The sequence below is a fragment of the Sinocyclocheilus grahami genome, unplaced genomic scaffold (assembly GCF_001515645.1).
Source record: "Sinocyclocheilus grahami isolate Dianchi unplaced genomic scaffold, SAMN03320097.WGS_v1.1 scaffold225.1, whole genome shotgun sequence".
Classification (NCBI taxonomy): Eukaryota; Metazoa; Chordata; class Actinopteri; order Cypriniformes; family Cyprinidae; genus Sinocyclocheilus; species Sinocyclocheilus grahami.
Window position 1 is genome coordinate 1,826,886 of NW_015505404.1, and position 72,089 is coordinate 1,898,974.

At 38.2% G+C, this 72,089-nt stretch overlaps 1 protein-coding gene across 1 annotated transcript; it reads right to left on the minus strand.

Moving 5' to 3' along the window:
* Nucleotides 1-21,245: 21,245 nt before the first annotated feature.
* On the minus strand, nt 21,246-49,591 carry LOC107596967 (mothers against decapentaplegic homolog 6-like). Its single transcript, XM_016287844.1, has 4 exons — nt 48,107-49,591; nt 45,489-45,545; nt 44,197-44,274; nt 21,246-22,175 (listed from the first exon to the last, which is right to left on the minus strand). The coding sequence occupies exons 1-4, from the start codon at nt 48,894-48,896 to the stop codon at nt 21,634-21,636; spliced, it is 1,467 nt and encodes a 488-aa protein (XP_016143330.1). The 5' UTR covers nt 48,897-49,591; the 3' UTR covers nt 21,246-21,633.
* Nucleotides 49,592-72,089: the final 22,498 nt, after the last annotated feature.

A 72,089-nucleotide genomic window follows, 5' to 3' on the forward strand; every position in this document is an offset into this window, starting at 1 on the left:
TGTTGTCATTAGTAGCATAGAAAGTACACAGTTGATATTTATGTGCAGTCCCTTTTCTTTGCTATTAAAGTTTAAAAAGTTTAAAAGTGCTATACTAGTCACTTACCCTATAGTGAAAAATAAATATACTAAAATGTATCTGAAATACATTTATTTCATGCTAAGTATACTACAAATACATTTGCATATCTGTGTACTTAAAATATCCTGTAAAAAAACTGTAAAAATATCCTGCAGTTGTACTTTTAGCATGCTAAACTGGTATACTTAAAGTCTTAAAGTCTAAACTGGAACAGCTAATTTTCTGCTTAGGACACTTTAATTGTGCGGAAGTAGTGTTTATGAACTGAAGTATATTTGATTGTGCTAAAGTGGATCTATTGCAAGAATACTTTTGGTACACTTTAAATATCTTGCATTTAAAGACAGATATGATTCAAAGATCATACAGTCCTCAACAATAGTGAAATTAAAACACATTTTAGGCTTAATATTAAGCTTAATATAAGTAGTACTTCAAATAAAGTTTAATTAGAATTTCTATATCAGTAAGTCTAGAGTGACATGTCAGTAAATATGTTAATATATTTGAACTATACTTAGTATGACATAAACGTATTTTAAATATATAAAAATTATTTTTCCAAGTTGTAAACAAAACAACATTTATTGCAGTACATTTACAAGAAAATACCATTTCAATCCTTGTACTTTAAAGGAGACATATTATGCCCCTTTTTACAATATGTAATGTAAGTCTCTGGTGTCCCCAGAATGTGTCTGTGAAGTTTCAGCTCAAAATACCCCACAGATAATTTCTTATATAATTTTTAAAATGCCTATTTTGAGTGGAAGCAGAAACACGCTGTTTTTCATGCCTGTCTCTTTAAATGTAAATGAGCTGCTGCTCCCCGCCACCTTTTCCAGAATAGTGCTGTGCTATTACAGCTCGTACCTGCTAACAAACGTCTGTTTTGGTTCTGAATATCATGTTTATCGCGCTGAAATCATGTAATTTAAACAATATTAGTTTTAGCTTCAGGGGCCGGTTGCACCAGCTAGACGTAAAAAAGCTGGGTGTAAGCCCTACGCTGGGCTTTGCAACATCCAGCTTTATGATAAATATTTACATCTGTTGCACCAATTAAAACTACGATCAGGCGCAACTACGCCCGGCGTAGACAATGCGCATCCACACTGACACATTCTCCCACAGTGATGGCTGAGACGACATTCACACTGCAATGGCTACAACTATTAATATAAAACTGAATTGCTCAAGACATCATAACAAGTGAAGTCACATTGTGACAGAAGAGCGTACGCTGCTTGCGTCCAGTGGACATTCTCCAAAATGGCGCTAATGTGATGCGAAGAGACGCAGAGGAGACGAATTGTTGAATAAAGTCGTTATTTTTTTCTTTGTGTACAAAAAGTATTCTCGTCGCTTCATAACGTTACGGTTGAACCACTGATGGCAGATGGATTATTCTGATGATGTCTTTCTTACTTTTCTGGACCTTGACAGTGTAATTTACTTGGCAGTCAATGGGACAGTCACAAGCCTCCCGGTTTTCATCCAAAATATCTTAAATTGTGTTCTGAAGACGAACTAAGCTTTTACGGGTTTGGAACAACATGGGGGTAAGTGATTAATGACAAAATTTTCATTTGGGGTGGAGTATCCCTTTAAACCACTGTAATATGCATGCCAGACCAGTATTTGGTGGTCACTTTGTGAAGAAAAACACTATGCAAACACGTATGCATGCACATAACATCACCGTAGTATTGTATTAGTATTGTATAACAGTATAACTTTCAAAAACTTGCACTTTGAAACCAATTTGCATTTTCAGGCCCCCAAAAGGAAATTTTTTGTTGAAAACGGTGTTGTGTAATGCCCCCTCATTCAATTAGTTGTTAGCTGTTTCATTCAGTTTGTGTTAGTTGCCATTTCTTTGTAGCTGCTTTTGAAATTTACTAAAACATTTTCTAAATGAAAATTTTTCAAACTAAATCCTACACTAAAATTTGCAGCGAGTAAGACTTAGGTAGCTGTTCAAATTAACATATTCAAATTTGTTGCCATCCTAGCAAAGCAACATCAGCTCAACTAATGGCATGAGTTTGTTTATCTGACCAGTGGAAGACATGAGTTTTGGCAATTTCCCTTTAAGGCAGCATTGCCACAGAAATTACACACTTCAACTCCGTAAATTGGATCCAACATTACATTATATTGTCAGTGTGAATCTCATCTTTAGTTGGAGGGCTCTCTCCAAGGGCCTCGTTCAGTTACGCTAATTCATCTATCACAGGACAGGCGAGTAGCCCCACACTCTGACAGAAACCAGTGAGCTTTAATCGTGACCAGACGCCCTTGTTAGAGCATGAAGCACTCCACACTCACTTTTGCTACTCAGTGTTCAGTTGTCAGCAACGGAGGCACTTCCAGGACAGTAAAGAGCACATCTTTCATCCAGCCCCAGGCCTCATAAAAAACCCTTCTTAAACAGACCTACTTGAATGAAAGTATTAACAAAAAAGTGAAATAGCATATTTAAAAAAAACAACTGAAATGTACGATTCTGTACTTGTAATTACATAACATTTGGGAGGAGATACCTTTTTTCAGCTGTATTTTCTAGAAATAGTAAGTTCGCTCATTCTTGGAGTTTAGTATAAGGTTGCTTTACTGGGGAGTGGTGTTAATGAGAGGAAAGTAAACATACGGAGAGATGAGAGACCTCTAGGTTCTTCTATGGGAAAGGACAGAGGTAGTAGTGCCACTTTTCTGAGCGCATGGAAAACGCTTCAGCCAAGCGGAGAAGAGAGACAAACCGTGTCCTTCACTACGGGACCTGAGGGGGGAGAGGTTGGAAGAGAGATGAGAAGGAAGTGGGAAGTACAAGGGGAAAAAGACACAAAGTGACCTAACACGAACTCAGCCAAATGTGGATGATAAACAAGGCACCACAGCTTATTTCTGTGTCTATTTGTTTAGCATTTCTACTATATTTGTAAGCGTTGTGTATGGAAAAAGAAGTGCAGAGCTGCGGAAATGTTATGCTGCTGAGTAAATGAACAGTAGATGTTAATTTAGGAAGACGTATGGGATACAAGAGTCCCTTGTTAAGTATTTTAGCTTTTAAAGGTGAGGGTTTTTCCATATCTATTCAAAGTTTTCCCATATTTGTATCCAGCCAGATCAGGAGAGAATATCAAATGAAATCTGGCATGTGCTCGGCAGACCAGCAGGGTCTGTTCAGGGTAAGCCCTTATTGTAAGAACATGATTCCACTGCCAGACATGGCCCCAAACAGAGCCGCACATCTGGGGTATCAGCTGGCCAGCAGCCCCCTAAAATGCTTCCCCTTCATGCTCAGTCAGATGTAATGCCTTTGGATCTATAGCTCACACCAGAGGTCAGCGCAGGGCGCAGTGACTGCTGGCTACTATCCATATCAAAGGGAGGTTAAAGCTCTGCCTGGCCAAAAACACACAGGCACTCAATCAAACATATATATACAGTATATAACATTATAGTGTAGCTTTATCTATAGAACCTATAATGTTACATAGTCTTTAAGTCATGAAATCAAAATTGAGCCTATTTACTTTCTAAATGCATGTTTATGGTCTTATTTTGAATGATACATCAGTGAACGTTATTCCAAAAAAAAAAATGGTTTGTTTATTTCCGTAAACTTTAAGCAAAATGTAGCAAATTGCTCCAACTATAAAGCAACTTTTCTATTGCCATTGACATTTATTAGACCTCAAAATTGGATAACGTTTGCCAATCATTTCTATAATTTGGAAAAAAATACATTTTACCATGTCTACAATGTATTGTGACCTTATCTTAAAGTGCTGCCAATATCCTGTTTCACTCTATAAAAAACATATTACGGATTTAAAATGGGTTGTGAATAGCAAAGGCAACACATACGTGGTTTGAAGGCAACACAGATGATCTTTTGTAATTATCTGTCCTCACTGGTCCCACTATTTGGCCATTTGGCAGAATGGCTTCATTGAGCCTGTGCACTTTAGATGTTCAAGATTTCAGTTGGGAAGCACTTCAAAGCAGACTTGCTGTTAGCGTTGTACATCATCACTGTCCTCCATCAATGTTTTTGTCAGAGCTGATGAAAATATTTCATCTGCAACTTTTAAAGTGAGAAGCACCTTGAGCGATGGATTGAGCATACATTTTCTATGCTATTGTGGTGTTTATGAGGATATCTGTCGACGCGTCAGCCATATTCCGTAGGCTACATTCAGGGTGAAATCTGTCTTCTTTGTGTGCTACTCAACAGGTTTTTAGACTCTTAATAAACATTAGTGGTATGAATATATTGAATTGTTGAATTCTTGTCTTTTACAGGTATAAAGTATACAACGCAAATGAATGAAACATAAGTGAATGACAAATGATCAACCAACATGCCTTAAGCAGTGAAAAAAGCAGTGACACAGCTGATGATGGCAGGTCATATGATAATAACAAACTAACAATATTCATACTTTTTAACAGTAAAAAAGGATGTAATTATTCAAAAGAACCTACTCAATTTTGGATACTGTCATTGTTCATTTATATCTGACAAACTGTATTTGGATGCACACAAAGTGTTCCCCATTATTTTATAGCATTATTTATAGCATCGCAGTCTGGGCTAACAATTACATACTATAATGTGAAACTTTTGAAAGGTGGAAATTAAAGTGCTGGGAAAGGAAGCTTTAACAACAAAACAAAAAAGTGGTTTGAATTGAACTTTGAATGGAAATTTGACTTCAGAGACCAAAAGGCAAACACAGCTCTTTGATTTTTTCTGAGAACCATAGTGAAATACAGCTGACGTGACATGAGATCGTACATTTTAATTACAGACAATAAATAATACAATGGAGGCAGCTACTCCGAACATGTTTTTGGGAGGAAGGTAAACCTTTTATTCAGTTCCTCACCACACAGATGCAGCACACCCCGAGGATCTTTGAAGAAGTGAGGACGTTGCTTTCACTCTCTTTTGTGTCTGTAGTACACAAAAACTTCCCATGTCATACACTGAGTTTTGTTTAGCGGTTGTGCATTGTACATGACAATACAAACCACATCCTCAGGCAACGCCTGGCAGTTGAACAGCCTTTAAGTTGTCTAACTACACAGGTCTCATTTAATCAGTCGTACTGAAGTATGCTTTTCATCTCTAATATGCCAGGGCAGTTTAACTGCTGTAAAAACCCTCCTCTCTTCATCCAAACGCCTTCGGGAGAGTAGGGCTATTTTCATGCTATTAGAAGTCATGATCTTGTAAATAACAAAGTGCTGGAGTGGTTTAAGAAAAAGGAAACCATTGTTACCCGTCTCTTGTCTGCCCCGACAAAGTGAAATTAAGTTATTCAGTTTCAAACCTGTGCCTGAACCAGACAGAGAGAGAAAAATCTCTTTTGTGCTCCACAGACGAACCTCTCTTCATCCTGGTCTCTTTTTTTCCTTGCATCTCCCTTTCACACCGAACAAGGGTTGACAAGCTCTTGTCGTCCCTGGCTGGCTCTAGAAAGATCCAACAAAAGCCCCCTTGTTCCTGACTTACTCCTGTCAGACAGTGCACTTTGATATTAAAAACTCTGGAGTGAGGGAGAGAGAGTGAGGAGTGACGGAGGGAGTGAGAAGATGAAAAGGATGAAAACAAACTCCTACTGTCTCCTAAGCTGGTGTCTGGAGGTGTAACCCCATAATGGACTCACAAATATTTGTCCAGTCAAAACAAAATAAAAATGGCTCTTTGACATTTTATAAAGTGAACTTGGTCAGTTGTGACCTGAGTGTCCATCAGCTCCATCTCCTCATAGCAAACACCTTCTGAAGCCTGCAACACTGTTGCCATTGACACTTATAGTACCCGCCGGGAACTTCATCGGGTATCGCACCCTGACATCAAAAACGATCAGCACCAAAATTCTTCCGATGCTGTAGCTGTGTAAATGAGGTGGCAGAAAATTCATTGGAATACAAAGATGCTAAGGATAAATATAATACCATCCAGTGTGCCAACCATAAGGATGTAACTCAACCTATCCAGTATGTGTCTAAAGGGATAGTTCATCCAAAATCACCCTCATGTCGTTCCAAAACGGTATAACTGTCTTTATTCTGCGAAAAAATGTCTTTGTATAAATGGGGTCCAATGTTCTTCAAAATATAACAGGTTTAAAATAACATGAAGGTGAGTAAATGACAGACATTAAATTTTTGGTTAAACGATGGCCATTTAAGAACCAGTGTTATGGACCGTTCACACAAGACAGGTTCTTGTGTTCAAAAACAGCTAGTACAGTACAGAGGAATGGAACAAAAAACAGGTGTCTTGAGACACACTTTAAAGGGGCTGTTTATACGGAGCTATTTTTAGAGTGTTTTTTTATATATAGGCCTAGACCAGGGGTAGGCAAGTTCGGTCCTAGAGAGCCGCAGTCCTGCAGAGTTCAACTCCAACCCTAATCAAACACACCTGAACAAGCTAATCAATGTCTTCAGGATTACTAAGGCTATAGAGAATGAGGAGTTACGTCACAATCTTTTCACTCCGCATTGCATTTCGGGAAGGCGCCGCCATATTAGCAGGATATGCTATCCGTTCCCATGGTTACTTCTCATTCTCTATAAGGATAAATGCTTCTCTTTTGTTTTGTTTTTGCCTTTAAGTTAAACAACCATTCATTCTTCATTGTATCGTTTGCAGGGAAGAGAAGCTATTTTATCGCACTGCATGGCATGCACTGCATTTCTCTCTTAGGTTTTGTAGAATTTGGTTTACAGTGATTACCCGATTAGCATGAAAACAGTGTCGCCCACTGGACGCTCGCAGCTGCTTCAGCCATCATATGGTACATTATCCAAATAAAAGTTTGTGTTCAACAAGCTGACAGAAGTCGATCCATTTCTTTGTTGGAAACTTTTAAATGACAAAGTATAATTGTTGTCATTATAAATATTCATTTTTCCATGGCCACGGAGGAGAATCACAGATTGTGGGTCACGAACTCACTGTACTTTTTATATTTATTTCAACAAATGACAAGCAAAATCAAATCCCTAGGAGCTTGGGGAAAGTTTTGAAGTATTTTCAAATGCTGGTTTAATGTGCTTAAGACAGTGTTGCTAAAAGACATGCAGATGAGCCAGAATATTAACGCGACATGTTTAAATGTAAAGCGTTTTCCTCTCTTTAGAAAACTGTAATCTAGAAAGCGCTTCTGGATTAAGAGAGTGATTTCTAAAGTTCATATTTTGGGCTCATCTGTTTTTCCACACATATTATGCTTTATTAGTAAGATGTGTGTACAGAATGTGGTCTTTAAATATCACTGTCTCGGTGCATTAAGCGCGTTCTTTATATGAGAGGAAAATACTTAAACTTGTTGCGTTCACATTTTGATCTTATATGCATAACTCAGAACGATGATCTGAGTTACTATTGCAATTATCGATGCAGTATGAATGACATAAACCGGTGACATTTTTCACAATCACGACAAACAATCAAATACTGCCCTAAACTCAATAGCGGAAAGGCAGCGCTATCCTGCAAGTATGGCGGATAAACAAAGCAGTTTCCCAGAACTCAATGTGGCGTTACGTCACATTCTCATTCCTAATAGGCAGGTGAGTTTTTTTTTCAGGGTTGGAGCTGAACTCTGCAGGTCTGCGGCTCTCTAGGACCGAACTTGCCTACCCCTGGCCTAGACGTTCTATATGGACACAAAACAATATAATTTTTTTTAGCATCTGACATCTAGAATCTAGCATGTTGACCAGTGGTTCTCAACCATTTAGACTCGAAGACCCTCCATTGTACAACACAAATATTCAAAGGCCCCCCATACTGGCTAAGATATGTCTTCTAGTATTTTTACTGACAACAATGCTTATTTTCAAAAAAAATTGGGAGTATTGATATATTAAATTAAATTAACTACAACTCATTTTGTAATTACAGAAAATCCAAGATTCTCATTATGTATGTTCTTCAATAAAAACAATATAGTAATTGAGGGCAAAATAAAATAAAATTAATCCATCAATAAATACAATTTCATTTTACATCTCGATTTGTTTTTTTTTTGTTTTTATTTCCAATTTTAGCTCTCAAACGTTTTACTAAAATCTTACTTTTAGTACATTTTAAGTGAATTGTGGAGATATGAATCACTTCAAAATGACATTAATAGGATTATATTTTAGAAAACATTTTCATTACCGCAATAAATTTGCCTCTCCAAACCAACCATTGGTTTGACATGACTTGAGCTTCACATCAGGATAGTCACGATATAGATGTTGGACTAAACTACTGTTGCACGGTTGGCTGGCTGTGTGAACAGCAGAGAAGCGTGTTAGCAAGACAGGCTGCACACTTTTCAAACAGCAGCAGCAAGCCTGAGCATGCAGGTCTCTCAGGAAGAATGCAGAGGCCTGCTTGTCTCTCTCTCTCTTCTCAGGCGCCTGCTATTATACTGACTCTGGAGAAGCCTCTGGGCAGTTATTACGGCATTTATATTAATAATCTTGCTTCATTTTGTTCACACAAGCAGAAGAAAACACAGACATAAGGGGAATGCCGACAGGGATGAAATGTATGCAAATAATAAGGTAAAAAGGAAATTCATAGGAAACAGCATAAGCTTTATAAATGCATTGCTATTTTTTATTTTATTTTTATTTTATTAAATTTTAAACAATATAATTGTTTTTTCTTTTGCTAATGCCAAGTTAACCCCCGTATAGCTACTATGGTAAATCACAGGAAACACTACCATTCAAAAGTTTGGGTTAGTATGATTATTTATTTATTTTTAAGAAATTAATCATTGTATTCAGCAAGGACTTAAATCGATCAAAATGACAGTAAAGGCATTTATAATGTTACAAAAGATTTCTATTTCATATAAATGCTTTTCTTTTGAATTTTCTATTCATCAAAGAATCCTAAAAAAAGGAATCACGGTTTCCAAAAAAATATAAAGCAGCACAACTGTTTTCAACATTAATAATAATCAGAAATGTTCGAGCACCAAATCAGCATATATTAGAATGAATTCTAAAGGATCATGTGACATTGAATGGCTGCTGAAAATTCAGATTTGCCAATCAAGATAAATTACAATACAAAGGTTATTTTAAATTGTAATAATAATTCACAATAATACAGTTACAATTTTACTATAATGTTATCACATAACTCCTGTTTACAATGTTATTTTTACCGTCATACCGCACTGGCAAGCACAATGTTGTGTGGGTTTCAGAGCAATGCGTCTGTACACGCCACGTATTGAGCCTGAGGTTAAACCTGCTCTCTCGTAGCTGCAGGGTCATTCCTAATAGGGATTCGTGGCCGTGTTAATTACTGTTTGAACATTGTCAGCATCGTCATCCCTGACAGACTGCCGCCACTCGTACCTGCCGCTACAGGCGAGGGGAAGGGCGCTTGCATAAATCCCCCCACAGGAATCCGTGAGAACCAGGCAAGGAACATCTCGCGTTCCTGTGACACGACTCTTTTTTTGTAAGAAAAAAGGTTGTATGATTTGGTGTGACTGCCTGGTGTACCTGTGGGTTTAATGGTACACTCTAAAAAATGCTGGGTTAAATACAACCCAGTGCTGGGTAAAATAGGGTTTTGAACCCAGCGGTTGGGTTACTATCCAGAAGGTTGGGTTAAACATTTAACTCTCACTATAAGCAGGCCTGCAAAGCTCACCAATGACATGTAATATATTCCTCCAATAACCTGCCTTACCAACCTCAAGGTCTCCATCAGGCCAAGACCTGATTACAAATTCCAGACATTTGAAATTCATGTAATGCAATTATCATATGGCCGATTTTCAAAATGAACCTAACAGAAAAGCCTCGGTCAGTAAATGCAGCACACATCAAAAACCTTCACTTGTCAACTGTGCATTTCTGTCTTCCTCCCTCCCCCTTACCTTTCCCTCTTTTTCTATCTCATTCACTTGTCCCCCTTTCCGCCCACCAAACCTCAGGTCTTTACTCCCAGGCGCTGACAGAAGTTAGCATTCATAGTCAATCAGTTCGGGCCTTAACAGGGCAGAGCTGACAGACAGGTCCAGATTAAGGCCTTAAACAGCCTCCAGTAGGATGGCACAAGACAAGCGAAGCAGTCAGGAGCTCCGGCAGTCTCAAAAGCTCAAAACTAAGTCAAACAAAAGAGAGAGGAATGCGAGCGAGGGCTTGGGTTACACAGCGGCTCAGGAATAAGACAGGTTATTAACACAGGGTGCTGCCAGGGCCTTTTAAAGCCTTTAGTAGAATTTTTTGTTCAAGTTTGGGGGCCCTGGGTTCCTCCGTTGAAGATACGGATGGGTAGAGGTACACAAAAAGAAGGATAAGCACATATTCTAACTTTCTGCTCTTTACTTTGTTAAATAACCTGAACAGGCAATAATCTTGTCAGGGAGATTTTTTAAAAGGTGAGAGGGTAAAAAAGTGAAGCAATTTTGTTCTTTTGCGATATACTGCAATGCTGAACTATATGTTGATTATAATTTAAGCACAAACAACAACAACAACAAAAAAGCAAGTATTGTTGCAAATATCAGACAACATATTATGTAACTTACATTTTAAACACAATATTGTTGTTACTTCCTGTGGCGAGGGGGGCGTGGCTTAGCGGAGTCTGCAGCGGGAGAGAGCGGTCGGAGACGAGCGGTGAGTAAGTAGGTCAAGTGCATGATGACATTCACCTGCTTCTCATTTCAGTGATTGGCCTGGAGAGACCGTAAAAAGCCCAGTTGGAACTGAGAGAGGGGGAGAGAGAGACTGAGGTCTCAGTGGGGAGAGACTGTGGTGAAGGGCACCGAGATACGCAGAAGTGCTGTATAAGTTTTGTTTTGTTTGGCAGTGCCAGAGCGCCTGCCTGTGTTCGTTGTTGCTAAGGACGCTCAATAAACTACTCGAGCCTCAGTCACGCTGACTCCGACTTCTTCCTGCCCTACTAAAGAACCTCGTTACACTTCCTCTGTTCAGCTTCTCAAAAAAATCCCTTTGCATCTCACAGTGACTGACTTACCCCCAACATATTTGGTCTGACATTTGCATAAAGTTGAGATTTTTGAACTTCCTAATGCTCTCAGTCACACGCAACGCTTTCTCTGATCTGCTGTCATGAATTGAAAATGACTGTTCACTCTGAAAGTCCAAAGTAGACATGCTCTCACCATCACTTGTTTCAATCCTGAATGAATCAGTGTTTTTGAGCAAATCAATTGAGTCAATCATTCAATGACTTGCTCCAGAAGACTTTTTAGTTGCATCCCAAAAGACGCACTATGTAGTTATGCACTTAACTGTGTAGTGTAATTTTGTAAAGTTATTTTGTAATTCATCATCAGAATCTGATAGCCCCTCTCCTCCACTGATTAATTAAAGCTGCAACAGTTGAGTGCATGAAGACTCCAACATTTCACACTTTTTTTTTTTCGATTAATAAAGTGCACTTTTTCTTTTTGGAAACTTCAGTGTAATCACATTATTCACACTAAAAACAGCATAGAATAGTGCATAAGTACGGAAATTGGGACACACATTTTTAGTTCCTGAATGAATTTGTGGTTTTGAATGAATCAGTTCACTGAATGATTCATTGATGATGTTTCAATGGGACCTGCAAAAGTTGGAAGAAAAAAAAAAACACTGAAAAATCCCCACCACTAATTCACAAACAGACAGTATGTCTGGAACACGCAACCAAACATAAGAGCAGTGTTATAAACAATGAAAAGTGCCAGTGCTGTTGTACTAAATACTGGCGAATAAAATGTGAGTTTTGGAACAAACTGTTAAATAATAAGCTGATGATTATATAACTTAAGCTCAAAAATACGTGTAAGTCATTTCCTCTTTGGATTTGCTGTTGTATCCTTAAGCTTTGTAAGAATGTAACATGTCAAGTACAGCAAGCCGGTTTGTTTCATCTAAAAAACAAAAAGGACATGTAAATATCTAAAACCCCCAGTAAATCAGCTGGTTTGGATGTTTAATAAACAAATTTCCTTTGCTGTACATCTAGTTCCCTTTTCCTTGTTCCTCTGTGTGTAGAAGTCAGAAAATAGTAAAATAAACAGTATTGTTGCCTTAATCAAAGCCACAATGTGGAAGGGCCTGGTCCTGCTCTCTCTCTCTCTTTTTCAATTACACACATACACACAGCAGTCCAGTAGGCACCAGCAGCACTTAAAGCCACTCCCGTGGTTTCTCTTACTGGATTCCTCAGAGTTTTAAGGGCACAAGCTTTTCCACAAATTAGACTAAAAGAGCAGCGCTCTTTCTTTCTCTTCTTTTCTGTTCTCTCTTTCCGTTTTCTTCCTTCATTTAGTCCCACGAATGCAACTGTTTATGACTTTCATTCTACCAGATACATGCGGTAGTGAGCCTGTTACTTACAGTAATGAAATCAGTTTGAGACTGTACACGTCTTCAGCTGTTTACCACAGAATCTGGGAACACAATTGCATTATTATCTATAAACGCTTCCCCATGAAATTGAAAACCTAACTTTCAGTTTCCTGCACTGAAGTGTCTTTATAAAATCGATCGTTTATCAAACAAAAAAGTAATTGAAGATTTTTTGGAAAAATGCAACAGATGGGTGTGGCCACAGTGACTCCGATATCAGAATGATTGAAGAAGGCGTCCAACATCTGGAAAGTCCATGTGTGGGGGTTGGTCCCTGGGGCTCTCTGGACATTTACAGCCCAATTACAGTGGCTGCCTCTGGGCTCCTCTCTCTCATTACCCCTCTCCACAGCACTGCTCTGGAGCCTGGCCCTCATTCCAGCTTCATTCTCTCCCACAGAAATGTCAAAGTCTTCTGCACAAAAAAGCCCTCCACAGACTAATGCCGGCCGGGTAATTCGCCTCTTACAATACTGTAATTATATGCTGGATATCATATCTGGAATGAGTGTGCGTCTGTGGATTTATGAAAAGGAATACTGTGTGTGCGTCAGAGTACTGAAATGCAGTTGTTTATTAAAAGTATGTGCACAAATGAACACACACAGAGAGAGTCACAAATGCACACAGGTATTTTAGTGTGGAGACAGGCAGTAGTGTGTGCCCCTGGAATGTGTAACCTGACCTCTAAGCTGAAGCTGAATCTATTCACTCATCTTTTTTCTTCAGAGAAGGACTCAAAACCACCTTTTCCCATCTGCGCACACACATATGCACACTCTTTCTGGAGTGAAGCTGCAAATAGCCGAGCTAAAAACCACAATAAGAATATTATTTAGAGTCGGGAGGCATTTTCCTCACGGGCAATTCTGCATGAGATACAGCCCGAGATAAAGACATGAATGAAAACTACAACGCTGCTCTGTCTAATTCCCCTGCAAGAAGCACTTCAGATGTTTGGCAGCAGCAAACCGAGCTCTGTGATTGATTAGCTGGAGTAGAGAAAGAGGGAGGTATTCACAGAACATCACTGATCTCTGCTCCGCTGAAATGTTTCTTGAAGTTCTCCAGATTCTCTGAAAATGAAGACAGGAATCTTTAGGATATGCAGTGGACGGCATGATCTCGTGCATGCACAAACACACTACTGCAGCATTCTCACACCTCGTGCAAAATTATTTGCAGACTTTTATGAGTATAACACAACCTCACTAAGCTACCATAACTGTTTCAATTACCCTGTGAAATGTCGAACAACTGCACCTAATTTGCAGAAGGATTGCATTGCAAAGCAGCAGCAGAGAACAAACTATTCTGCCTATAACCAGCAAAAACATGCGACGTGGACACCTATTCTCCCAAGAGGAAACCCAACACAGGCTTGCCCAGGAGCCCGGGCCCGCAGAACCACCACCACACTGGGCCAAACCTCAGCCTGGAATCTTGGAAAGGCAAGCCAGTGTGACTGCATTTCCTGAGTCCACCCTATTTAAACTCACAATATGGAACATATTAGGAGGGAGAAGAGAGGGAGAGAAAGAAAGAGAGAGGTGGTTATCATTGTACATTTTCTGTTTAATAGGCCCCCTTGGAAAAAAACTGTCTCTCTTACTGCTGATGGGACAGGCTGGTAGAGCAGCATAAAAGTAAAGCCGCTTCTTCCCCCCAAATTAAAGTAACATTACATTGGTTAAAATCACGGAATGCTATGCCTTGTAAAAACAAATGGGACAAGAGGGACTGTTGTGGCAAATATACGCAGCAGAAAAGGGCATTAAAGAATGACTTCACCAGCTTTTTTGCAAATTTTTTGTCGCGAGTGATTTACATTCATTTTTGTTTCATTGTTTGTACCCACAATCCACATTGACAAATTTAGAACCAGTCATAAACTCCAAAACCTACTGAGTTGTCAAGCTCACTGGCAACATGTAAAACCATGCCAATCATTTAGCTAAATATTAGCCTGAATTGGTAAGCTAGCTAGGTTTTTTTTAAATGGCAGCTATGGGGCAAAGAGAGCCAAATGCTGTGAGGTAAATTGAGCCAGCAACTTACCCCACCTTAAGACACTGAAGTTAGGTTAAATCACTGAAGTATAAACTGGTATTTTAATGTGATATTACTCAACTGGTTTAATTGATCATATATACACATATTATTTGTAGTTTATTTGATAGGGACAGTGTAGAAATACACCAAATCCTTCTCTGATAAGAACCAGAAGATACTTTTCATCACTTTATAATCATATAGTCCCTAATGGCCTGTTTGGCAGTGCAGAAAAGCTACCATGCCAAGAATATTTTGACTAAAATGTTTATTAGTTTTAGTAACATTTATTCCTTCTTTCTAATTCAGTTTTTATTTAATTTTATTCAACAAACTCTCAGTTTAGTCTGTTTTTGAAAAGGTTACAACTTTGGGGTTCAACATATTGTTTCAGAAATGCAAACAATTAAAGATTTAAATTTAAACTTAATTTGGTTGGTTTTATGTTGTTTACGTTAGCTTTAAGAAAATAAATGACTGTTTGTAAAAGGAAATTTGATTATTAAATTAGTTTTTAAGAGGTAAATTATCTTTAAAATTTCACATGGGTTTGAATCAAATTCTGTTAGATGGTCAGTTTATATCCAGATGGTGCATCTTGCTCGGGTCACTTTAGATACGTTCATTGTACTTCCCTAGCTCATTTTCCCTTATCTTGAGGACCACATAAGTAGAAACTGGCTCATCTTACCCCAGTCTCCCCTATGTATGTGTGTAGTTGTAGTATGAATGAAATTTAGACATACTACATTTGTTGTCACTGTCATGTGACCTACAGTGCCAATTGCGTCACTTAACTGCCATTCACAAATCCTCTCCTGTGGCCACATGGGATAGTAAAGTGTCCATCAGATGTGCACTTAAGTATCTCACTGGAAGTAGCAAGTCATCCGCGTACTTTTTGCCTACTGTCTTATGAATACTATGAATTCAGACACATTGCTCAGCTCACACTGTTCTATCACTCTGGATGTAGGAATATTCAGATGTAGAGCTAGTCAGAATCTGCAGTCATTTTTGTTAATCACTTATTTTGAAGGAAAATCGAATTGTGCCAAACAGACATTTAAATGTGGCAAAATCCATTAAATTAACGGGATAGTTCATCGTTCATTAATTTTGTCATCATTCACTCACCTACAAGTTGTTCCAGACCTGTGTGATTGTAGCCATTGACTTCATACAATTTTGGAACAACAAGTGGGTGAGTACTTTTAGATTTTTGGGTAAACTGAGATTTAGATTTTGGGTAAGATGAGTTTCCTGCTGTCTAAATTGAAAGTTATGAATGATGGGTGCAGAAATCTGTGGGCAGATCATGTGTAGGCGTACATTTATCTGGAACGCTCAACAATTGGAAGTGAGTCATACGAAATGCACTGCAGGAGACTCAGCTCACAAATGAGTTTAATACAGGGCATTAGATGAAGGCAACAGTCTTAATAAGTGCACACACATTTGAGGTGAAATTGTATGCTTCTAATTATTTTTTTAAAAATTATGGATGCTTTGCTCTGTTAAATAGATGATATTATTTTATATAAAAAAATAGTTGGAACATTCTACTCTTACTATTTTTGCCTTATAACAATATGCTAAAAATAGTACGCTAGTACACACTTGCTAATTCAGCACTCCTTTTTCATTTTAAAAACCAAAAACCATCTACTAGACTAAAAGACTAAAACCATCGCATTGCATTCTTGGATTACTTTCAGGTTTAAAGGGGGCAGAAGTTGCCTGTCTATTGGAACAGCTTTTACAGAGGTATTGCTATATGAATCATTAAAATTCTGCCTTCTGTCTCTTATTCAATAGCACAACTAAATATGGTAATGCCATATAGAAAAAATATTGCCAAGAAAACTAACAAAACACTTGGCCTCATTCATTCACTAATAATTTCGTACTTGTATAAATATGTGCCCAGAAAACATTCACAGCCAAACATAAATTTGTTCTTACCTTCGATTATGTTGATTAATCTGGATTACTCAAAATGAGTGAGCGCGTGAACACAGCTAGTTAGTTGTTTGTAATAAACTTTGCCAAACCATGCCCAAATAAGGGCTTTCCGTACAAGCTTCACTTCTTCTGCTCTGTAGCGTTGTTTCCTGCATTTGCTTGTAATTTAAAGCCGTGGTCACACTAAACTTTGAGGACGCGAAATTGATTCGGGCACTACAACGAAAGAGACTCATTCTGTTCGTCACAAGTCTTCAGTAATACGAATTAGCAGGTTCCCCAAACTTGAACTTTGGAATGCAGCAAAATGAGAAGATTTTTAGCATAAGCTTGCGTTTCCAGTCTCCTCTAGCATTCAAATAACGTATGAATGTAACTGCCCATCAAAGTATATATATAAATATAAGTATAAAGTTTAGTAATCGTTTTAATTATATAATAGGAAGTCCAGAAGAAAAAATATTGCCAAGAAAACTAACAAAACACTTGGCCTCATTCATTCACTAATAATTTCGTACTTGTATAAATATGTGCCCAGAAAACATTCACAGCCAAACATAAATTTGTTCTTACCTTCGATTATGTTGATTAATCTGGATTACTCAAAATGAGTGAGCGCGTGAACACAGCTAGTTAGTTGTTTGTAATAAACTTTGCCAAACCATGCCCAAATAAGGGCTTTCCGTACACGCTTCACTTCTTCTGCTCTGTAGCGTTGTTTCCTGCATTTGCTTGTAACTTAAAGCCGTGGTCACACTAAACTTTGAGGACGCGAAATTGATTCGGGCACTACAACGAAAGAGACTTATTCTGTTCGTCACAAGTCTTCAGTAATACGAATTAGCAGGTTCCCCAAACTTGAACTTTGGAATGCAGCAAAATGAGAAGATTTTTAGCATAAGCTTGCGTTTCCGGTCTCCTCTAGCATTCAAATAACGTATGAATGTAACTGCCCATCAAAGTATATATATAAATGACCAGATTTTCTCCTCAGAAATCTACCAAGATAAATCTTACGTGTCTTCTCTAGAGTTTTAGAAGATATTTCATCAGCATCTCACAATGAGGTCATGTTTGCCAAGATAAAAGAGTCTGCAATCAAAGGTTAGCTATATGTTTGAGACCAAATTATCAAAGCAACGCTATCTATATTCCTTGTTTTTACTGTATGTAAAATATGTATGTCTTACTGTATATTAGAAATAATCTAAATTGGGTCTATTTCATTTGAGGAAAAAAGAGAACAGTTTGACATCAAAAAGTTAAAAGACCTTAATGAAGTCAATTAAAGGGGTCATATGATGCTTTTTTAAAGATCATTATTTTGTGTATTTGGTTGCGTGCACATTTGGGCGGCATTATGCTAATATTTCCACATAGTGACGTAGACATGTGGGGGCATGTTAGAATGAGCCGTTTTAGGTAGGCGTGGTTGACTCTTAACTTTTATAAAGAATATCTCTTTGGATTTGAGACTTTAGTCTTTGCAACTTTACAGATCTTCTTTATGCACCAAGAGCTTGTAACACTCTAAAGAGAAAGGAAAAATTTAAATTGCATCATATGACCCCTTTAAGACTTAGAGCAACTTATAATAATAAATGTTTTTACTGGTTTACGTAGATGTAAAGCAAAATGCACTTCTGTGACAGATGGCACAGGATAAGGTGAGTCATAAAGTGAGTCTAAGCCATTGTTTAGTTTATAGAAAGACAAACGTGGGTGGGTACTGTGGGAACCTTTTAAATATCACTTTAGAAGTATAAAATTATAAGTTATCATCAGTGCAACTGACTAATGCATGTATCTGTACGATTAAAGGCAACCGCCTGCACCTGGGGAAGAGATGCTAAAATTCAGGATCAGGAGAAAAACACGTACGAAATATTGCATTCCAGACTGCACACATAATAAAAACAACAAATTGTGTTTGGTTTGTTCAGATGGCCTTTTCGTGGGGGTGATTCTGGAATAAGCTGCAACAAAAAACCAGGCATTGTGCTGCAAGCATGCAAGACTACTCTTGTCATCATTTTAGTTGACTTTCTGGATGATTTGTGACAAAAACAAGTCCATTTTTAGTGTTTAGCAGTAATTACCCTGTATGCAACAGGGGAGCAGACTCAAGGAGGGAGAGCATCTTGAACTCTGCAGCCTATGGAATTCATTGAGGGTTTGGCAAGAAGCACGTCATAATCACAAAGCCTCCTAAGTATGCCTAAAAAAGTAGTCAGATGCAAACTCGGGACACTCAAGAGCAACCACGAACACTCAAAGAAACTGACTTTCTGAGATTTTTGGAATTATTTAAACGTTGAATGATGCTAGAAATCTGGCTGTTGAAGACCCAATGGCATCAAAATCAGAGTTCTTGTGGCTTTTAGTCCATGTGTGTTATGGTTTGAAGCTATATGCTAGTGCACTCCTAAACGCTGACAAAATCTGCTTTTAGCATGTCTACACAATTAAAACAGTCTTTTTCATTTGGGAAAACTGGGTCTTTGTCAAGAGTGTAAAAAGTAAGATTCATTAGTATATTTCATTGCTCAGATGTTGCTCATTTAAAGCTCAGGTGTTCTTTTTTTCTTTTTTGTTATGTTTCATTGAAGTCTTCAATCAGTTTATCATTGAAACATCATTAACTTTTTTTCTCAAATGCTAGAGGAAATGTGTGAAATTATCAGGGTCTTTTTCTCAGTAGAAAGATCTGAGTAGCAGGAAAATTAAACATGTCTCCATTAGAGAGACACAAGAGTCTCAGTTAAAGAAGAGGGAGAAAGGACATTCCAAAGAACTTTCATGAGGCACAAAGGCCACTGAACTGTACATTAACGGGTCAAACAAAATGGCGGGCTTGGCCCTCACCAGCTCATTGCAGCTTAAGACATCTTTGGCAGAGAGAAAGCTCTGAAACCCTGTTAATCAATGCCATCCCTGAGGTAGCGGCACACTCGCAAAGCTGCTTACATGGGTTTTCCGTTTCTCCTCCTCCTTTTTCTTTCTCCCCCTATTCGTCCCTCTCTTACTCACTCCACGCTGGAGCTGCTGAGTAGCAAGGCGCGTTCCCAGGCCTGGTAGCTCTCGTTCTCGCTATTTCTCTGGACCCCACCCAGGCCTGGTCTAATTAGGCCCCCTTTTGTACCCGCTGAGGTGCCTTGTGTAATCTGTGTACTATGTGTCTCAGGCTCTAGCCCTGCCCAGTATAATATTCTGCCAGTTCCTCCCCGAGTGGTGATCCGGGATCTCTTCCCATAAAGCAGACACAAAGGAGCAGGATAATGGCCCCCAGTTGCAGTTAGAGGAGCCACTCCTCTGGGCCGTTTGAACTTGGCACTGGGCTGGCGGCAGACATCGCGTAGGGAGAAAGAGCTTTGCTCTCTGTGTGAGATGGCAAAGCCGTTTCTGCAATACCTCCAGTGTTGCGCATCTCTTTGTTTACGGCACTGTAAAATTTACAGTCCACAATCTCGTCGCATTGTTTGCCTACGTGGACCAGAATGTAGTTTTTTTCAAACTGACTTTTGGCAGGTTAGTCCACAGCCCCCTCCTCCTCTCCCCCAGTGACTCTGACAACCAACACCCACAATTAGAAAGGAAGCCAGCCCTACCACATCCACCTTGGAAGTAGTTTACTGGCCTGCGCATAGTTTCTTTTAAAGGTCTTGGTTTTGCCATCTGCATTCATGGAGATATATCAATGCACTGGGATTGGAGCCACCACCTCCTCTCCTCACAGAAGAAAGAAGCACAGCTGGTCCCATAAACCACTGACCACGGCCGCTGTGGACGCTAGTCGGTGAGGAGCTGCAGGGACGGAGCAGAGAGGAAGCCATGCTTGAGGATACATCATCTTCTCAAAGGAGAAAAACTCCTCCTTTCTCTTCAACACCAGCCAGCAAGGCTCTCAAGGACCTCAAGGAACTCTGGCTGTAACCTCCTCTCAACCAACATGTAGATGTGAGCTTGGCTCTGAAGCGAAATGAGAGATTGGTGCCTGAAATAACTTTGCGCCACCGAAACGACCTCCCTCGGTTTCGAAATGTTAATTCCAGAGGTTTGAACAATTTTTAGAATGACAGCCAATGCCCAAAGCCCCGGTTTGAAAACTCAGTTTCAATAGCATGGATTTCTTTTCACTTCCACGGCGACGGTTTGTTTCATCAGCAGGTTGTGTGAAAGACCATGTCCTAACCAGGCACAACGTTTCCAGCGAGAAGCAACATTACAAAATTACATTAGACAGCCAATCAGAGAAAATTGTAATGTTTAATGTACTGTTATGCAGAATGGGATTTTTCGACCAATCAGATTTCATGATGTTGCATCTGGTTAGGACACCATGTAAAATATAATTGAGGATGCGATGATAAAACACAAAGCCTAATATCAGATGAATTTGATAGTTTACACTTAAAAATATAGGTTATTTATTGGCATCTATGGTTCCACGAAGAACCTTTAATATCCATTGAACCTTTTCATTGCACAAAGGTTCTTTATATTGGAAAATGGTTCTTTAGATGTTTTCACACCAAGAAAAAAAGTTTAAAAAATATTCAGTTGGATCAGGTGCTTTGAAGAAACCAAAATGGTATCGCTGTGAAAACCCCCTTTTATTCCATTCACATTATCTTCTTTTTTCATGTAAATATAAGCATCTAGAAGCAAATATTTTTATGGGTGAAAAAAGGGTAAGTGAGAGACAGAAAGCACAGCAATATTATGCGAATACTTTATTATCAATGTGTGAATGGTGTTAGCTTTTCATCTGGATATTAATAGTATATGAAAACTATACACCAAAACCAGGCTCTTCCTATTTTTGCTGTATAATTTTTCAAATTGGTATTGAAAGATTCTTTATCTTTATAGATATTTATATATATAATATATAAGCCAAAGTGCATTTCCCGTTTTTTTCCTCTTGTCCGTGTACACATTGCACCATACATAAATAATTACATTGTAAAAATGACTCCAGTATTTACAAGTATAATATATATTTCTTATAATATATAAAACTTTATATTAAATCTAAGTAGATGATATTTGGGATAGTCTGTGGAGTCCAAACACAACTGTGGAGTTCAACACAATTGAGTCCATGTGTGTATGTGTTATCTGTGGTTGTTGAGGAGGATCTCGAGCCAGCACGGGCAGGAAGTGATGAACTGGCGGGAGTAACAAGGGCCCCAGCCTTTTGCGAAGCTGATGCGCACACTGTTTGGGTCATACGGTCCCTCTAGCAGCTCGGACTCGGCCCCCAGCCTGAGCATGGACGAGCGTTCGTAGTCAAACACTTTTATGGAGTAGCCTGGCATCACCTTGCGCACCACCAAACTACGGTTCCCTGGTACGTCCAGGGTAGGTGAGTTGACGAAGATGGGGTGCTGACTGCGGTTGTAGGCCCAGACTCCGTCTGGCTCTTTGCTGAGAAGCAAGCCATAACCGATCTTGCCGCGCGTCCGCTGCACGGTGCTGCTACGCTGGTCCAGGCTCAGCTGGCCGAGGCAGAAGCCCGTGCCTTGAGGTAGGTCATAGAAAATGCTGACGGCGGGCTGGTACACCGTGTAGAGGCGGCCCACCCGTGTCCGATGCTCCCAGTACGCCACGTTACACCAATGACTCTGCTTGGGGGCGTCAGGTGACAGACTGGCATCTGAAACAAGAAAAGAGAATGGGTCTGTTAGTAAGTTTGCAAATAAAATACAATGCAGACAAAATTAAAACATTTACTGGCCAGAAAGATGGTTTATTATGTGGAGTTGAATGCTGCACTGTCATGGGCTGCCTCAAGAGGGCACTACTTCAAAACTTAATTCATTAGTTATTTACTTATTCTGAATGCAAAAGCACAGCTGAAGGTGGGAAATTGTAAAAAAAATTATAATAATTTTTTACCCCAAAACAAATATTATTATATGACATTAAAAAAATACTTCAGTTGAAGCTTTTATGCTCCAAAAAACATGCATACATGCAATGCACACATTAGACAGAACATCCAAACACCCTTTAAATCAGCTCATTTAATTCACTTTCATGGCTTGGGAGTCTGTCTGCAGACTTCCATTTGGTGTTAAACCCTGAGTGAGTTACAGCTCCCTCAATACACATCTATCTCAGCCACACACACTCTTAAACGTTTCTGAGTACAATGCGCCACGCATAGTGTGCATTTCTGCCCGCTCTTTCTTGATCCGGGGAGAAAGTAGTTGTGGAAGGGGGATATGGAAAAGCTATGAGCTCATATCCGGCGACAACTCCCTCCCCCGTCTCTAAGAGGGCACTACTTCAAAACTTAATTCATTAGTTATTTACTTATTCTGAATGCAAAAGCACAGCTGAAGGTGGGAAATTGTAAAAAAAATTATAATAATTTTTTACCCCAAAACAAATATTATTATATGACATTAAAAAAATACTTCAGTTGAAGCTTTTATGCTCCAAAAAACATGCATACATGCAATGCACACATTAGACAGAACAACCAAACACCCTTTAAATCAGCTCATTTAATTCACTTTCATGGCTTGGGAGTCTGTCTGCAGACTTCCATTTGGTGTTAAACCCTGAGTGAGTTGCAGCTCCCTCAATACACATCTATCTCAGCCACACACACTCTTAAACGTTTCTGAGTACAATGCGCCACGCATAGTGTGCATTTCTGCCCGCTCTTTCTTGATCCGGGGAGAAAGTAGTTGTGGAAGGGGGATATGGAAAAGCTATGAGCTCATATCCGGCGACAACTCCCTCCCCCGTCTCTATTCTCCTCCACATTCCTGTGGGTGGGTGATGGTGGTGATGGCTTGGGTGGAGTGGGAGCGTCCCCTCCCTGCCAACTCCCGCTGTGGGCCTGGGGAGAGCTTTCAGCTCCCTGACAACTTAGCGCGAGTTTGTGACCCCCCTGACCCCTCAGGCTTCACGCTATCAGCTCAGATTAACTTGCACATTGAGTGATGCCATTATTTCACTCCTGAGAAGCTATTGGCAGGGAGATTTTAAGGGCCAGGTCTATAGTCCCTGTTCATTCAGGGTCGAACAAATGCCCAGGTCATTAAAAAACGAAACTTTTGACATCACTTACTCTCCCTCCTGTCATTCTAAACCTGTACGCTGTATGTTTTCTGGGTGAAACACAAGCACAGGAGAGCTTAAGAATCTTTATTAAGCTTTTCTTCATATAGCAACAGTTTGCAGTGATCAAGGCTGTTATGCTCCAAACAGGATTTGTGCACTATATTTCCTGTCTTCTGAAGCCATTCAATATTAGTGATGTACTGAAATATCGGCAAACGTAAAAATAGGATTTTTCGGTTTCGGCCGCAACCGAAGGGCCATAATCATTCATCATTAGTAATCGCTACTGCAATAATGCGTTTTGACTGTCAGAATTGACATTGACTTTATGCAGACAATGTGGATACGCTACAATGGGTAAACTTCCCTGTGACCAAAAAAGATCCTAGAACAGCAAGTAAAATTTGTTCGGCTGAAAAATGTTGATGTTGTGCATTGCACTACAACTGGTTTATTACCTGTGAACATTACACCCTGAATAGAATAACGAGAATCAGCCAATTAGCCTGAAACCTAGTTACAGTTTTTGGTTAAATTAAAAGTTTATTTTCGGTTTTGGTGTTATTTCAGTGCATCACTAGCCATACTTTAAGACGTTATTGACTCGCTGGTAGGACAACAATAACATGAAACATCAATAGCATCACTTATCAATAATGTGATGTTATTAGTTCTTGTATGTCTGGTGACCAAATAGTGCCATATTTAATTTGACAGCCTGAATAAGTAAAAAATGTCTCAAATTTTGGTATGTTACTCAAACAGAGCAATTGCAAGGCTTTTGAAGACTTGGAATATATTTTAAAAGTCCTGTAGGGTCAATATGAACCTATTTGGCTATTGTATAGAATAGAGGTGCAAAAAGATTCTTCAAAAGCCTAATTTTTTATTTTGTTTATCAGGTTGAAGATGAATAAATATTGATCGAATTTGCATTGTTGGATGAGCTATCCTTTAACCAGTGCCAAGATAGACAATCAACACAAACACACAAACTCATGAGCACAAAATACACTGGAAAATAAACACCTCAAACAAATTCGAAAGAAATTTATTAATGGACAACTACTGCCCATTCAAGCACAACTGTTTGGATGTGTGGAATCAGGACCAATTTTAAACACACTTCTCTTTACTGAAATGGCCCCTTGCGCTGGGCCCCTGCATGTTAACATTACAGAATTTCTTACATCCTTTTGCAAGGTGGTTTTTCTGCCCGAATGATCTAATGAAACCATTGCGCTGGCCGTTTTCATCCAAAAACACTTCATGGAGAATGGTGTGAATAAATCATAATAATCATGCAGATCTTTCTCTACGTTAAGCCAGTAGCTCTATGTTAGGTCAATGGAAAGGATACAGGAATACATGCTCCCAGCTATGCCGCCTAATGAGGGCTGAATTTGAACTTATACCTAAATGCAAAAAATGAAACAATGCGGCAGGAAGTTTCACATGGCCGTCTAACATAGGAGTGCTGTTATATGATTAATGCCCCCATTTTAATGTGAGCAAGATGGAGAGAGATACAGAAAGGGGGTGGTTGAGTCTGCGCTGCCTGTTCTGTGGGTTTAAACAGAGGTGCAAAGATTAAAGGTTAATAATCTATTTAATGTTTAGCTTGGGAGCGAACAATGCTCAGCCCAGAGACCGGCCCCTTTCCTGAGGGTGTTGTGCATGTGTGGTCATGTGTTTTAAGTATATTAGAGCTGAAGAGAATATCAGCAAATGTTTGTGTTTGAGAGAGGAGTGTGTGTTTTGGCTGTTCTCGCCTGAGCGGTGCCGTGTGAGTGTGTGTCAGTGGGAAAGGAGACGGGGAAGGAAGAGAACTAATCGGGCAAACTCATTGGAATCTTAGAACTCAAATCCAGCCAGTGCCTTCTCTTTGTTTTGCAGATTTACTCTTCCTTTACACTCCCTGCTGAAAAATCCAGTCTAAGATTGGAACATGGTAAATGCTTTCTAGTTAGTCAAAGCTGATAGACCATCCTGGACCAGCAACAAATCACCTACCAGTGTTTAAACCAGCTTAAGATGTTCAAGATGTTTTTTGGAATATGTCCACCAGCTAGTGACCACATTGCAAAACATCAATACATTTATCAATAGTTTTTCTTTATTAGCTTCATTTTACAGTAAAAACAGTTCTAAACATTGTGAAAACCCATAAAACAAGACATTAAGCCTTTACCCAACCTTACTCAACTGGATTTAAAAAAAATTCTAATTTATTTGAAAATAAAACAACTTATTTCTAAGTTGTTTATTTTTTTATGCTACTGGCAAATGTTTGCTTACATTTACCAGTATTATATATATTGCATTTATTTAGTTATATATAAATTATAACATATAACATTATATAAATTACAACATATAAATATGTATACATTTTTTACTGAAGAAAACATATAATAAAACATCTAAACCTAATTAAAACACTTAAAATGTACCATTTTGCAGAGAATATATATTCCAATGAGTTTTTTTTACCCCAATGGCAAATATACTTGTATATACAATACATACATTTAACTTAATATTAACTTTTTTTTAAAGGTTTATTTATGGCATTTTATGCTTTTATTTTGATAGGACAGTATAGGTCGACAGGAAGTGAAGTGGGTGAGAGAGAGGGGGCTGGGATCGGGAAAGGTCCGCGAGCCGGGACTCGAACTCGTGACACCCGAAGCGCAATGGCGCTGCATGTTGGCGCGCTGCCCACGAGGCCAAATGTATGTATCTAAATTTATGTAATTTTATTATTTATTATTGTATTCTTTTTCTTAATAAGATGCTATTTACATTAAGTGAAAATAGCATATTTTCTTAGTGATACGCTATTTACACTAAGTGCAAATAGCCATAGCTTCTATTTACACTATGTAAAAATAGCAGTATTTTTTGCTATTTAGACTACTTATTGCAAATAGTGGCAAATATCTGCACCTCAGTATTGAAATACATTATAAAACAGTATGCAGTGCACTGAGTCTAAATTATAGGTTTTATTAAAATTATTAAATGGATGCTGACTTGTTGTGACAATAAAGCTACTTACACCTAACCCTAACCCTACCCGATACTTAATTTTCAATTTTTCGAATATTTTCCATTTTTATTGAAAACAAATGCCTTTGCAATGTGATAGATGTGAAAAGGGACACGAATGAGTTCTGCAAAAGGCGGATTCGAACTCGGGTCGATCAGTGGAGCTGTTCTTTGATAGCCGTCTTTTGTAATATTGTCTAGCCCAACCACACCTTGGAGGGCAGTGTTGAACGGGCTATTTGCACTTAGTGTAAATAGACACTCCGAAAAAGATAATATGTGAGAGAGAGAGAGAGAGACACTGTTGCTTTGGAAATAATGTGATCCTAACATTCATGGCAGCGAAGCTTTCTTGAATTGAACTGAACTGAGAGCGAGCGAGCGAGAGAGAGAGATGGAAAGGGAGGGAATGGAGGGGGAGTCTGAGTCTCTTATCCTGTGCCAAGGATTAGATTCCCTCCAGCTATTAGACTGTACCACTGCGCTGACAGGCGGAGGGGGAGAAAGACAGAGAGTGTTTATGTGAGCAGGAGAAACAGAACGAGAGAGCACAGTGAAGTTTTATGGTGGACAGAATTCATCTTTTGACGCCACTCTTGACAGGCCTGGGCATTCTTCTTCTCACTGGGGTCAGAGAGGGAAGCTGGAATTACGGTTGCCTGGACTGGGGGAAAAAGTGAAACATAATAAACAATGCCGCCATACTTCCCTCCCTCCGGCCTCTCTTTGGTACGGCTCTGATTTTTTAGACAACTATCACTACAGGGCGACTTACAACACACTAACGGGCCACATTTAGGCTGGCGTCTGTACTATCTCTGCCATCAAAGACTGCTTTATCAGCCAGACGCACTAACTGTGGCGGCACTCTCACACAGATGGGTTTCTTTCTCTTTGACCCACTCTCCTTTTCTTCCCTTCACTTCATTAATTTTAGAGTTTTTACAGTTTTCTCAGGCTCCTTGTTACCATTGCTGGGCTGTTAAAAGTGGTGAAACAACATATCTAAGGCGGCAGAAGTAAAAGCAATGGAATCATGCTGAGAGAATAACTTTCTATTCCATTTCTGAGAGAGGATTAAAGATACCAGGAAAACAAAATGAAAAGTTTTCTGGCTGTTTTAAATCATCTATATGCTAGTGTTAGTGTTAATTTCGCTTTTAGCAGATCAGGAAAACAGAACAAAAATATTCATACTCAGAACAAAATTCTACATACTACCTGTAACTGCCAAAAGCTAATCACATACATACATATATGTATGTTCATATATTTGACTATTTATATATATATAACTATTTTCTGTCATAGGTTGCAACAATCCACGCCCCACCAAAACTTTTTAATTTGGGGTGAGTTGGAGGTAATTAACTGGAAGTACACAAAAGGGGGTTGATTTCAATGGCGATACTATGTGATTATCCACTAATGCTTTTAAAAGCACCATGCAGGGAGGAGAAAAGGCAAGAAAAGAACCGCCTCGGGGTAAACACACGTCCATAGAGCTCTGAGCAGATCCAGAGCGAGAGAAAGATCGAGAGGAAAAACAGCAGCTTGTCATTTCTTCCCACCAAACTACAGGCCCACATCCCTGTCTTTTTCATCCCCTCTAATCCAGGGAATTCTAAAAAGATGAACTCATTCCTCCACAGCACTCCTGCCAGACCCTTTAACCAGAGAGGGAAAGAGACGAGAGAGAGAGAGAGAGACACTGTTGCTTTGGAAATAATGTGATCCTAACATTCATGGCAGCGAAGCTTTCTTGAATTGAACTGAACTGAGAGCGAGCGAGCGAGAGAGAGAGATGGAAAGGGAGGGAATGGAGGGGGAGTCTGAGTCTCTTATCCTGTGCCAAGGATTAGATTCCCTCCAGCTATTAGACTGTACCACTGCGCTGACAGGCGGAGGGGGAGAAAGACAGAGAGTGTTTATGTGAGCAGGAGAAACAGAACGAGAGAGCACAGTGAAGTTTTATGGTGGACAGAATTCATCTTTTGACGCCACTCTTGACAGGCCTGGGCATTCTTCTTCTCACTGGGGTCAGAGAGGGAAGCTGGAATTACGGTTGCCTGGACTGGGGGAAAAAGTGAAACATAATAAACAATGCCGCCATACTTCCCTCCCTCCGGCCTCTCTTTGGTACGGCTCTGATTTTTTAGACAACTATCACTACAGGGCGACTTACAACACACTAACGGGCCACATTTAGGCTGGCGTCTGTACTATCTCTGCCATCAAAGACTGCTTTATCAGCCAGACGCACTAACTGTGGCGGCACTCTCACACAGATGGGTTTCTTTCTCTTTGACCCACTCTCCTTTTCTTCCCTTCACTTCATTAATTTTAGAGTTTTTACAGTTTTCTCAGGCTCCTTGTTACCATTGCTGGGCTGTTAAAAGTGGTGAAACAACATATCTAAGGCGGCAGAAGTAAAAGCAATGGAATCATGCTGAGAGAATAACTTTCTATTCCATTTCTGAGAGAGGATTAAAGATACCAGGAAAACAAAATGAAAAGTTTTCTGGCTGTTTTAAATCATCTATATGCTAGTGTTAGTGTTAATTTCGCTTTTAGCAGATCAGGAAAACAGAACAAAAATATTCATACTCAGAACAAAATTCTACATACTACCTGTAACTGCCAAAAGCTAATCACATACATACATATATGTATGTTCATATATTTGACTATTTATATATATATAACTATTTTCTGTCATAGGTTGCAACAATCCAAAAAAAAAAAACTGCTAACAGGCAACTGTGACAAAACAGGACTAGACATAAATGAAATGCTGTAAACGTCATTTTTCATAATTCATTGTAGCAACCACAATTATCATAATTTATTCAATGACTTCTGTAGCTTTATATTTAGGCCAAAAAGGGGCTATGCAATCTTTTATGAAAATGCAGATAAACAGAATTCACAGTCTGAATTTACAGAGTGCACGCAGATTGCATTGCAAATGGCAAGTGTGTATTTTAATCCCTTCACTATGGCTCTATAGTGTTAATGACGACTTGGTCAAATGTGCGTAAGATTCACACCTCAGACCCATATAAAGCACAGCTTAGCTCAGATTCACTGACGGCCACTGCTGCCCTGCCTCTCTGGATTCCTTAACACTCACTAGTGTTGACATTTCAACACATGGGCCATCTGAGCCCAGAGCAACAAATGAACGAGTATGCGGTCTCCCCAGGTCAGATCGCTGGGCCTCTGCCGTGATTTCCACAGCAGAGTCAAACGGTGCGAAGACCCACAGATCTATGTACTGATCTCCACGGGTGAGACTTAGCCAGAAGGACTGGGGGATCCAAAACCAAATTCCTTTACCATGAGAACAGACGGGGCAGTGTGAAGGACAAACTCCCAGAAATACAGACCATCTACTGCTTGCTCGCAACCTCACACTGCTGCTGCTTCTATATGGGAGTGTGGTATAGATTATTGGTTTGTGTTTGAGTGTGAATGTTTAGCACTTTCAAAAAGCAGATTAAAGGTGACTGCGTAGTATTTAAGAAGCCATGAAAATATCCATTACTTTCGCCATAAAGATCTGATGAACTCTGAAACCCTTTCACTAAGTACATATCAGTCATTTAGTCAAAACTTTTATCCAAAGCAAATTACAGTACACTCATTATGGGGACATTCCAAAATCTTGCAGTTAAAATTCCTGAAAAATAATTACTAAGTTACACCACCCTGTTAAAAACTCTTAACTATATTTTCACTGGATCAACCACATAAAATAAAATATAAAAATAAATATCTCTTATATGTGCATGTGTGTTTATGTAAAAATATATTTTTATAATTATTAATTGCATAACAATTAAATTATATTTAATATAAATTTGTAATTATATATTTTGTGTCAGAAAAAAAACATTTTATATTTTTCATTAATTCTAATGTAAAACTAATTACAACAATTTACAATTATTTGTAAATTTTTACATTTATTAATATTATTATTATTATTATTATTTTGCATAATAATTAAATTAAATAACCAATCACAATTTTGCTGAAAAACACAGGCACACAATTATTTATAATTTTCAACCCATTGTACGCTGCCAAGACTATAACAAATCAGTCTCACAAATTTGAAGACATATTTAGAACAGCAGAATTCACAACAAAAACAACCAAATGAGTAGTTTGCAAGACATAAAAACCCACATGCATGATCAATGAACATAAAACATTACTGAAAACACATTGGTTATCCAATAGGGAAAATGATAGTCCCGTTAATTTTCGCAAAACTCTCTTTTACTGGTTTCAGTGCCATCCTTATTGTTATTCAAGGAATAAAGATACAAAAAATACAAATCATCTATTATTCAAGTGATTATGATCTGTTAAGTGTAACTTATCAGAAATCCAGACTTTGATCACCGCAAATATTGCTGTCATAAAAAATATTAGCCTTAAATTAATGGTAAATGGGCTCTGGCAGCTGAATGTTACACAGCAGGTACGGTTTCAGAGCAGGGAGCCAGGCCAGTGGTTGAGACAGTTCTTGAGCTCAGGTTAATTTAAGGCGAAAGCTATGTATTTGGATACAGCTCATCTGCAAGGTGATGGACACATACTCAGCTCAGATGATGGTGTGCTATTGATCGGCCCAATGGATCATAAACACTCAAATGAATGCATCCTGACAGCCATGCTGTCTTCGCCTTCTGTTTCAGTCACAAATGCTTGAAGTCTTGCATGTGCTGGGTAGCTACACAGCTGCTTTCTAAAACAAAGCAAATTGTTTATGTTCCCCCATTAAAAATGCACAAGCGAGCACTTCTAATACTTTGTGAGGTATCAAATCTGTCAACATGGATGAAGAGACAGTTTAATGCGCTAGGGCATGGTGATATATAGAGCCATGTTAAATTAACAGGTTTTAATGTTACTTCCTAAAGATATTAATAGTTTTATAAATACTAAATAAGTAGGCTAAATATTGGTGTTTATCACAGTGTTGTTTCATAAGTGCATATAAATAAAATTTAAATGATTTACAGTCATTCTTGACTGTTATTTTTAAAATATATTTTTATTTTTATTTGATTCTACTTCATAAAAGTGTCTGTTAAGAACAAACACAAAAATATTGATTAATGTATCAAATATCATCTAAATGAAAATAATTAAGATATAATTATCTACATATGTTACGTTATGATGTTTTTTGTGTTTCTATAATATTTGTGTTCTGTTGGATGTTTTCTGTCTGAGTTTCAGATTGCTGCTGATTGACTAGGGGTGCTGCCGTCTATCAGCGGTAATTGGTGTGATCAGCTGGCAGTCCTTTTAAAACGCCACTTCCGCTCTTCAGAGGCGGCGGTGCGACTTCGGGCTGGTCGCACTGGTCCAGACTCCCTGTTAGCTGCCAGACCAAGATGTGTTGTTAGTGATTCTTTTGATTGTTTGGTTATTTTGAAATGTGGTAGTAACGTAGGAGAGACCTGCCATTTTTGTTTAAATCTCAGTTCTACTATGTTTTTTTTCAGTTAAGAGTAGATAGGTTAGGTTTATTGTATTTATTTTTCTTTTTCTTTGTGACAGGTTATTTATATTGTTTTATTTTATTAGTTTGGCTTTGTTTGTTATTTTGGGCCTTGGGTCTCTCTGACGAAAAATACCGCTTTATTATTCATATCTAGTTATTTGTTTATTTTAATAATTTGTCACTTAGACAAATTATTTTTGCTTTTGGTATTTCTTTGTTTGGACTGTTGTCCCTTAATGAATTCTATCGATTGGTGGCTGCATTTTCCTTGGTCATGTACAATAAAGCTACCTTATACTTTACTGTTTTCTTTGGTTCATTTTTTTGGTCTGGCGGCCTGCTGGAAGCCTTTTGTTCCTTCCCTTTTTATTCATTTATTGCGTCTTACCCCTAGCAGACGTAATAACATAAAACAAACTTACTCAGTTCTAGAAGGCTTACTTTAGAACAGCTTATTAGGTAAGAAAGAGACAAAGCAAGACAGACAAAGACACAGAAAGACTGAAATAGCCAAGGACCAATGACATAGCCTTGAGGCACACCAGTAGCATATACTTTAATAGACACTCCCCCAGACATGTTTACCTCAAAATACCACTAAAATCCATGAAATACCCCACAATAAGCAGAAGTGAATAGGCTTGTTTGCTGTGGGTTTTCCAAGTCCTCAATAAGGGCCACTGAGGTATGGCATGAACTCCCCATTGAGGGCTGTAATTGCATTTAGAAAGACAGACCAAACTCTGGGCACAGTGCAAATACATTCAGTTAGTGCAGATCAACTTAGTGTTCCTCTTGCTCTCCGGCGCTCACAAATCCCGTTTTGTGTCTCTGAGGGAGTCTTTTGTTCCATGCTTAGATTGACCAACAGGGCAAACTAAAACAGGTACAGTGTGCTTCGTCATACCACTAATCACATCAGAGAATGTGCTGCGGCTAAGTGAGTGATTGCAGTTTGATCGCCAGGCCTGTCTCTCTTGCTATATCTCTATCTCTCTTTTCTTATCTGTTTGCAGTCATTAGCGTGAGGATCAAGGACTCCTAAATGTTAAGAAAAACAGACGGCTTCTTCTTTAGTCACTACAATAAGTTGCCTATTTTGCAATATCTAGGTACTACTTGGTGAAATATTTTGTAAGAGTGTAACAGTCAAAAGTTAATTGCATGTCACATCTGCCAATGGCAATTGAACTGAGAAAACATTTTTGCAGTATTTTTTTAATTAAAAAAAATAATCATTATACACATTATATACATACACACACACATATATATATATATAGATAGATAATTCTAGATAAGAGGCACTGAACTCAATCTCTTGACTTCTTTGAGAGTATAATAGAAGTCCCCCTTTGTGAGCTCAGCTCCCTCTGACAGACATGCGTATCCTGCTCGGTTAGTCTGAATAATATTTCCATAATTTTGAGCAGCAAACACAAGGGGGAAAAACAACTCCCCTCATAGAGTTCTGGAAAAATCCAAAAATATGCCAGTGCCAATATGATTTAGCCTGACAAGTGTGCACTGCCTTCAACCCTTTTGATTGTAGCACCCGTTTCTAAAACAAGAGAACATCATCACCACTTGGCCAAACTTGTGGAAGGAAAGAAAAAAAGAAAGGAAGAAACAGAAAAACTAAATCGAGAAATTACACATTAAAAAGTAAAAAAAAATGTTTTGTGACAAATGTATCCTGTGTGAGAATAACATTGTGTCAAAAGTACTAACACCTAGAAGATGTACACAAAACTAAAACGAATAATTCACCTTAAAATCACAAAGAAAGAATGACGGTGAGTAAATTTGAGTGAACTAAACATTTAAAGACTAGCGCTCCATTCCGCCCCACACATCGTGTCCGTTTCTCCATGCACGCTCTGTGTCTATCTCTTAATGAAGGTTAACGTGAGGATGTTAGACTCCATGGGCCCCTACAGTTAATCCACACAGTGCATTCTGCAGGCCAGAGGAATGCGTTGGCTCTCCCAGTTTTAAAAATACTGACTGCCATAGGTCCCTGCACAACTGTCAATGTTCCTCTAGGGAGGAAGGGGAGAAAACATTCTTCACTTTATTTTAGCTAGGCAATCAAACCACAGGCCTAAATCACCTCTTGTCCATCCCAGTGTCAGGCGCAATAATTTATTTTTTACCGTGGATCCTAAACTGCTCGGAAAACAAAACCGGCTTTTGCATCTACTACTGCCACCTTTTTGCTGGCTACCCTCTGGGCACAGGCCAGCTGAGACCGAACGCAAAACCTGAACGGAGTATTGTTCCCCCTTCCACAGCCTTGAGAGGAGGTTCGCTAAAACACTAAACTAACAGTTGGACATTCCATACATTTTTAATGGCATGGCTGCCTCTTTATTTGTTTCCCTAACCCCGTGGCCCGGACTGAATGAATAGCTCTATTGGAGGAGGCAGGCAGGCACAGCGGCGTGCAGGGTGGAGGGAGAGGAGAGATGGGCTGCCCCAGCCTTCCCAGAGCACATTGCAGGACTCGATCTCTCACTCATTACTGGGTGGGGGTGGGCTCAGTGAGGAAATGATTACCTGTACGAATGGTCTGCAATTTTACACAAACTCTTCTCTCTTTTGAAATGGACAAACACATTGGTTGTCACATATACTAGATGATATATAAGCATGCTTTATGTCACAGTGTAAGCCTTTAAAATCAAATCAAATCAAATCAAACAAAACAAAACAAAACAAAACAAAACAAAATAAAATGACCCCTCGATTAAATACTGTGACTGCATTTTGATGATTTCTGTAAATGTGTAGATCTAAATTCACATTAGACTAAAAGAATATGCCTGGCTGAAATTGATGTCACATTCACTTAAAAGAAAGGTTTATTATCATACTGCCACTAGTGACTCAAATAGTGATTCTTGATATTGATTTTGTGAAATACGTGACTGATATCACAACAATATGCTTTACATCTTGAAATATTTACTGTGGTCAAACAATGTGGTGAGAAAAAAATACAATTTAATCTAATATCCTTAAAATCCAAGTCCAGTTCCTCATTGAGAAGGCCAAGCGGCACGTATTTACACACGGAAACCTACTGACAAAGACAAAAACATGATAGTCTCAGAGAGACATAAACAGTATTACCATAAACAAATATGCATATCTTTTCTCAATCTGTTGTGAGATACAATAGAGGTGGGCGACTAATTCAGCTGTCCGCTATTGGCCGATGAGCATTTGTTTGCCTTGTTTACGTGTGTTATGTAAGGGGAAGAGGAAGTTGGTCATTCAGGACAGGAACACGCGCTCAAGGAGAGCTGTATAGTATAGCCATGACGGCACGGTACCGCATGTGTTATATTTACATACTGTGCATCTCTCCGTCAAAATGAAAAGAAAGAAAAAAACTAAAATCAAACGAATGCTACACAGACACATGTAGTCTCACACACATATACAAATGCACATCCCAACCCATCACCTCCAGGCCGCTGGGTTTCTCTTCAACATTCCTCAGCTTCCCCCTGCCGTCAAAGGGGTAGTTGAGCAGCCCCTGCGCTACAAAACCCAGGCAAGCTTTTTAAAACAGGATGTTTGGCTGAGGCCTCCTTCCCCTCAAATAAACAATCCGCAGAACCTGATTTTCTGGAGGCAGGGTGGAAGTACTCCAGTCACATTATTTCCACATCCCGTATCCTGGAGCACTTGGGGCCCTGGGGGAGTGTGGGCAAGCTCTGGGGCTGCGGTGGAAACCTGAGGCCCTGTGCCAGGCAACGGGAATAAGGGAGAGGGAGAAAAAAGATAAAAGGAGGGAAAGCACGAGAGAGGAAGAGATACTGAGGTAAGGGAATATGAGTGGGGAGGGCAAAAGGGTGGCCCCTGCACTGTCCACCTCACTGTGGCTCATTTTTCACTGGCAGAGTAACACTGTTACTGCAGCAGGGCAGCGTGTGCGTGTGTGGGACTGTTCTGTCTTTCTGTAATATGGACTGTCATGGGTTTTTAGGAAAGAGAGTGGAAAAGGATAGCTCAAACTGAAACTGTCCCAATGCAGAGCTGTTTAGACTCTTAACGTTACATAACTCATTATTCGTAGTTTTGCTGTAAATGATGTAATACAGCTCATGTCACTCCCATGATCCAAGTTTACCTCAGCGACGGAAAAAATACAGTGTAGTTAAAGTCTTCGCATTGCGTACATAATATCAAATGTCTATGATCTTTCTCATCATCACTGGTTTAAAGGAAAAGTTTATACAAAACTTAACATTTTGTCATCATTTATTCACCCTCCTTTCATGAACGTGTTGGGAAGTTTGAATCAATGTTATTTTAGTATTATTAATATAGTTATTAATATTTTGAATTATCTTTTATATTTTAATTTTAGTTTCATTTTTAGTAATTCGTTTAGGTGATTTTATCATTTAAAAAAATTTTTTTTTTTTAATATTTCTAAAGTTTATTGATTGATTGATTATATTCTATTTTATAATTGGTTTAGTATTTAAACCTAAACTCTTTTCAGTTAGTTGCTAAGGCAGAATATCTCATTTTGGTTTAGATTAAGTTTAAGTAATGGCAACACTGGTTTGTATATGCAGAACTGCAAATAAGATTTAAGAGTGCAAGATTGCCTTACATGTTAAACTGTTATACAGAGTAATGGTTTGGCTTCGGAAGACTTGGAATATAGAGCATAATGTTTTGGCAATATTTCTGGTACTTCCATGATGCTTTTTTGGAGCTTGACTGTACTTGATCCGATAAAAGATCAGCATAAACATTCTTTCAAATTTCTCCTTTTGTTTTGTTTTTCTAAATCATACAGGTTTGGAACGACATTAGGGTAAATAAAAGATGACAGAACTGTTATGAAAGATTTAAGCATTGACAACGAAAAGAATTTGAAACTCAGTCTAGATCTTTTCAAGCGTCTGTGAGCCAGCTAATAAATTGAGGGGAAGACATCACATGCCTTTTAAGGCTTTTCAGAATCGATGGGCGCAATCAAATCAATGGTAATCAGCACGCCGTCACATGCTTCGATTACTTTGTTTAATTGTTGGGCGTCCATATGCCCTTTTCATGCACTGCAGAAATGAGGTCAGATCAGACCTAGACAGACTGGCATGTGTGTACTGCTGCCAGTTTATCACATAAAAACACGTCTGTTTGTGATTTTCTGATAGGGAGAGTATGTGATTATGCTTGTGTCAGACTATCAGTCAAAACAAAACACACGCTGGCCTGTAAGACAGCAGTTTTATGAAAACAAAGACAAGAAGTTGTACTATCAATACTGTGATCAACCAGTGGCTCCTTGTGAAAGCAATGCTACCTGTTTAGATCAGTTCGGATTCAGCACCTCTCATACTTCATGACGCATACCCTTTTTCCACTGAAATTGTGCAGATCGGTAGATCTCTGAATCTGCCCACATTGCCGTTGATCTGAGAAATTAATAATAACTGAATGTGCTTCAACATGACCAACTCACAAACCAATATAGCACATTATAGTATTTGTTTATTTATATATAACTGTTTAAATATATAAGATTTCATATTTCAATTTAAATACAACTAATAACTAATAAAATAAATGTCTTGGAATTAGTCCAATGAATGAGCACCGTGCCACATATTCAGACAATAATGGGATTTATCTAGTTTTTCACCATTACATTTTGCGTTTTTATGTGGTCTTTAATTAAAAACTATACTTGGAGATAATATCCCACACTCTGGCTTCTGATGTTACCTGTTCATTGTTTAAAACCACCAGATCTAATGAGCAAAGCAGAGCCAGAAAGGATCCAGATTGGACACCGACACCACTAACACTCTGTTGATGGAAAAGAGGCTTTGGTTTACAGTCATAATGCTGATCAGTTTGGTAAAGTCCAGTACAGTTGAATGAGACTGTCACTGCTTTCCATTTTTAAGACATACAGCACCGATAGGCCACACATAGGGACGCCAGCCTGGCTGTGGTCTACTCCCCAAAAACAGAGAGGGCAGTGTAAACATCACAAAGAACCAGGAGTGAACCCAGAGTAAAATTACAGATCACCAAACCATTCCTCTATACCCGACTGAGCCTTTACTCCTCCTCAGGCCAAAACAGTACTCGATGAACCTACTCGCACAGCCATCCGACCGCCTTTCCTACATTCTCAAGGAAAAATAAACACAACATACAAAACCCAACGGCACCACAGGGCTCCTCAGTGGGATGTGGGGTCTCTCTCATAGTGATGACACAACTACAGTAAGTTCTCACTGTGATTGTGATGTCTTAAAGTAAGAACGTACATGCGTGAAAACACATTGGATTTGCTTCCTTTTCCACATATGGTGACAAATTCCAGGGGGATTATTAGGGTGCATCTCTCAGCTGTAGCACATCTATGGCTGTTCTGAGATTGATTTGTAAACAGCCACTGGTTTTTGGGCCCTGCCGGCCTTCCACATCTGTCAGATCCCTCGTCATAGAAACTAATAATGCTCTGCAGCAGGGATGTGCGTCATTCAGAATCCAGTTGAGATCTTTTCATTCCAATTCACTTGCTGAATTACTAGCAAATATAATGCAGAACTGTACTCGAAAATTAGAGTAGAATTTAGTAAAATAAAGTAGAAGTTGGAATTAGAAGTAGAAGTTATATATATATATATATACTGTATATAAATCTGGAATTCTGGATTTTTCATCTTGCAATTCTGGGTTTATATTTTGCAAATCTGATTAGATTAGGCCCAATAGTACAGGCCTCCAGAGTTGATTGCATTAAGAATTGCAAAAAAAAATTGCATGCATTTCCAGAACATAAATTCTCTATAATTTTGTTTATATATATATATATATATATATATATATATATATATATATATATATATATATAGCATCAGAGGATGAGGAGACCACCTCCCAATACAGGGGCTTGCGAACCACAAAGATCACAAAAACCCCAATATAGAGAGGAAACACAAACTCACATGCATGCAGTTATACAGGAAGCAATGAGACCTACTTCAAAGAACATAATTCTGATCTCCACACGGCCACAACAAGGAGTGAGGAAACAGGTGGGCTGCATTACAACCCAGTCACAGCTACAGAATGTGACTGGAACCACACGCGCGCACACATTTTTACAGACACATGTAGCACACCACGACCACATGTTTCGACGGCCATACTTTGAAAACATAGCGAACACTTAATCAATAGCTGTGCGTTGACGCAGTGTAGACATAAACTGACAAACACAGTTGCTATTAAACAAGAAACTGCGGCTGAAACGCCGAACTATAGACATTCAGATACAAACAGACAGAGATGTACCCAAACACGGGAGCACAGACATCTTAGACACCAACACAAACACACAGAAATGCAAATATTCACAAGGATTCCAGGACGTGCAAAAAAAACAGTCGTGCACAAACATGCAAAAATGCTAAATACATGCAGAAAGGCTCACAGAAACTCAATGAAGATTTGAGCTGAAAATCCTAATGCAGTGTGCTTCAAACAAACTCACTGAGGCAGCAAGACATCAAAGACCTATTACATAAATAGCCTCAGATCTCAAGCATCCACAGACTGTCTTTCAAACCAAGACGCCAGATTCTCTAAAATCTCGCCCTTGGGCGGCAGGGAGTTTTCATCAGACTCGTTGAGATGTGTTCTGTTGCTATTGTCAAACAGAGTGGATGAGTGTTCAGAGCAGGAGTTACACTCGCCCAGGGGGCTGCAATCTGCTCCCACTCCCACCTTTGGCCCCCCGGCCTAACTTTCAAGAGCTTTACTAGTTCCTGCATGTGGGTGGGGTGGGATAAGGGACTCAGGGTGGGTGGATGGCCATATGTATGAACGCTTTTAGATTTTAGATCCGTTTCCTTTCTTTCTTGCTACACAGGTAGCATAAAGGAAAGGGATAAAATTCCATAGGTGACCCTCTACAAATCTACATACCTTATGTTTAGTGATTTGGAGAGGGTCACCTATGGAATTTTAACAATTTCAGCCACAGACATTCTTTGGAGAGCTGTCAATTCAATGCTTTGCACCAAATTATTATAAGCTGTACTGAAAAAAAAACCTGCATGTGATGTATTTTGAATGCTTAAAGGCACAATATGAAAGTTTTCGTCGCTAGAGGGCGCATTTTCAAAACAAACAAGAAACAAAGGTGTAGTTTGATGACACCGTGACTGAGTGTGGAATCATGGGAGTAGTCGTCTTTATCCTCACAGCCGATGTAATCCGACGGGACTCGGGCAGAAATCATGTTAATTGATGAGCTAATGTATTAAAGCCTTATTAAGGTCACAGTAGTACGAAGCAGGATGGGGCTAAAAGTCGTGGAAGCGAAACGAGGCCGCTGGAGTGATTGCTAATGAAGGACGAGCGCGATACACGGCTCGATAGCAGCAGAGCTTTTATTATGCCACAGTCGACCGCTTCTGCTTCTTCCGGTCATGTGGGGTAAAACAGTGCTGTTTTATACTAGATACATTTGAGTGTATTGAAAGTTCCGTTATAATGCTACTCTGTGCGTTTGTCACCCATCTAATAAAATGCATAAGATTTTAAAATGTCTTTGAGGTTTCCATGTTTTCAACAAAATAAAACCGGAAAAATCGAGGGGTTATGATGTCATTGGCAGGCGACGCAATGACACTACGGACACGGTCCGTTACACTAGTTAAAATTGCTTATTTCTCTGGATTTAAACATTCTTCAAAACATTTGGGATAATGTAAGTATACAAGTCAGAAAAATATATAACACTGTTCTAGTGGATATTTTAATAAAAAAATCTTACATATTGTGCCTTTAACTAGCAAGATTTCCTTGTACAGAGACACTTTTTTTTTTTTCTATACTTTGTGTAGAAATAAATGTAAATATTAAAACACTTTTTTACTCTACATTTGAATTTATTATAATGTACAGTATGAAAAATTTACATTAATTTCCCAAAAAATTACATTTAAAAGAGTTGCTAAAATACTTAAATGAGTGTTAAGTGTGCTTCAAACAAACTCACTGAGGCAGCAAGACATCAAAGACCTATTACATAAATAGCCTCAGATCTCAAGCATCCACAGACTGTCTTTCAAACCAAGACGCCAGATTCTCTAAAATCTCGCCCTTGGGCGGCAGGGAGTTTTCATCAGACTCGTTGAGATGTGTTCTGTTGCTATTGTCAAACAGAGTGGATGAGTGTTCAGAGCAGGAGTTACACTCGCCCAGGGGGCTGCAATCTGCTCCCACTCCCACCTTTGGCCCCCCGGCCTAACTTTCAAGAGCTTTACTAGTTCCTGCATGTGGGTGGGGTGGGATAAGGGACTCAGGGTGGGTGGATGGCCATATGTATGAACGCTTTTAGATTTTAGATCCGTTTCCTTTCTTTCTTGCTACACAGGTAGCATAAAGGAAAGGGATAAAATTCCATAGGTGACCCTCTACAAATCTACATACCTTATGTTTAGTGATTTGGAGAGGGTCACCTATGGAATTTTAACAATTTCAGCCACAGACATTCTTTGGAGAGCTGTCAATTCAATGCTTTGCACCAAATTATTATAAGCTGTACTGAAAAAAAAACCTGCATGTGATGTATTTTGAATGCTTAAAGGCACAATATGAAAGTTTTCGTCGCTAGAGGGCGCATTTTCAAAACAAACAAGAAACAAAGGTGTAGTTTGATGACACCGTGACTGAGTGTGGAATCATGGGAGTAGTCGTCTTTATCCTCACAGCCGATGTAATCCGACGGGACTCGGGCAGAAATCATGTTAATTGATGAGCTAATGTATTAAAGCCTTATTAAGGTCACAGTAGTACGAAGCAGGATGGGGCTAAAAGTCGTGGAAGCGAAACGAGGCCGCTGGAGTGATTGCTAATGAAGGACGAGCGCGATACACGGCTCGATAGCAGCAGAGCTTTTATTATGCCACAGTCGACCGCTTCTGCTTCTTCCGGTCATGTGGGGTAAAACAGTGCTGTTTTATACTAGATACATTTGAGTGTATTGAAAGTTCCGTTATAATGCTACTCTGTGCGTTTGTCACCCATCTAATAAAATGCATAAGATTTTAAAATGTCTTTGAGGTTTCCATGTTTTCAACAAAATAAAACCGGAAAAATCGAGGGGTTATGATGTCATTGGCAGGCGACGCAATGACACTACGGACACGGTCCGTTACACTAGTTAAAATTGCTTATTTCTCTGGATTTAAACATTCTTCAAAACATTTGGGATAATGTAAGTATACAAGTCAGAAAAATATATAACACTGTTCTAGTGGATATTTTAATAAAAAAATCTTACATATTGTGCCTTTAACTAGCAAGATTTCCTTGTACAGAGACACTTTTTTTTTTTTCTATACTTTGTGTAGAAATAAATGTAAATATTAAAACACTTTTTTACTCTACATTTGAATTTATTATAATGTACAGTATGAAAAATTTACATTAATTTCCCAAAAAATTACATTTAAAAGAGTTGCTAAAATACTTAAATGAGTGTTAGATGACGGCAAAATAAATAGTTTTAAATTCTACAACTGAATTTAGCATCACAATATTTAAAAAATGAAAATTTTCCAAAGATCACACTTAACAGTGTTACTAAACTTTTTTTTAAAAGTGATCTAAATGCAAAAATAGGGGAAATGAGCATGCACATTTAAATATCGACAGTATAGATTAAATGTATTAAGAAATAAATAAATTGGCCAATAACAAATATGGTACCATATGCATGCTATATTTGTCAGTATATGACAATAATAAACATATCTAGTAAAAAACGCTCCTGCATGCAGGCTAAAAAGGCCTGATTATGAACCTACAAGCAAGTCACAGCTCACACAAACCAAATCCAGAGAAAAAAAATCTCAGCAAGCATTTGAAACATCGTTTGTTTGCGCAAGGAGTGTCGCCAGCCTGTGAAGTGGTGGTGACAGGGTGCATGAAGCCACAAGCTCAGGTAGCTCCTTCTGGGAAAGGGGGTGGATTGACCCGCTCTCTTTGAACGCTATTTCTAGCGCTGCAAAACAAGGCCTTAGCCTTTTTGTCTCTGCGGCCATGATCCTACGCATGCACGGTGCGGTTCCAGTTTTATGAGAGAAGTATGTTGATTTCATTCCATAAGAGGGGAGTGTTTCATCTCAAACCATGACACAAGACTGTTTCTCCTCTTTTCTCTCAGTGTGGCCCTTTCACAGCAATGGAATAAACCTACTCCGGTCAAGATAGAGCCATAAAGGCTGATATGTGCATTTGTGCGTGCGTGTTCTGTTACGCGCCGTTGTGTGCAGAGCGTATAACGTGACTCGGTGTGCTCGAGTGTGTGTGTGCTTGGATCTTATTACAGTTTGATCCCACTCAAATATTTCTGAAAGAAAACAGAGGAGGGGAGGCAGGCTCTATGGTCAGCCAACACGGCCCACTGAACCTCTGCTGGGCTCACAATGAGAGCTTTATCTCCACCGCACTCTCTCCACTCCTAATGGCCTTTAATGAGGAGGAGCAAAGCACAACATAAAAACCAAATTACCTGCAAAGTTTGCTCATTTTTTCAAACACACTCCAAGGGAACCCGCAGAACTTAGGACAGTGGAAGGTCTGCCTTGCTGTTTTCTTTGCATTTTAGACTTTTACTGAGCACTTAACCCCTTCCTGGCCCTTAAAACGGATGCAAAACTATGTCACTGGAATATTCCTGCCAAACTCTGAGATTTGTATGACAACTAACAGGGAACACCCTCTGCATGCTCACTGCTTTCTCTTGCAGCAGGAGGGAAAAAGTAAATATCTGGTGCAAGGTCACCATCAGAGGCACGTAGCCTTTGTTTGAACAAAGATGTTACCACATGAGCTCTCCGGGACTGGAAAAAACAGCAACAAGTCTGACATTGGTATAACAGGCCATGCTGACACGAAGACTCCAAACAAACTGAATTAAAACAGAGCAACTCAACAATTTAGAGCAGATATATTTTAAACTCACCTGAGAATTCCCCTTGGGTGACGTTAGGCAAGCTGGCAGCCTCTGTTTCAGTGTAAGACAGTGTGGAATCTGACAGATCTGAGGAGATAATTGATGTCATCTGGTTAGAAATGTAATTTTTGATCCATTTTTAATTTGATGATACAACTAGGAATGTTAAACGCACGGCTACCAAGCAACATGCCATAGTTTTCTATTATATAAATACCTGCATTACCCTTCAAAAGTTTGGGGTCATTAAGATTTTTAATACTTTATTCATTTACAGTGTTACAAAATATTTCTATTTAAAATAAATGCTGTTCTTGTGAACTTTTGATTCTTAAAAATTCTGGGGAAAAAAAAGAAATATCATGGTTTTAACATAAATATAAATTTTCTAATGTTTCTTGAGCGCCAAATCAGAAAATTACAATGATTTCTGAAGGACCATATGACACTGAAGACTGGAGTGTTGGCTGCTGAAAATTCACCTTTGCCATCAAAGCAACGAATAAACATGTCAAATACAGAAAACAGACAAAACCAGAAAACAGTTATTTTAAATTGTTATAATATTTATAATATTACTTTTATTCACATAAATGCAGCCTTGGTGCGCAACTGTGCATAAGAGACTTTTTTCTAAATAAATCCTACCGACCCCAAGCGTTGAATGGTACTTTATATACTTTTTTTTTTTTTTACATAGAAGCGTGTTAATTAATATATTTTGCTTTGCTGTCAAGAATTGTTAAATCTCATTGGTACTGGTACTGTATCAACAGCTGATATGTTGATATTGAGCCAATCCTACTAACAAATAAATGAGTTATCAGGCTGAGCTGCAAACCACCAAAGCATCAGTTCCAGATGGTACCACCTCCTGTCAACAGTGTGCCCGATGTTGAGCTATGGTACCGAGAGGATATCCTAGCCCAGTGCCAGGTCCCAGCACCCCTCACAACAGACAGGGCCGAGCCCAGGCCAGCTCCAGATTGGCATGCTGAAAATGGACCCAACGGATACTGGCTGCAGCCTCCACTGGCTCTCAGTTGGTCACTGTGCCTAATTGCCACCATTAAAATTCTTCACGTTGTTTTACTTTTTGCTTCCCCTTTGGCTCTCCGTAAAGCCAGGGATTCAACCAGTGGGTGACAACTGATGGCATTGATTTATTGTGGCCAGGTTATTTTGTTACACAGATTATTTGATTAAATTTGTCAGTAAATGATCTCACATCATCTGTTCCCTCAGAATGTGCATGTACATGATCATTTACAATGACATTAGAGCGTGTATGTGAAACTTACCCAGTGGCTTGTGTTCTTCGCTGGGGGAAAGTCTTGAGTATGGAGGAGGAGGTGACTCTAAAATTTAACAGCAGTATGATTACAATTGGAATAGAAAAAAGGGGAAATTATATATAGATATATTATTTAATTTGGACAGACTAGGTTGGGTCTGTGGCTCACAAAAAGAGCAATATATTAATGACAAAACACAATGTAGATGATATGTACAATCGTGTCTACAGCACTCTAGAAAATGTATGTATTATATACTGAAGGTCCATATGCTATCTGTATACACAAAACTGCACAGAAAGCGGCCGATTTCTGCAAAATTCAAATGCCTGCCATTTACAAAGTTCCACACATTTCCTTTCTTGCATATTCAGTTGTTTAATATTTTTACAAATTTTATACTGCTTTGAGATATCAACAAGAGCGTACTACTCTTAGTTCTGGTTAACACATTTTCCCATGTTTAACACCATGAGTAAAAACATTTTTTTCTTTTTTACACATTTATTTTCTCAAAATCACTGGAGAAAATAATCTGCAGATTCCATCTTGGTGGTCTGGTTATTTCCTATACAGGTAGGTGCTGCGTGTTACCTCAAAATGCACAAACGTATCTTTTAATAGCAGCTCAGTTTAATACTTTATATAAAATAATTTTCTATTTATTTTCTGTAAAATAACAAAACACCAAATACCATTTAAAAAAATTGTAGATTAAAACAACAACACCTTGGATTAAAAAGAAAACACAAATATTTAATTGTATTTTTCTGAAGCTGAATAAAACTCAAAGCGGTTATAAATGATTCACCATTTAATGGCATGGACACCAGTGATGGACTAATACAAAAACAACGTATATAGGCCGTTATAATTAGGTTTTTCGAAATTTCAACGCGCAAAAACTCGTCTAGTAACAAAGGAAAGCATTAAAAGGTCGAAGGCACAAAGTAAAAAAGTCTCTGGACAAGTAATGACCTCGCCTTTTGGTCGTGGGGGAAAAAAATAAAAGCATAATGTGGACTGTCTCTTTAAGAGTGGCGGCAGTAATTGCCAGGATCCTAAACTCAGTCACTCAGATACACAGCGAGTCAGTCTGGCGCCAGTTGTATGCAAACTGTATATTACCGCCACTCCTTCACCTAAATAGCATGAGGGGTCCTCCTAGGGAAAAAAGTGACTTTTAAAGCGCAACTTGAAACTGATATCTTTGAAAATATCAGTTTAATTATATCAGTAAAATATCAGTGAAAATTAACCTTGCAAAAACCCGCCAAAACCATGGAGTTTGAAGATTGAGAGGGCTCTGTTGTTCAAATCGCATGAAAGAAATACCATCTTCATGGGGACACGCATGAGCGCCTGAGAGCTATGTGTGTCTCTACAGAGAACAGAGGGGAGAGAGAGGGGCTGCTGTCTCCCTCAAGCGTCTCTGCTCTGAGAAACTCCAATAAAACGCTGAGCAACGAGTGTAATTGTCAGTTTGAAGCCTTTGATTTAAAATGATCTCTTAATATGCGAGGATTTATTATGGAAAAACTGATTTATAGCTTGCCAAGTGCCTCAGGTTGCCAATGCCCTCCACAAAGGATTGTCAATCTATCATATGAATGCTAGGAATTCTAATCGTTACATTAGTCCATCAATCTGTGGGATAATAAAGCATGTGAAGAGCGGTTTAACTAGTTAATCTGCTCGTTTGAGTTGTTTGAGACTAAACATATCCCAATAACATCTGAAATTTAGAAACTAACAAGTAGCCTATTGGTCATTGTGAGCCTTGTGAGAGGAAAGTAGCCAGCGGATGGCTATATTATATTATTGCTAATGATTTGACTAAGGAAAATATCGGAATGAAAACGTATACTTGCGTTCCTTAAATTGCTTGGACTTGGATTTTTAGATCTTTAAGGCCACACAGCCAGTGTTTACATGAGATCAGACTTTAATGACATTTTCTAAATCAAATAAAAATGACTGTCTCAACCGTACTACTAGCCTATTTGAGAGACAATCATTTGGAGAATAGCTACATAACCCATGTAGGCTACCAGCAGATAATTAATCAAATAAGCAAACTAATTTAATCAAGGTCACACATAGTAGCCTACTGTCTGTCAATTCAGAAACCTGCATGAAATACATTTTTAAAACGCCATGCATTTTATAAGCAATTATTATGCTTGTATTGTACTTCTAGTTTCCTGGATAATGCAACTGTTATGGAAAATTACGAAGTAACAGAAAATAAAAACAGGACAGTACAGGGCTGCTACATTGTGGACAATGTGAAAATTGCTCCTTTTTAAGTCACTGTTGTCATTACTTAAGCTATTTAGAGCCCTGAAACGTAATTGCTTACATTTTACTACCAGCATTTCTTTTCACACTGAATAGCAAGTCGAAATTCTTCTTTGCTATTGCACTCATTTTATCAATGGCATTCTGTAGTAGGCTAGGCTATATGAATCACTGTAACAACAAAGCTTCAATGCATCTGTTAGGGGAACCCTGAGGAAAGCCCTTTGGCATAACAGCAGGTTGAAAGCGAAGCCTAATAATGAGAAAATCTAGTCAGTTCAGGTTTTAGACATAGGCTACCCGTCAATGGGATCTTCGCTTACCTGGCCCACAGAGTCGGCTATAATGATATGGATTGCAGCACACTACCGGACCGTCCTGAGCTCCGAAGCTCTTGCACTCACAGAGCGCTTTAAGCTGGGCCGTATGCTGCAGGTCTGACCACCGGTAAAGCTTACAGATGAGCAGCTGTGGAGGAGCCATGTGGCCGCCTAACAGCAGCTCGGTCCGCGATACCATCACACAGTCGCTCGGCATCCCTCCTTTGGACTCCACGGCTTCCAACAAAGTATCCAAGGTTTTCTCCTTTAGCCTTTTTAATAGCGAATAGGTGGCAGTCTTGAGCTCCTGCTCCATGACGGAGCGAGGTTTCGTCTCCTGGCTCTCAAGAGGACCGGGGTCCCGGGAAGAGCCAATGTTCCTCAGCACGAGCTGGCACGAGCCTCGCTCCGGGCTTCTAGACCCAGAATGATGGTCCCGATCTTTAAATAAACAGCAAGTGACTGTTCTACAATCGCAGTCCTGCACAGACCGAGGGCTTCCCACCGTACACACCGTACCCCCATCTTGGTCCAAGACGCCCCCTGAGGTGCCACCACCGCTGCTGCTCGCAGTGGGATTCCTCGTACACACTTCCCCATAGTCCACGCCAGGCGACCCGCTCGGGGTCATCGGTCTGAACTCCGTCTTGGGAATTTTCTCTGGGTTGGAGCCAAGCAGATCGTCTCGAGACCCCTCGCCGCTTTTGCCATATTCATCGCTCCCCTCTTTATCTGGAATCAAACGGCTTCTCCAGAGTCGCCGCACAAGACCTGAGCGTTTCGTCCTGAACATACGACAACTTGAAACTCTAGATGAGTTATTTACGTTCAGATCTTACCGATTTGAAACTATTTCTGAGCTCGTGCAACATTAATGTTGGACGAATGCCGTGCAGCGCGTGCACAGCCGAGCACCGTATATTGGTGGCAAAACCACAACATTAGTTTTGAAGGCACAATATTATATTGCATTAAAAACAGAGAACATCAAACACCCGCAAGGCTACACAGGAACGCATTCATTTTAGAAGAACGCTGTCAAGTAGTCTACATGAGATCAATGTTTGGAAAGTGGAGCTGCAGTGCGATGCTTTTTAGATTTTAAATGCACTACGGGTTTCAACTACAAAGACTTTTGTTGTCAAAATCCCACGCGAAATGCTACTCTAGTCGCACGCTCTCAAATGTTTTCGGACTTTGAAACACGTTCAAATCCACTCTTCAACAGCGGGTCTGGTGACATGAATGAAGCTCCTCGGCGAATTAAATCCACAGACAATTCCTCACAGAATTCACCATTCCGGTTGTTTTCCACTATTCCAGCGCACTCTTTTTTGCGATCCCAAAATATCCTTGTGCGTGCGCCGGGGCCAGAAAATGAACAATCCGTGGACTTATAGTGTGCTCCTGGTTCAGTGTTCAGACCTGGTCAAACTGCAACCCAGATCTCTCTCTCTTTCTCTGTTTCTCTCCCTTTTTCCTTTTTTTCTCCCCCTGTCACACACACATACGCACACACACAGGGCCCCCGAGGAGAGCGATGGAGCCATTGGCTGACTACCATCATGTGCTAGTCTAGACACTTTGGCGGCTCTGAGCTGCACTGATTGTTGCGCAAACAAGGTTTCAAGTTTCTTAACTCTTAAAGGCGTAACATCCATCTATTTCTTTTCTCATCATATATCCTAACTAAGATGATTGTTTATTCGAAGTAGAGCAAGAACTGCGAGTAAATTAGAACAAATGCAAAAATCCAAGAATGAGCTATTTAACAAACATTTCCAAGATGATGTCAGTGCAACTTTACTCCGGTCATAATTTTATTCCAGAGTTTCACGGGGTTTGCATGTATCTACAACGATGTACTTTTCTTTTCTTTTCTTTTTTTCAACAAAAGATAATCTAATAATTTATTTGCATAAGAACTTTGAACAGCCGTTAACTGCACTGCATAATATAACAAACCACTGAAAGTCTTTAAATGTGCACTCAGAAAGGTTTTATTTATATTTAGTGGCCTCTTATTTATTTCAAAAGTAAGAGTAGTTTTGGACGTTATACTGACACCTATTGGTCTGGATGCATTAGGTTTGTTTATTTAAATTTTTTGTATATTTTCTAATTTTACTACTGGGAAATAAGACTATCTTTGAAAAGAGAGACTTCACAAAGTGAAGTATAGTGTGTCTCAACGCTATTTCAACACATATTTCTGTAGTTATGATTAATAGTAATTCACTTGGATGAGTTTTATTCTAATCTACATGCAGTTTTATTCATGTAGAATAAAACTGCTTCTTATGTCTTAATTTGAATGATTATATTCCTCAAAAGTGCTATGCATTTCATTTATCTTTTTTATTTATTTATTGCATTTGTATATCTATATGTAGCTACTTGAGAACTGCTCTGCGCATCTAATGTCTGTCTTACACCAGTAACTGCCAAGTTCCTTGTAAATGTACCTTGCAAATACATCCAAATCAAATTCTAAAATAGTTTTTGTTATTGTGATGCAGAGTGTGCATTACCTGCACATGAGGAATTTTCAGTAGACTGGGAAGCTTGCAAATTCCATACAATGACCTCATGAGCTGCAAACGGCTCTCATTTGGGTGTGAATTCCAGCAATAGGTCATACATAGACTGTGAGATGCAGCCCCTTTAAAACCCCCTTCAATTGACTAATCCTAAACAGCCTGAGATGTAATGCATTCATGCAAACACAATACACCTTATACGTTGACCTTTCGTTTCTATACATTTTCAATTTCAATATAAGCTAGATTGTTCCATATTATTTTTCTTCCCCCCCCCAAAAATAATAATAAAGTAAATCCTATGCATATACATCCAAATGTTAAAGTTCTTTGGCTTTCATCACTTTTCCATGGCATTTTGTTCAATCATGCTCATAAAGGGTTAAAGACTTTGGCTGGAGTAGACCAGGCGGGGCGACATCTCTCAGTGTATTAACTTGCTCAAAGTAGCAAAAGTTCAGCACTAAACACTGCCGATTGGTTCCCCAACGTTTACGACATGCCCCCGGAGACAGGGATTGGTTGAAAGCGGAAGAAAAACGCAAATAGACATGCCCACTTTTTTTACAATTGACAGTGAATGAAATAAATTTCCCGGCAGCTTGCCAGAAAGCAGAGCACAGTATTTGACACGCTTATTCTGCAAGAAGCTATGTAAATACAGTCTTAACAATGGACTTGTGCTGACAGCCTTATTTATCAAATGATCAAGAGGATGTGAAATTAAACTGTGTGGGAGGAAATCCAATCTAAACCATCCAATAAGGACTCCAAGCATCCCAAAATGAAGAATATTCGCCTATATCAAAACTATGTCAAGTAAGGCATCTTAAAGCACACAAAAAATAAAAATGATTCTCATATTAAAATGGAAATTTCTAAGAAGTATTTAACTAGGTTTTCAACACTCATAATGAAACAAACTAAGTTCTACACTGTAAAATAAGCACAAAAAAAGTTGTATTAAAGCATTGCAGCATGTGTTTCATAACCGCAAACAGATTTAAAATTATGCAATAACATTGATTATAAAAGTATAAATTGCAAATTTTTCTTGATTTAAATTTTTAGTAAATCATGTGGTAAATATATCTTTTTAAAAAAATAAATAAATTAAATGTTTGCACATCAGTGTGTGACTAATACTGCACGTTTGGGTTGGTTGATGATTAAATTTGATCATTTTTTTCATTTATTAGTTCAAAAATAGCTCTCTTTACACCCATGTTAAACTGACTTATAACGTTTGAAATGTGCAAGTATGTGTACTGATTGATCAGTAATGTAATTATGAAGATTATATATACAATAAAAAAAATTTAACTATAAAATTAAGTAACATTTCCTGCAGCATAGATTTACAACTCAATACATATACTTGTACATTAAAAAAGTTATAGTCAGTTAAACATGGGTGTAAAGAGCACTCTTTTTAAACTATAAATAAATGAAAAATCATCAGATTTAATCATCAACCAACCCAAATGTCCAGTATTAGTTACACACTGACATGCACACACACACACACACACACACACCTGTCCTCTCCTTCTGCGAGTAAGAGTGTTCGCCTGTGTGTAAGCGGGAATCGGATTTCCCTGGCAGGTTCATGGAGGTTAGAGAGAGAGAGAGTGCATGGAGCCCCTCATGGCTGCTCCGTATTAGAGGCACCTGTTGCAAATACATTCTCTTTTGTAACTTAATCACACGTCAGACAGGGCAAAGAAAACTGTTATTGCAGCACTGCGCTCCATGTTCAATCATTCTCACACTTTCCTGAAAAATCTGTGAAAACCCCACTCATGGTATAATAGTGCTAATAGTAGCCATCCACCCACCTGTCTTTTGACAGGTATAGTTTAGCTAGACTATCTAAAAAATGTCACTGTTTTTTTTTCAAACCATATTGTTTCTTTTGACCACATTTTACAATTTCATGCCTATAGGATGTTCTATGATAAATGACTTGTGACATCATTCACTGGCTATTGATATTAGTAATGTGGTTACAATAAATAAAAAAATGTACCCTCGGCAATGTTTTACCTTTCAAACATTGAGAAACAATGATAAAACAAGTTTTGCTTTCTGTCCAACACCATGTAAGCCTTGAGAGATTTGGCATTCAAATGGTTTTGGCAATGATCATTGTGTTTCTCAATTCCAATCGCTTGATCATAAATGAAAAGAGAGCATTTTTAAGGGAACATTATGAAAGCTATGCAAAAAGCATGGTGTTTTTGGCCAAGGAAAGACATTTGTGGTTTCATGGACTTGATGTTTGCAAAAACAAAGCCTGTGTATATTTAGTGTAATTTACATATTATTGGATTCTTTTGATATTAGTAACTATGCAAATACCGCATAATGATGAATTATTCACCCCTTAAATTATTTCCTGAGGTTGTCTCTGAATAATTTCCCTTCTATCCTAGAAAAAAGGGGCTGTGTATTTATCAATTTTACAGTGACAACATGTTAGCCATTAAATGTTGCCTTACCACATACACAGTAAAATGATATAATACAGGGGTGCCCAAACTTGGTCCTGGAGGGCCGGTGTCCTGCAAAGTTTAGCTCCAACTTGCCTCAATACACCTGCCGGGAAGTTTCTAGCATGCCTAGTAAGAGCTTGATTAGCTGGTTCAGGTGTGTTTGATTAGGGTTGGAGCTAAACTCTACAGGACACCGGCCCTCCAGGACCGAGTTTGGGCACCCATGATATAATAGATATAATAGTTCTTGCAATTTTATTGTAAAATAAATAAATAAATTAATAAAAAAAAAATTTTTTGGTATTGTTTAAAATGTTTTTTATAAGTAAAAGTATGAAATGAGGTTACTCTATTGACCGCAATGTTTGCTGCATATGTGAAAATGTGTAAGAAAATAGCTCTTCAAGGAGGAGGAGATAATTGAGTCAGAGGGCTGAAAACAGGGCCCAGCTGTTCACACAGACTGTCCCCCTGCTCCGCTCTTCTCTATGTGACCAGTAAAGCAGACTGTCCGCACCACTGGAGACCCCGGGGTAATAATCCAGTGGTCACGCCAGCTTGGTACAGCACTGACACTTCAGAGGGAGAGGATAACAAATCAAATTAAACACAACCGAGAGATACGTGCAGACAAAGCCCCAGGAATCAGGAAGAAAAATGGTATCTGGAGAGAAGCTTCTGATATATTAATGTCCTGTCTTAGTATTATGGCGCAGTTGAAATATAAACTTCCTTTGATCAGTTACAGGGAGTTCTTTTCGCATCGGATTGAAGATGGCAAGAGTTGCACAAATGTCTCAAATTGGAAGACAGAGCTGCTTTGAACGTTTAGTCCTGCCAACAGCAATGTTGCATGAAATGAGCTGTTCATATGACACTTTAAAAGATATCAGATGCATATTATGAAGCATACTGATGTGCAATGGAAAGCAAACATCAAACAGTAAGATTAGTTTTGAACATTAAAAATTTTGGGGTGGTCAACAAAAATAAAAAATTTGTCTATTCCTTAATGAAACGGATTATCCAACATAAATAAATTAAAAGAAGGAAGAACAGATTGTTTAGAGCAGTGGTTTCCATCCAAGTGTTCAAGCATCTCATGGGATATTTCTGCTTTTTGGATACCTGGGGGAAAAAGTAGCAAAATAAAAAATATTATAAATTGCAATGCAATGCAATAAAATAAAACAGTTTTCACTCAAAGGATATACACGTTACTTTAATTAAATTTATCTTATTATTTTTAATATTTATTTGCTCTTTGGTTGATTTTGATTGCTTCTATTGTCCTCATTTGTAAATCACTTCAAAGCCCCAGGAATCAGGAAGAAAAATGGTATCTGGAGAGAAGCTTCTGATATATTAATGTCCTGTCTTAGTATTATGGCGCAGTTGAAATATAAACTTCCTTTGATCAGTTACAGGGAGTTCTTTTCGCATCGGATTGAAGATGGCAAGAGTTGCACAAATGTCTCAAATTGGAAGACAGAGCTGCTTTGAACGTTTAGTCCTGCCAACAGCAATGTTGCATGAAATGAGCTGTTCATATGACACTTTAAAAGATATCAGATGCATATTATGAAGCATACTGATGTGCAATGGAAAGCAAACATCAAACAGTAAGATTAGTTTTGAACATTAAAAATTTTGGGGTGGTCAACAAAAATAAAAAATTTGTCTATTCCTTAATGAAACGGATTATCCAACATAAATAAATTAAAAGAAGGAAGAACAGATTGTTTAGAGCAGTGGTTTCCATCCAAGTGTTCAAGCATCTCATGGGATATTTCTGCTTTTTGGATACCTGGGGGAAAAAGTAGCAAAATAAAAAATATTATAAATTGCAATGCAATGCAATAAAATAAAACAGTTTTCACTCAAAGGATATACACGTTACTTTAATTAAATTTATCTTATTATTTTTAATATTTATTTGCTCTTTGGTTGATTTTGATTGCTTCTATTGTCCTCATTTGTAAATCACTTTGGATAAAAGCATCTGCTAAATGACTAAATGTAAATGTAATATATTAGTTCATTTACTAATATTATTAATATTGCTCAATTATATCCAGTACAACACAGTACAATAATTAAACACATTTCTGGTTTGCATTCATGAATGGGTACTAGAGCCTTATTGATGCTCATGTGGGGAGTACCTAAGACAAAAACAGTTTGAAAACATTAGTATAGAGGAGTGCAAGAAAGACTTTATGAAGGAAATCAGTGGAGAAGGAGAGTACATGCAACAAAATAATAAAATGCACCAGCCTGTGACAGCAGTCATATATTCAAAGAGCAGGAGGCATTAATTCTCCATGAGGAAATTGCGAGGGAGTTCAGTATGGACGGATACTAATGAGAAACAGGCTTGCACACTTAGGCCCGTGGATGCAGTGGGGGTGGAGGGCACTAGAGTGGAGGGGATTCTACAGCTAATCTATTCACTCAATGCTACACTAGACAAACCCGTCCCTGTATATTCAATACTGTACAATCGTTCCATTCTTGGAAAATGCCACAAGACATGTCTGTGTTATGAGACAAAGCACGGTGGGCATTGGGAAAAAAGAAAAGAAAAAAAAGGTTGAATCTTTAATTGGAAGCAATCTGATTCACTAGGTTGTATTGGAGACGGGAAGACCAGGAAGACGGGGCCTGAGGCTGCGTGAGTCATCTTCTCTTTGTACCAGTCAGGGTAATTTGTGCCCCTAGGGGCAGACTGTCAGTGGCCAGGCTTCACCATCACATTCTTGCCGATCCGGCCCATTGTGGGTCACATTTTGTGTTCAACAGAAAAAAGAAAGTCATGCAGGTTTGAAATGACATGAGGGTGAGTAAATAATGACAGAATTTTCATCTTTTCCTTCTGACAGCACCTCGGAAGAACTATGAGCCCTTAATTCAGGTCAGGTTTAAGAATTTAGGACACTTCACAGAAAAAGAAGAATGTAGATTTGTATATTTTATGTTGTTTTATGACACACTGACTCAGACTGAATAAATGTTAGGTAGATTTATTAGAGCAAAAGTTTAAGATGGAATCTTTTGCAATGCTATTCTGAGTTTGGAACAGTGGATCGAGTAATAAATCTGGTAATAATTTAGGTTCGTAATACATTACTCCTCCAAACTTGCCTCTAAACATTCCACACACTGCACCTTTTCCTCCCATGCTTTCTGTCATGCCGCTGTCAGAAGTCACAACCCCAAAAAAGCAGGAATGGCTCTTTAAAGACGCACTGAAAGTGACTAATGAATCAAAAATGTCCCCATTTACATCAACAAGTCCCAGGAAACACAACTAATTAATAATTGAACATGGGAAGCAAATCAAATCAGGACACCTGTGGTGTGTCTCTACCACATAGTTGTTTTTAGAGGCTGGCATTGCAAAATACTGATCAATAGTTTGGTTATCTGAGTGTTGCGTGTTTTTTTCCTATCTCTCTTCCTGACCGGGAGAGACGGCGAGGCTGAGCCTCATATGACTGGGTCACCAGAGCCCAAACCAGAGACACTAGACACAAGAATAATATTTTCCAGCTTTTTATCAGCATTTGTTCAGTAGGTCATGGAGACAGTCTGTCTTTGAGAGCCAGATAACCAAGTCAAAACCTCTAATTGCACTGTCTCTGCCAGATTGATTTAAACCCAGTCACACACACACACACACACACACACACACACACACACACACACACACACATACACATTCCTCTAGGCCCTAAATTAGAGGCATGTTCACTGAGGAAAGGCAACCTATTCCTTCTGTGAACCACCCAAACTTTGTTTGGGACTTCTTTGGCAGATGAATTGCTTGTAATGATACCTTTGTGAAACTTTGTGTTTAATTTGAATTAGATGTTGACTTAGGTTTGGGCTGACGTCATGTTTGACTATAATATTGCAAGCGTAATCACAACATCTTCAATTATACAACAGTTAGTTATGATTCTCGTATTTGATCGGCTGAGGAGCATTCCGAGAGCATTGATATAACAGTATAACAGCACTGGGATGAAGGCAAAAGTCTGATTGGCTGACTTCTACAGGTTTTCCAGGAGACTAGTGTGTGGAGATCTTTAATGGTCTGCCAGGAAACAAAAGCCGTGTTTACAAGTTCCGGAACTGCAGCGATGAGTGATTCAGAGGAGCAACTAAATGCTGAATTTAAAAAGTTTGTGAAGTTCACAACATAAAAATGTCAGAAGCGTCAGTATTTTGTTTGACATTTTGTTTGAGGCACTTAGTTGAATTTAAATGAGACGTGTTTACGTTTACCATGGAATACTGTACTATTTTCTGAGCTTTGCAGACCCTTTGGATTCTGGAGTGATTCCATTTGATTAGTTGTGTGTTTTCTCACGTCTATAATGAAAGATCAGGTGAAGTACCTCACTGAGAATATCTGTGGCATATGAAAGTACAGACAGTCTGTTATAGCACACATTCTATTATTGTAGCAACATTTACCTGCACATAAACATGTCATTGAACAAATCAAAACTATGATCAGTCACTTTATTACATATCAGTCTGGTGGCCTCTTCATCATTAAGTGGCCAATTGCGGTGAAGAATCATTTAGAATCAAGTCTATATGTTGCCAGGCAAAGGTCTGGCTTTGGGAGACTTGGATTCTGCTTTGGATTTGTTTGAAATCCAATATTAGAATATTAGATGGCCAAATCACAGCTATAGTAACTATGCCTCCTTTCAACGTAGCCAAATCAATGTAGCTGTACCTAATGTGCTAAAATGTATACATTTACATAACCAAGTGTATTAAAAGACTAGTCTAGGCTCATTACAGCAAGTATGTTTATGTAAAGGTTTATACATTCATAAAGTTTTACTCAGGATTGCCTGCAGTAGTAACCAGGATCCATTACAGTAAGAATAATACTGCGTGAGAAAAGATGCCAACACATACAGAAGAAAAAGTGAGGGCCAAAATAAACTGGCACCAGGCAGACTTTCACACCTTGGCATAACCCAGTCCTCACACTCTGGCAAAAACATTCACATGTAGGCCCTAAACACACTTAGCATACCCTCCACCAATAACAGATTATTGACTTAGCACAACAAAGCATTCATAACACGCTACATCCAAAAAAAAAAAAAAAGGCCAACTTTTCAGAGGGCGAAGAAGGGGGGGGAAATCCTACTCCCAAAAGGGTGAAATGAGAGTATCACAGTGCTGAATGTTTTAATAAAAGTGTGTTTTTAATGTGTGCTGCCATGGCACAGTGGCAGGGAATGGAGGACCGCTGGAGAAAGCACAAGCTCTCTCACTGCGAACCACTGTACTTTATAGCGTTTCCTGAATGCTAGTAAATCTAGCACTCCAAAAACCCATGTTGGAACCAAATTGCCAAGAATGACATCATCCACAGACACTTTTTATGATTTCACAAACTTCATTCGCACGGGGCCACAGAGCCAGCTATGTACCCCATCGACAGGATGGGCCCACCAAGCCATTTTACGATGCCACTTGCAGTTCTAAATGTATATGACTAAAAAAACATAAGAAATAAAACATCAGTAGCTGTTTGCTCATTACAGTGTGCTTGTGCTAATGAAGGCCATCTGCTGCTGGATTCCTGCTTAATTGACGACGTGAAGTGTGACGTGGCGAATCCCATCGCTCAAGTGCTAATGTGAGCCTCAGGGCTGAGAAGTTCATTATATTGCCTTGTTACTCCTGGAATTTGCTTGTTCCATAGGCTTTGTTAGCGCAGATCAACAGCATTCCTGCATGGCAGAGTAATTGAGCATATGGGATGATGTTTGTCTGAGCATTCGCAGGCCATTATAATAGCCAAATTCTTCCTCACATTGGCAGATGTAACCATTTTGATCCATTTTCAGATCAAGTGTTTTCTGAAGGCCATGAGGAAAAAAAACCTTTCAACACCCCATTTACATGAGAGGGTTTACAGAATGATCAGTTACAACACACAACAGCAATGAGAGCACACATAAAATCAAGTGAATGGGTATAAACTTTTCTTTCAAGCATGAAAAGGCTTGTTTTTGTTATGACACCACACCCTATAATTATTATCATATGCAGTCACCATTGTGCCATTCTTGAGTGGACTGTACAGTATATAAGATTAAATCAAAAGCCTGTGAATATGGCGTTCAATGTTAAAGATCTTTTTGGAACAGGATAAAACCAGGAGGTCAAGGTTTGGCTGGTCAGCATGTGCAACCATTTGTTGAAGCTACAACACCATTTTGTGGACAAAAAAAAGCATGTTTCTTCATTGATGGTTATTCAGAATAATTTTTGTTTTTGAGTCAACATATTGGGCACTATAAAAAGTTTTAAAGAAATTAATACTTTTAGCCAAGTACTATACATTAAATTGATTTTTTTTTAAAGTGACAATAAACTACATTAAAATAAATGCAAATAAATTATAATAAATTTCAAATAAATACTGCTCTTTTGAACTTTCAATTCAACAAATAATCCGGAAAAAAGTATCACTGATTTCACAAAAATATTAAGCAGCCCAACCATTTTCAACTGTGATAACAACAATAAGAAATGTTTCTTGAACACCAAATCAGCATATCAGAATTATTTCTGAAGGATCATGTGATACTAAAGACTAGAGTAATGGCTGCTGAAAATTCAGGTTTGGTATCACAGGAATAAATTACATTTAAAACTGATGTCTGTGCAACACCAATAAATTGAATACCAAATAAAACACTAATACAATAAAAATCAATGATTGTGTGAATGACTTTAATATTAATGTGTGCTGTTACCTCTCGATTAAATGCAACACCACAAACCATAACACTTGTTTGTGCTGTGGAACTCAGTCTCTTTGGTTTATTCACTGCACGTGTTGAGCTTGGCTTGGATATCTGAGAGTTACTTAGTCACATCCTTTGGAAATATCAGGGATAGAGGATTGTAAACATTGTTTATGGAAGAACTTTCCGCGGAGACTGAATTCTCATTGCTGCAAATGAGAAAGAAGCCAATAACAACATGCCAGCTACCAAGGCTATATTCATGGCAAGAAACAACCAAAAAAATCAACAACAAAAAAAACTAAATAAATAATTTTAAAAAATGCAAAAGAAACTAAATTAAGTTATACATATGATGGTTTCTTTACTTTTCAGTAAATTTTTATGAAAAAGTTTGAATTTAAGTGAGACCAGATTTATATTAAATAATAAAAAAAGTTTTATTATTATATCAATTATATAAAATGTATATAAGTATAGTTATAAAAATTATAGTTATGTGAAAACAATTATAACATTTTATATATGCATTTATTTTAATATTCAGTCATGTATAGTTATAAAAATTATAGTTATGTAAAAACAATTATAAAATTTTATCTATGCATTTATTTTAATATTCGGTCATGTCAATGTTATTTCCTAACATTATGACAGGACACAGGACAGCTACTGCCTTAATCTGGTTAAAGTGTCCATTATTGTTTTTGATGTTATTTTTGCCACTCCTTCATGTTACCCTTTCTTAAAATGCTCATTAGTGCTGGGAGCAGTTAATCTGGTGACGGGGGTCCTGATAATGATAACTGGTTTGCCTGGTGTCAGGCTGGTAAATGGCAGTGTCTCCCCTTTAAGAGCCAGCAATCTGATAGGCTATCAGCAGACAGGCAGTCCTGGGGAGACAGGGCGTCCGGCTCAAAATGACCTCCCAAAATAGAGCATTATGCTGGGCCTCGCCATCCCCTTCGTCAGAGAGGGGCCTGCAAAGGGGCAGACACAGGAAGAGTATGTCATCAGGCCAATTTCTGTTAATGGGAGGCAGGAGAGGTGCTGGACACAACCAACAAGAGGTCAAGACTAACAGAGGTCGGCTCTGATAAAGGACATTTGCGTGCCCAGTTGTGTCTCGTCTCCTGTCTTGTTCTCATGCTCCACACGCTACTTCTCAAAGACCATCTTTGTGATGGAGGAAGCTGAGGTGACATTTGTGCTATGGGAACCAGAACAACCGTTTCAAACCCTAGTGATCTCAATAGGCAGCATTTAAGACTGGATTATGCGGCCATCGATACACAAAAAGATTTAAATCAAAGGTCATTGGTATACATTTTTAAAGAAAATGTACTGCAGCTTTTCTTTTGTAAAATGTCATGTTTAATTTAATGTGATTGTAATTGTTTGTGAAATTTACTAAAATTTTCCAAAAATCTACACCAAATTATTTTAGTATACTTTCTGCCCAATTCAGCAATGCATAAAAACTGTAAAAAAGTATATACTGTCTGTGTGTGTGTGTGTGTGTGTGTGTGTGTGTGTGTGTGTGTGTATGCAAAAGAAAGTATAAGTCATTCAGGTTTGAAACAACATAAAGGTGAGTAAATGATGACAGAATTTATTTATTTATTTATTTATTTTTGGTGAACTGTCCCTTTAATGTTTTTTTAATAAATGAAATGATACTCTAAAGAAGAAACTAAAACTACCAGCAGATGGCAGTAAATGTCTTTATGAGTCGATTCATTCAAACGGCTGATTCATTCAGGAATTCAGTAAATGGCAGGAGCTCAGAAAATAGTACAGTATTCCATGGTAAACGTAAACACGTCTCATTTAAATTCAAATAAGTGCCTCAAACAAAATGTCAAACAAAATACTGACACTTCTGACATTTTTATGTTGTGAACTTCACATTGATTCACACGATTCCTTCAAAATGTGGATTCATTCAGAAACTAAACACTGCTGTGTTGCTCACAGACGCAATGATACTCTAAAGAAGAAACTAAAACTACCAGCAGATGGCAGTAAATGTCTTTATGAGTCGATTCATTCAAACGGCTGATTCATTCAGGAATTCAGTAAATGGCAGGAGCTCAGAAAATAGTACAGTATTCCATGGTAAACGTAAACACGTCTCATTTAAATTCAAATAAGTGCCTCAAACAAAATGTCAAACAAAATACTGACACTTCTGACATTTTTATGTTGTGAACTTCACATTGATTCACACGATTCCTTCAAAATGTGGATTCATTCAGAAACTAAACACTGCTGTGTTGCTCACAGACGCACAATAGTTCTGCTGTGGCTTTATAGGTAATATTTTCGTTGGCAAAATTGAACAAAACGCACAATATTGTGTTTTTGCACAATATTAACTTCTTATTTACTGAACTGTATAAAATCACATTTGCAAAAACAGCACTATATTGCTCTCACTGCTGGTGTGATATCACTTATCATGTGATATAAATATGAGACAAAAACTCATACAGGGGAATTTTTTTTTGCCCCAATATATTGAATTTTAGGGCATAACTGTATTTTTGGAGTTGTTGTCCGGCATCATATTTGTCAACAGTCAACTGTATGGAATATAAGACGACTGTACAGGTCTGGGGGCGGGGCAGTGCGTTAACTGCGTTAAAATATTTTAATCGCGTTATTTTTCATAAATAATTAATTAAGTTAACGTTAACGCGTTACACTGTCAGCACTAATATATATATATATATATATATATATATATATATACATATCCTCAAAATATCAGTTTACACAAAAACATTAAGTAGTACAACTGTTTTCAATACTGATAATAATTGGAAATATTTCTTGTGCAGCAAATCAGCATATTAGGATCATTTCTGGAGTGATGACTGCCGAAAATTCAGGTTTGCCATCACAGTAAAAAAAAAACAATTTAAAATATATTGAAATAGAAAACATTTATTTTAAATTGTAATAATATTTCACAATATTACTAATTTACTTTGTTTTTGATCAAGTAAACGCAGCCTTGGTAAAGTTGGCAAGCATATGACACATTTTTTTTCAAAACGCTAAAAAATCTTACTGATCCCAAACGTTAGTGTGTATATTTCTATATTCAAACAGAAATGTTGCATATACTGACTTCTTCATAAAACCTACTGATTTGGGGAAAACCAAAAGTAAAAAAACACCAATATTGCCAATAAATATTTGACCAGCTTGCTGCTAGTGAGTCCATGCAGAGCGTGTTGGAAAGCAGACCCTCTGTTTGAACAGCAGCTATGTTAAATGGAACATGCTGTTTTCATTACGTAGCTCGCACTGTCTCTCTCCACCCAGGGAAGCTGGGTGATTTAAGCCCTGCTGGTGCTGCTGAGGTCATCCTTGTGACCCTCTCTCTCCACTCTTGATTTATTCTGGCGTGGCGGGCACACTTTCCACCATGACCCCCAGCCTTGCCCTGGCCTGATCCTCCCAGAAGAGTCACTTGTTTGGAGGTGCACAGGACATGTAGGCAGTAATGATGGTGCTATGCCTCTATTTCCTGTCTGGTGAAATAAATTATAAGGGAAAAGGGTGCAAAAAAGAAAAAGGACGACAGAGAAACAGCACAGAGAGGAATTTAAATCAAGTATGGTAGGGATGAATCAGGACCGTGGTTTAACTAGATTTTATTTCCAAAAATCCAGTCAAAAACGGCTAAACCTAATAAACAAACACCTCAGGAATGCTGCATTTTTTTCATATTTCTTTTAATATTAATATTACTTTTTTATTTTGTCATTATATTGTATTCTCTTTTATTATTTTTTTTTACTTTATATATTATCTTATGACAATTGTAGGTTTCTGTACACAGGGATTTTGGAGGTTTTATAAAGGTAAATTTAAGACCTTTTTAAGACCAACTGAAGGTCTTCATACCCTATTGACAGATTTGTTCTCTTTTTTCAATCAAAAACTCAACTTAAATTTGTTAAATTTTTTTGCAACATCTGACTTTCATGACTTTCTGCTCCAGTTTAAGACCTTTTAAGGCCTTAATTTGTGGAAGGGCAAAGACTTTATTAAGACTTTTTAAGACCCTTTTAAGAACCGCAGAAACCCTGTGTAAAGCATGATGTAAATAAATAAAATTGCAAATAAATCAGCCTCACCATACACAGGGCTCCCTTAGTACCAATCATTCAGTTGACCCACAGACTAGCTGATTATGAAAATATGTAGATTTGCACAGTCCAAGCATAGGGCAACCAGCCTGGTTTGGGAGCGCTGGGAAAAAGAGGGAATGTAAGGCTGGCATGGAGCACTGGTAATGTTTTCTAACCTGAAAAGGACACCACAGCCTTACAGAAAACGGTTGGCAGACACTCACACTATATTTGCAGAGCTCCAGAGTTGATTGAGCCAGGCCTCTGAGCGCATTTCAAAAACTTGCTGTATCCAAACCAAAAATAAGTTATCTATTTACCACTTATTTCCCTTAAGCTAAATGTATCCTCTTATTACAGTTTACACCAAATGATTGACTGATTAACCCGAAAACTTGATGAGTCACTGACACAACAGATGCAGAGACCCACAACATAACCAAACTGACAAAAAGGCATATGCACACTTAGGCCAAGTCAATGGGAATTTAAACTAGAGCAGTGTTTTGTTTTGTTTTGTTTTTACCAGGAGGCTCGGGCCCACTAGGGGGCCTCATCTAACGTTATAAAATTAATACATTAATAATATATGAATTAAATTAAATTGCTAAAAAGAAACACATAAAATCACAATGTAACTGAAATTATATTTATTTTTTAATTTCACTCAAAAGCTATTGTTACAGAACTTCTCGAATCACAAAAAAAATGAATTGTGGTTCATTTATCTTATATCAACCACAAAACGAGGGGCTTAGAGTTAAAAAGTTTGAGAACCACTGGACTAGATGTTCACCGAAGCAACACTGAGCAGTAAACCACATAGAAAAACACAACAGCTTTGAATAAAGGTGGCCAAAGTGCATTAGATCAGCCCTCCTCCACACATCACTGCCGATATACCAATAAGCTATTGGCGCAGAAGAGATTAATCTCCATATGTCCACTCTCCTGTGTTCCCCTGACATGGAAGCCATATTAAAATCAATTGGTTTGTCTCTTGTCTTTATGGTCTGGGGAAGCCAGTGAAAAATGAATCTCTTTAAGGGGTGATAAAGTAACAGCTTGGCACCAGGGGCCATGGATCTTAGCAGCTTAAAGGGACAGTTCACCTATGTCTTTCCAAACCTGTATAACTTACTTTCTTCTGTGGAACCTAAAGAAGATATTCTGAAAAATGTCTCTGTCGTTGTCCTTTTTGTTTGTTTTTTGTTTCGTACAATGATGATATTCAATGGGGTCCAAGGCTGTTTTTGGATTTTGACTTTCACTGAGTGGACAAAAACAAGTAACTAAGGCTGGGCGATTTGGAGAAACAAAAAAATCAAATATTTTTTTTTCTGCCAAAAATTGTGAAATGTGTATATTTGTATACATATTTTGTGTGTGTGTGTATAATAATAATAATGTTTTATTTTGTCAGAAAACCCCAGAGCCCTAAAAGTTTCTCTTTTGTTGCCAACAGCCAGTTTAAAATTGCTTCTCATTAGAAGTTTGGGAAGATAGTTGGCGGATGTTGCGTTCCATGTTACAAGCAACCCAAACTTGCAGCCCTTGCAGAGTTGGAGTTTGTGTAGAGTGGTATATACTGCAAACTGAGATGCTGAAAACACCAGATCATGAGCTGCTCACATGTAAATGAACACAGTGCCATGTATCACTCTAAAACACACAGTACATAAAGTTAATTAAATTGCAGTCTTTGTGATTTGGTAACTCAAACTTAACTATATTGTGATTTTGTGTTTTGAAAAAGAGAGAAAGTCATACAGATTTGAAACCGCATGAGGGTGAGTAAATGATGACAGAACTTTTATTTTTGGCTGAGCTATCCCTTTAATAGGCCTCGTCTGTGAGTCTTTGTACTTTAATACCAATACAAACACTTTCAGTCTTACTCAGCCTCAAGTTCACCACACCAAAAGAATGCACGACAAGAGAACAAATACACAAGAAATGCTTGTTGACACGGCTTCTTCAAAGATTCCAAACAGCACCTTTTTTCCCACAGCGGGCCGCCTTTCTGGTACCGCCGGCTGCTCGGTGAGGAGTCGCAGTCATCAGGGCTCCTGAAGGGCTAACGAGTTCTAATTCTGATTTACTTGATCTGGTATCTCAGAGGAAGCCGCAGAGTGCCTGCCAGTCTGGCTCCCCTCATGACCTCAGCACACAGGCCTGATCACAATGGGCGGCCCAAAGTAGCCCCACAGCCTCATGGGTAACTCACAGTCAGTGGCAGGGGAGGAAATCCTTGTGGAGTTTATGTACTCAGAAGGGCCATCCAAGACAGACAATGTAATAATATAATTAAGGGCGGCTTCTCTGAAGACTTCGACTATCAATGGATGGCTTTATTTAGAGGCTGTGAGCAATAATGACTGATACTGCTAATCAATTCCTTTTTAGTCCATTTAATACAGTTACAGTCTAATACAGTTTTTCAAATATACATTTTTTTTTAGCTTTAGTAACTTTGTAGTGTTCTAAAATTTATTTTAGTTTATTTCAGTTAACGTTTATTTCATTTCAAGTGAAGAAAAGTTTTTTTTATGGTTTTAATTTTAACCCTACTGCTAGTATGAACTAAAATACTACACTGAAAAATATTTGGTGTAGGATTTACTAGGATTTAACAATTTTCACTCTGAATTCCTCAAATAATTATAAAGAAATGGCATGTAACACATTGAGTCAAATGTGAAATTTTGAAATAGAAACAATAAAATATTATTTTCTAGTAAAGCATACTCCAATAATGTTTTTTTTTTTTTTTTTACAACTTCAACTTAAACAAAAAACAAAACAAAACAAAACAAAACAAAAAACAGTGTACAATGCACCCAAAGACCCTCCCGGGATATATTTCTGAACCGCTGACAGTTGTATGGAATATATTTGCCATAATAAAATTTCTTGATCCCAACTCTTATTCAATCATAAATACACAAACACAAGGAAATGTGTCTGGACAGGAGGAGGAGGGGCTGATTTATTGTTGCTTCCTTTAAAGCCGAGTAAACTGCGCTTTTTCACTGTTCATATAAAAACATCCTTGAATTCATCTGATCCATAGACTCTTGGTGAGAGTTTGCTACAAAAACATGGCTTCCAGTTCAGGGCTGGTGCTTTCTACCAAGGTGGGAGAATGTTGTGGCAAAGTTAGCCTGCCATGAAGCCCCAGCTCAGAACTGCATCTGAAATTCAACATGATACACGTAGTGTTTTATGTAGATCTGAGTTTGTGTACTCTCCAGGAAACTTATATTGAATTACAGTCTCAAATGTATGCTACCGACCAGCCTCTCATACTGTCTTGCATGACCTTGTAGATGCACAAAATGTGATCTAGTGGGGTTTTGTTATTATTATTTTTTGCTTTTTAAGTGAACAAATTATTCTTATGATTCATGTTACTACATTTGCATGCCACCTAATAATCAGTTTATAATCAGATTGCAGGTGCAACCCAACTGAAAAGTCTTCATGTAACACTTCAAATCAATCCGACTGAGCTTGAGCTCTTAAATAATCAGTTTAATGGGAAAATTTAAGCATGTAAACTAAAAACTGTAATTATGCTCACAGTGACTTTCTCAGTTTTTCTGAATTCTGCAGTTGTGTTCAAAATGGATGTACTGCAAATGCAAATGAATATGTGAATCGGATTGCAAAGTTTAGGGTACATATAAAAATCTGATTATATTGGATTATATTAATTTGAATTGCCAAAAATCATTGCATGTAAATATACTGAAATCTCTCACTTTGAAGCTCATGACTGTATTCCTGCCTTCAAAGACTGACTATAGAAAGATTTAAATCATTCAAAAAGCTGTGAAGAAACGTTTCATTGGTTGAATGAACTGCTGAACCTCTGAACTCACTGAACGAGTTGCTGTTTTGAGTCTGAATAACTCAAATGAATCATTTGTGACTGATTCAAACACCGACCTACTGCTGTCGAAATGTAACCTTCAGAAAGGGCAGGCCACTAAATCAATCAGTGAAGAAATCTTTTTGGGGAATTGATTATAAAAAATCCACTGAGATGATTAAAAATATCTAGTGAAGCACATAGCGCAGACTCTGAGTTTTTACCTCTCCAAAGAACAGTAATGAATCCTCCTCTTAATGTGCTTTATGGCTTCCTCTTAACAAAACCAGTAGGATGGAACCACTCAACCTGTGAGATCTGAACATTAAACATCAGCATGTAATCAAACATTTTCAAGAGAAGAAATTTGATCGTTCAGTCTCAACAGAAGTGATACATAATGCTAGAGTTCCTCTGACAGTAATAACACTCCTGAGAATCCAGTGCTGTTCCACATCATGAATGAAATGTTTTTACACCATATCTATATGTCAACCACACTGAGGAATCTCTTCTTAGTTAATAAGGGCTGTGACCGGCCAAGATTGAGACATCATGCTGCACGAATGCCAGAGCCAGTGAGGATTTTCCCCTCATTTATCTGTTCATTTTCTCAATAATCCTGTGTCTGGCTTCACATTGCCAGGCATAGAATATCGAGGAAAACGAGGAAGGAAATGCAGTGGAAAACAGAGGAAAGGGAAAGAAACCCTTGTCGATAGCGTCGTTCCTGAATATGGCAGAGGGGTGCAAGTGCATGGCGCCATCAGAAGCGGCCATCCAGGCGACTGTATGAGGCAAACGGGGGAGAGGAAGACAAACGGTGACGTCCACTAAATATCAACTGGAAAGGCTAGTCGGTGAAACAGCCTGGAGCAGAGTTTATATATTTTAGATGGTACTGATTTGGCTTCTGTCAGAAAAAACACAAAGAAAAACAGAAGAATATGAACTCCTCCCAAAGCCAAGTGTTTTGAAATTATATAACTTCAGTGTAAGTGTTGGCAACAGTCAGATGGCAGAGCAAATATTATCATACTCATCTGAAGTATTTTGAAATGTGATTTGGCCAAGAAGTATTCTTTAGGTAATGGTATGTTTTACTTTAAGAGATAACAGACAAGTAACATTAAATGATTTAAAAAAATTAAACATGCATGCAGAAAGCAGTCATAACGAGATCTATAACATACATTTAGAAATTAGACAAAGTGAATTTTTATTTAATCTGAACAAAAATAAATAAACCTGTCTGTATCCCTGCAAACTAATTTGCAAGGCCAACATGTGGCCTTGAGTGAAACACATATCACAATGCCTCGCAATGCAAAAATCTATGCAAATGAGGATTACACAGAACTTAATAGATATTACATAGAATATTGTTCTAAGATGCCTGACTGAGATTTCAATTGCACATTCATTTGAAAACAAAAACGGTTATATACAAAATATGGGCCAAATTACACTAAACAATAAATTAATAATGAATAAATAATGTGCATAAGTTATACTAACCAAAAATAAATAAATAGCTTCAGGGACCAATTTAGTCTACTCTATACAGTATAATAAAATAATTATATCATATTTTAAATATAGTTATTATATTAAACCTGTCTGTATCCATGCAAACTAATTTGCAAGGCCAACATGTGGCCTTGAGTGAAACACATATCACAATGCCTCGCAATGCAAAAATCTATGCAAATGAGGATTACACAGAACTTAATAGATATTACATAGAATATTGTTCTAAGATGCCTGACTGAGATTTCAATTGCACATTCATTTGAAAACAAAAACGGTTATATACAAAATATGGGCCAAATTACACTAAACAATAAATGAATAATGAATAAATAATGTGCATAAGTTATACTAACCAAAAATAAATAAATAGCTTCAGGGACCAATTTAGTCTACTCTATACAGTATAATAAAATAATTATATCGTATTTTAAATATAGTTATTATATAATTATTACATAAAATGGGCACCAAGTCTTTTTCTTTAAGTGTACATATAAAATGCATCTGATGGTTTGCTTTATTTCTTTTGAAATCCATGTGGACCCATTAATTTTACATGATTCAGAAGTCCTGTAAGCATAAACATTTCATTCATACATGTGCATGATAGTGTTGATGCATTTACTGTATGTCTACGTGTGGATATTTCCTGTCTTGCTGCCATATTAGTATGCCCTGTCTGCAATGGGATGCTCTGGGTATCTCATTTGCCGTTGATTATGCAAATAACTGCTCAACATTTGTGAGCGTCCGTGCATGGAGACAACATTCTAGTCTCTTGCACAAGTCATGACAACTGGTAATCCATAGTGAAATGAATATGAAAGTTTAAAAACCCACTAACACTTAACAACAAAGCAAGAACTGGGGAGCCGAATGATGTAAAAAAAGAAGGCCGGAGGAGCCAGGGAGAGAGGGAGGCAAAGTTTAGCAGAAGTAGGAATGAAGAGAAAAATCAGCAGTACGGATTTTAAACAGGAAGAGAGTGGCGTCAGTACAGCTCAGAGATAAGAGAGCCGCGCTCCATACACAAACACAGAGCTCAACAGCCTAGCAGCTCCCAGCTCTACAGGCGCCTCGCAGTAGCGCTGTCCACCTAGACTGAGCTCCAGGCCCCAGAACACATACTATCACACACACAAACACACACACACACACACTGCCCTCCTATCCCACCATTCAATGGATTTAAGGCACAATACCAACAGTTCAGGCCCTGGATCACAGGGACTATGGAAAGATTTTAAGCTTCAAAAAAAGCAAAACACCATAAAAGAATCATAAAAAGTGGTCAGTATATTCCAAGTGTTCAAAAGCCGTATAAATGCTTTCTCAGTCAAATCAGTTTTGTGAACTGCATCAGTAAGTTATGAAAACGATTTCTACAATGACAAAAGCTAGGGTGGATATTATGATTTTTGAAGGATTTCAATTTATATAATAAAAAAGTAATCCAGGAACAACATGAGGGTGAGTAAATAATTAAATTTTTGGGCTAACTATACCTTTAAGGGGGTAGTCAAATCCTGATGCTACTTAACTGATAAAACCAACATTCTCACATTATTCTACTTTCTCTTTTTCTGACACTTAAAGGGTTATTTCACCCAAAAATGAACATTCTGTCATCATTTACTCACCCTCATTTTGTTCCAAACCTACGAACGTTGTTACAGATGGTTACATGCGAGAACAAACCTTACCGGTCTCGTTTGAGCTTCCGTGTTTGCCATATATGATATGCTCTATGTATGCGTGATGATATTTAGATGTATATAATAGCCTAAATGAAATCTGTTCATATAAAGTGATTCGTATCTCTTCACAAGACTTAAACTAAATTGCTTGACTAATATGTATTTGTTTTTGCCTTTTTGGATCTTCTAAGTTTTGATTACCTGGGCCTTCAGTGGAGAGATGGAAATTTCTCAGGTTTCATTAAAACATCTCAATGAAGGAGAGTAAATGATGACAGAATTTTCACTTTTGAGTGAACTATCCCTTTAAAGGCATTGAATGATGAAGGATGAGCATATTAATGTATTTTTCCATACTTGCAAGTTAAGTGAAAACTAGGTAAAGACCAATGTTCTGAGCTTACTGAAATATGAATTATGTATATGAAAGCAGGGGCAGTGATAAAAAGCTGAGGGAACACAGTGAAGTATGTATGAGATTCCGAGACGGGTTAATAAAAGTGGCCTGCGGGGCTCCGTTTTTCCAGCCACTCTCTGTCATTTCTGAATGTGAACTCATAAAAGCTTTCATTGCGCTGCCACAGAGGAAGCCAAGCTGGAGGCCTAAATGCACGCACACTCAAACACAGAGCCACAAACTAACAATCACCCTGACAACAGTGACCAAGAATTGCATGTTTTACACCTAAGAAGAAGAAAATTCTCAGAACTGTACTTGATCATGCAATAAGAGCCAATGCATTTATTTATCAAAAAAATCCTGAAAAAAAGCATGTATCACAGATTCCACATAAATATTTAGTAGCACAGCTGTTTTCAACATTTATAATAATAAGAAATGTTGAGTACCAAATTAGCATATTAGAATGATTTGGGAAGGATCATGTGACACTCAAGACTGGAGTATAATG

What these genes read in the sequence shown, in the direction of transcription:
- LOC107596967 (XM_016287844.1), bottom strand. Translation starts at nt 48,896, where the DNA reads ATGTTCAGGACGAAACGCTCAGGTCTTGTGCGGCGACTCTGGAGAAGC. An exon ending in TAGCCGACTCTGTGGGCCAG is followed by an intron (nt 45,546 to 48,106) that starts GTAAGCGAAGAT and finishes GTTAAATTTTAG; the next exon opens with AGTCACCTCCTCCTCCATAC. An exon ending in CGAAGAACACAAGCCACTGG is followed by an intron (nt 44,275 to 45,488) that starts GTAAGTTTCACA and finishes TTATCTCCTCAG; the next exon opens with ATCTGTCAGATTCCACACTG.